The 71,374-nt window shown below is 36.8% G+C and overlaps 6 protein-coding genes and 1 non-coding gene across 11 annotated transcripts in view; 3 read left to right on the top strand and 4 right to left on the bottom strand.

Annotated features, from left to right (window-relative positions):
* The window catches only part of LOC104589029 (kinesin-like protein KIN-5C), a 14,395-nt gene extending 8,634 nt beyond the window's left edge, over nucleotides 1-5,761 (bottom strand). The window contains exons 1-8 of the mRNA XM_010247204.3: nucleotides 5,585-5,761; nucleotides 5,262-5,391; nucleotides 3,146-3,304; nucleotides 2,642-2,991; nucleotides 2,421-2,559; nucleotides 2,116-2,213; nucleotides 1,861-2,017; nucleotides 1,146-1,215 (exon numbers count right to left, since the gene is read on the bottom strand). Of these exons, the coding sequence (XP_010245506.1) occupies nucleotides 1,146-1,215; nucleotides 1,861-2,017; nucleotides 2,116-2,213; nucleotides 2,421-2,559; nucleotides 2,642-2,991; nucleotides 3,146-3,304; nucleotides 5,262-5,391; nucleotides 5,585-5,643 (1,162 nt within the window). The 5' untranslated portion in view covers nucleotides 5,644-5,761. The remainder of the gene's footprint in view (nucleotides 1-1,145; nucleotides 1,216-1,860; nucleotides 2,018-2,115; nucleotides 2,214-2,420; nucleotides 2,560-2,641; nucleotides 2,992-3,145; nucleotides 3,305-5,261; nucleotides 5,392-5,584) is intronic.
* A 14,037-nt stretch (nucleotides 5,762-19,798) lies between these two features.
* Nucleotides 19,799-25,233, top strand: LOC104589017 (uncharacterized). 2 transcript variants are annotated; one of them, XM_010247187.3, is made up of 4 exons: nucleotides 19,799-20,709; nucleotides 20,839-20,928; nucleotides 24,182-24,350; nucleotides 24,438-25,233. In XM_010247187.3, exons 1-4 carry the CDS (start codon nucleotides 19,927-19,929, stop codon nucleotides 24,884-24,886), a joined length of 1,491 nt encoding a protein of 496 aa, XP_010245489.1. In that variant the 5' UTR covers nucleotides 19,799-19,926; the 3' UTR covers nucleotides 24,887-25,233. The 2 variants fall into 2 exon arrangements, with proteins under 2 accessions (XP_010245489.1, XP_010245495.1); XM_010247193.3 differs by lacking the exon at nucleotides 20,839-20,928 and having other exon boundaries at nucleotides 19,802-20,709.
* Nucleotides 25,234-34,064: 8,831 nt separating this feature from the next.
* LOC104589010 (auxin-induced protein 15A-like) lies at nucleotides 34,065-35,442 on the bottom strand. Its single transcript, XM_010247175.3, has one exon. The coding sequence runs from the start codon at nucleotides 35,131-35,133 to the stop codon at nucleotides 34,759-34,761; it is 375 nt and encodes a 124-aa protein (XP_010245477.1). The 5' UTR covers nucleotides 35,134-35,442; the 3' UTR covers nucleotides 34,065-34,758.
* A 4,832-nt stretch (nucleotides 35,443-40,274) lies between these two features.
* LOC104589003 (Polynucleotidyl transferase, ribonuclease H-like superfamily protein) lies at nucleotides 40,275-47,281 on the bottom strand. Its single transcript, XM_010247166.3, has 8 exons — nucleotides 47,124-47,281; nucleotides 46,912-46,983; nucleotides 43,491-43,614; nucleotides 43,322-43,409; nucleotides 41,545-41,682; nucleotides 41,361-41,448; nucleotides 41,155-41,275; nucleotides 40,275-40,718 (listed from the first exon to the last, which is right to left on the bottom strand). Exons 1-8 carry the CDS (start codon nucleotides 47,209-47,211, stop codon nucleotides 40,541-40,543), a joined length of 897 nt encoding a protein of 298 aa, XP_010245468.1. The 5' UTR covers nucleotides 47,212-47,281; the 3' UTR covers nucleotides 40,275-40,540.
* A 4,137-nt stretch (nucleotides 47,282-51,418) lies between these two features.
* On the bottom strand, nucleotides 51,419-53,953 carry LOC104588984 (hemerythrin HHE cation-binding domain protein). 4 transcript variants are annotated; one of them, XM_010247155.3, is made up of 4 exons: nucleotides 53,724-53,953; nucleotides 52,672-53,340; nucleotides 52,338-52,492; nucleotides 51,419-52,156 (listed from the first exon to the last, which is right to left on the bottom strand). In XM_010247155.3, exons 2-4 carry the CDS (start codon nucleotides 53,246-53,248, stop codon nucleotides 51,854-51,856), a joined length of 1,035 nt encoding a protein of 344 aa, XP_010245457.1. In that variant the 5' UTR covers nucleotides 53,249-53,340; nucleotides 53,724-53,953; the 3' UTR covers nucleotides 51,419-51,853. The 4 variants fall into 4 exon arrangements, with proteins under 4 accessions (XP_010245457.1, XP_010245440.1, XP_010245450.1 ...); XM_010247138.3 differs by lacking the exon at nucleotides 53,724-53,953 and adding an exon at nucleotides 53,505-53,715; XM_010247148.3 differs by lacking the exon at nucleotides 53,724-53,953 and adding an exon at nucleotides 53,537-53,693.
* On the top strand, nucleotides 52,570-52,641 carry TRNAP-CGG (transfer RNA proline (anticodon CGG)). Its single transcript has one exon. It is a non-coding gene; the product is annotated as a tRNA-Pro (tRNA).
* A 15,894-nt stretch (nucleotides 53,954-69,847) lies between the features above and the next one.
* The window catches only part of LOC104588974 (rho GTPase-activating protein 1-like), a 6,294-nt gene continuing 4,767 nt past the window's right edge, over nucleotides 69,848-71,374 (top strand). Inside the window, exon 1 of the mRNA XM_010247126.3 lies at nucleotides 69,848-70,837. Coding sequence (XP_010245428.1) covers nucleotides 70,401-70,837 — 437 coding nt within the window. The 5' untranslated portion in view covers nucleotides 69,848-70,400. The remainder of the gene's footprint in view (nucleotides 70,838-71,374) is intronic.

Here is a 71,374-nt window from a genome sequence, read left to right as displayed (position 1 = left end):
ACAGTCTTAGAGGAGTTACAGTGGAGAATAAGGGAGTGTACACCCAGCCATAACCAAAGGGATCAATCGTGAATGGGAGTGTATCTGCCCCCTCCTATCCAGATCCCCAGTCAAGCGTAGGGACTTGAGCAAAAGGATGAGAGAGTACCAATGCTTTAAAAGCGCAAGGTGCAAAAAAAGCGCAAAGGACATTTTGTGCTCAAGGGGGAAGGCGCAAGGCGAGGTGCACGCCTTTTTCAAGCAAGGCGCATAATTTTAAAAAATAAAAAAAATGCAAAAAGAAATATAAAAAATCAAAATAACTTAAGAAAATAATGAAAGTAATATTAATTAGAAATGCAAAGTTTAATTTTAAACTAAATATTTTTAAAAATCTTATTAGCTCAAACTAAAATACATAACCAAAGCATATCCAAAGTGAAAATGCAAACAATAAAATCAAGCATAGCATATAAAAAGTATAAAACATTCAATTTCTTTATTTCTTTCCTAATTGCACAATTTCAAATAGACAATGTGATGTTAAACATATTTCATTCCTAATTCTACAAGCCACCTTTGTACCAAGCCCCTTGAGGCAAGCCCAAACAAATCCATGTTAAGGACTTAAATTTTTAATCCCTACAAAAAAAAATGGTTTTACAATTTTAATTATCTTGTAGAAAATATCTTTTATTAGGAAGAATGAAGGAACAACATTAGCAAATAGAGGGGTTCTAGAAGCTTCAGTGAATGAGCAAAGCGAGTGAAATTGTAAAACAATTGTTATGAAAAAAGTGAATGATTATTCAATCATGATTTGTTTTTAATGAATATTCTTGGTGATGCAAGTTGCAAAATCATCCATGTGTTTCCAACATCAAGATTCATTCTGCCTTGCACATATTTTTTGTAAATCCCAATATTCAATAGGTTTTAATTAAGAGGGAGTCATTTACTTTTATTTATTTTTTGTCGATCTTATGTAACATTTGGGGTATTTGATACATTAAATCTCTAGCGAAGAATTTAAATGGTAAGGGAACTCCCAAACATGAAACTACCTCACGATAAAACAAATTGGTTCTTCCTTCCTTTTGGGAAAAAACAACTCATACATGGTTACTACAAGAGGTATTTATCATGAAATTAGAAAAAGTACCTACCCACTTTAAGGCGATCAATTTCTCCATACAGATCCGTAATAAGAGTTGACTTCATCATCTTTTGGTTGACCTACCAAACACACAGCCAATGGAGAAAAAATCAAGTAGAAGGAGAAAGGGGGAGAGAAGAGAGAGAATTGTAAAAACATGCAAAAAATTGTCAATAATCATACAAAAGGAAAATATTGGATAAAAAATTGTGAAGTATGCAACAAAAACAAACCAAAAAAGAGTATTCACTCAATCTTCACATTCACATCTTGTTGTAACTATATCTTACAAACCAAAAAAAGGTACAAAGGTACAACATAGATTTTTAGTTAGTTTTTACTACTTAAACTGGTCATAGTTTTTTGTGCATCCTACAAAAAATATTTCCTAAACTTTAATCATCTGAATCATATAAGGTGAAATATGATGCACACAAAGCAACTGCATAAACACAACTATGTATATCAAAATCAAGCATTATGAATCTCGATACAAAACTTAATCATGTTTAATCTAATCTTCTTGTTTGATAAGTTTTGGTATTAATGCAGGAGTATAGCCCATCAAGGAATAAATTGATGATGAAGAAAGCAAGCCACAAATGTTCCAAAAAATGCTATAAACAGCTTTCCTTATACAAGCCAATCAAAAAGGAAAAATTTTACTCATAAAAAAAGAATCATGTATAAGTTACTTCATTCACTAAAGGCTAGAAAATACAAACCTCAGGCTTATTTTTTATGTGCTTTGCCCTATGTGCATAGTCCAATGTGCTCAAGGTCTCTTCAAGACAATGAACAGCCGGTGACACAGTGGCAATTATGCATGTTTTGGTTCTTCCACCCAAAGAATCACGCAATAAGCGTGTGAGCTTGCTATCCCTAAATGCCAACCCACCAACATAACGATTATTAGCAAGAATTAAAAAGATAAGATATTGAGGTGCTAAGGATTTCAGGCAAGAGGTTGAACTTAAAACCTGTAAGGAACATGCCCAAGATGTTCCACAAGAGCATTGATAACACGCCCTAAAGTAAGTAAGCTTTTGTTGATTTCCCCAGCTTCTCTTGCTCGGCCCTAAAACAATTAACAAGGCAAAAAGAATAAGAAACAGCATATAATGTTTAGAAAAAAGAAAACGAGAGAGTGATGAACAACCAGGAACTAGCAATTTGTTTATGTGTTTTCTAAAGTAGATCCAGAGCTTCAAGAAGCAACCACAAAAAAAACATGCTCAGCCTATATAAATAACTCAGATAGCATAACAAATCAAAACTTTCATACCTCCCTAGCACCAGAACGAGAAATGTTCTCTGACCCAGCCAAATCAACCAAATTCAGCTTCCCACATTTAATAAGCTCCTCACCTTCTGGGGTTGCTTCCTTAATGTGAATTGTAATGGAAAAGAGAGAATGTGACCGGCTAAAATAAAGAACAGATTGTTAAAAAATCAGAATTTGGACTCGATGAGAGAGAGGGTGAGAAGAAAAAGATAAAGTATGACCTCGATTGTTTGTTCAATAGGGTCTCTGCAGTGCGCCGTTTTGCAGATCCCCTCTCAAGTAGAGTAAAAATTTCACTGGCACTGGTAACTATTTCCTCCTCTAGTCCTCGGACAAGAACCCCACCTTTCCCATCCTCCATGAGAGGTAGTTGCTTCTTCTGTCTTTCCTCCAGAGCAACCTTTGATATTTCTTCCGGAGCAAGCAAATCAGTAATTTCCTCATTATACAACTCCAAGAAGGTGACCTTAACACTGTATTCTGCATTCTGACTCTCCAATGTATCAAATATTTGCTTAACAGCTCTAGGAATGACACCTGCTCCCGGAGGCAATTGTCCACTTGGCCCATTCTGCAATTACATTTTAGCTTAACATTAAAGCCCCGTACTAACCTCAGAAGTAATATACTAATAATAAAGGATTAATTAAATATCAACAGAAGTAGAAAACTTTCTCTGACATGAACATATAGACAAAATTGTATCTAATTATGTAAGTACCTACCTTTGATCTTTTGCATTCACCTTCCATTGTATATGTTTTCCCTGTCCCGGTTTGACCATAAGCAAAAATGGTGCAATTGAATCCTTCTAAAACTTCACTTACTATGGGAACAATAGCCTGTTCATACAAATTCTTTTGTTGAGCAGAAGGGCCAAAAACCTGCAAATACAATAAGTTCAAAAAGATTAAAAGCAAGATAAATGTTTGTAACAAGGAAATATTCGTAAATAGCTACCCAATTGACTCATACTTCATATTTCAGAATTAAAACATACTTCAATACAAATTACCAACTACCAAGATGAAATTCATCTCCTTGTGAGAACATAGTATCAAAAGCAAACCAGTTAAGCTACTAAATAGAATTGAACAGGTTAAATATAGAAAAAAAAAAATTGATTGTGTGCTGAGTGATTAAGTGTTTATTGAGGAAAACACTATTTCCAACAAATCAACCTAAGTGTAAAATTAAAAAAAAAATGGATATCAAAAATGTATAAAAACATACGTATAAGAGAGACTTGGCTCTAGATGACTCTGTTGCGTGGACTTTCCTTAGTGGATGAAGTGTCCATGTTAATGAGCATTGGATTCTGACACTCCAGAGATTCTTTACAGCCACTTTAACATAACACTTTCCTTTATCTACTTGCTACTTTTTAATAAATGAATAAATAATATATACAGTGAATGCAATTTTCCTCTTGGCCAGTCTCACCAAGATCCAAGAAGACCAAGGTAAATTGTAAAGGATAAGAGTCATCAGTCATCAAAGAAATCCCTCCAAATGGAATTCAGAGATGGATGAAAAAAAAAAAAAAAAAACAGTATTAGATGTCAAAGTGAGACTGAGAAAACAATATTGATCAACAACTCTTGTGAGTCACTATTCCATTTATGCCATCCTTTACTCTTCAATGCAGTTTTCTCAGTTCAAGACTTATAAATGTATTGTAACATGTTTCATTAATAACAGAGAATAAAACTTAGTTGTTTGCCATGCATATTTAAAGGGAACTTCAATTTTGATTGCTAGCCACCTGCAGTAAGATAATAATGCTCTTGAATCATCAAGAAAATGAACAGAACTGTATTAAAAATAATGGACAGCGAGGAAATTGAATTTTCCATTAAGGCTCCATTTGGTTGCTAAGAAAATACACAGAAGCAAGTGAAGTTTAAATCAAGAAACAAATACAACTAAAATTTTATTGTCTTAGATATGTTTGGTTGGAAAAAACATCAAAAAATAAATAAATAAAAATGAAATAGATGATGGTTGATAGCGTTCTCACAAGAACCTGCAATTTGCATTCTAACTTTCTAAGGTTTCATTGAATTGATGTAAGTTGCAACTGTTGCATTGAGATGGGAAGCTAACTGAAACCACCAATAATGAAAGATTGTGAGGATGCTCAGTTTGGTGTTGAAGCATGTGGATGACTGGATGAATTAATGTATGATACTGGAAGTAAACAAAAGAATATATTTGCCATGAAGAATAAGTACATATAAGATCAATAGACTTTTAAGAAGGCAATTAACTATTAACTTCCAGACTGTAAATTATCTCAATTCGTTTAATGGGTTTTCAAGTATAATACATTTATCTCATGGTTTTGACTGCTTGAAGAAATGTCTTTTAACTATAGTTAGAAAGGTTAATTATTTGAAAGTCATTGAAGAAAAGATACGAGACAGACAGTGGATTGTTAGAAAAGAAGCAACTATCATCTTTAAAGAATGAATTCAATGGTACAGACTGAATGGCTCAACTGACATGTAATCATCTTCTTTATGTACCACTTACTCTACCTTGGTTTCAAATACAAAATAGAATAACAAAAGTTGCCCAACTAGAAGCAAAATATAACAAGCCCTCATACACTAACAGAAAAGGTCATTTCATCTAGGGAAAGGACCTGAGAACTTACAGAGTCGTTATAAAATGCATAAAACTACCATTCTGAACTAGGACGTTCCAAGACATATCCGATAACTATCTAAATTCCAGAATTGCAGAAGTTAAAAATGAAGTTACTTAAGTACAAGAGTAACTGAACCTATAATCCATAGAGAACAAAATCCAGAGAAGAAACATGGAAAATCGGAATACCTTGTCGAAAGTAAAAACCCTATCGATCTGCTTCCCAGCAATATTCTGAGAGACAGCAACTTCTCTCTGATAGTCGTTACAGGTCACAACTTGCGGTGCATTGTTCCGCAGCTCTTCATCGCTGAACGGCCTGAAAATTTAATTGCAAGTAGGAAGCAATGATGAAATCAACCAAAAGATACTGGAATAACGCTAGTAGGTAGCAAATCCATAGTTGAAATCAAAACAACTAGAATGATTCATTCCCAAAAAGAAACAATGTAATAAATAAATAGAGAGCATTCAAGCCTAGCTCTAGAGAGTGAAATCTCATTAGTCGTTACCTGCAACGAAGGATGACCTGAACATTCACACCTTTCTCTTTCTCGTGACGACCAGACATCTTGACGAGAAAAAGAAGGCGATAACGAGATAACCCGCACAGACCTTAACTGAGAGACTAGATCCCGGTCTCCTTTTCTTCCTTGTTTTCCTCTCTCTCTCTCTGACTGTCTTCTGAAAAGAGAGCGGGCTGAGCGTGCAATTTGAAATATGCAGACAGACCCACTTGAAATTTTTAACGGTGGATGTGAAAGCCACGCCTCCTTGAGTTTTTTGAGAATTTCTGAATGTTGGATCAGATCAGATGGCATCGGAGGCTGCCAACATTTGAGCACCATATGACGAAATTATACCTGTAGGAATTATGAATTGCCTATTTTATTTATCATCCGGGTACCGGGTTCGAAGCATGGAAATAATAATGTTTTACAAACTGATCCGACCAAGCTCCGATCAGTTGAATCTGTTTCACAGGGCGTTTGGTTACGTTTACGGTTATTCAGTAAATATTTATTGATGGTGCCATATAGGTGTCATCTCAGCATTTTTTATCTCTTGCTTTTTTTCATACATCGAAAATGTAAAAAATGAACTTTGGTTTATGTGCATGTCAGCCGTTTGTATAAATTATTTTTTGAAGCTTTCACAAACGGTCAGGCATATTCACTATTACGCTGAAGTGGCACCTAATTATCATAAATGGTTGCAATTATTGTATTTCTCGGTTTTACCAACAAATAAAGTACAAACATTTATTCAATAAACATAAATAGAACCAAAAGCATACTTAGTGTAGATACACCCAAATAACACTTAAATTTAAGGTAATCCAAATGGAACCCTAATATCAATCCAAATGTATCAAGATTTCAACTATTTGTCCCATCCAAATAGTGTATCCAATCAACTAAGGTTGCGACATAGGCCCAATCCGGCCCAGGCAAAAAAACTTAGGCCTGACCTAAGCTTGGATCAATACTTCTGGTAGCATAAGGGTTTTTTTTTTTAATAGTAAAAGTTATATCAGCAAAAAGAGAGGCAAATACAGCCTTCAACCCTGCATCTGTACATATAAGATAATCTGTTTGTTGAGACAGAAGAGAGTTAAATGACTATTCAGAGGAGAATTTAAAGAAAGTCAAGAATCATCATTAAGGTTTATAGGTAGATGAAAAAGTTGATTCACAGTTTTGGCAATTGAGGAGGGAGGAATAAAATTATTTTGGAATAGTTGCAAATAAAGTACCAAGCAATAGCAAGCCAACCGAGAATTTGCTAAAAAAAAGGAACATGGTCGTTGATTAAATTATGCTATCTTTTAATGCCCGATGACCAAGAATTTTGGAGCATATTATGAAAATGGAGATTCCAAGGATTTGTGAATAAGTGAGATAGAGATTCCTCCTCGGTTTTACAAAGCGCACTAGTTTTCTGAGAACCTTCAAGGCATAACAGTTCTTTTACTGGGATAAAATTATTTAATACGCGCCATAAAAACATCTGAAACCAAGGAGGCATAGATAACTTCCAAGCATTTGTAAGACAAAATTTCAAATATGGATTGACATTCGGCAAGGATGCTTGCAGTTCTTTTTTATAGTTGGCTTTAACTGAATACCTTCCAGAACAATGATGAACCCATATCCAAGAGATAGAATTAATGGAAGGGTAGATGGGGATGTTGAGGATTCTAGAGGTTTTAGTTATAGAAAAATATAGGGGTGGATTCGAGCCGAACCGAGCCGAATAGTACGAAGCTCGAGCTCGGTCGGCTCGGCTCAAGCTCGATTTTGAGAAAAAATATTTTATAAAAATAAAAAATTATATATAAAAATATTTTATTTGATATTTAAAAAATAAGAATTATAATAATTAATAATTATAATATTTTTATTATATATATTATTTTCTATAATTTTATTTTATATATATATATATTATATAAAAATATTTTATTTGATATTTAAAAAATAAGAATTATAATAATTAATAGTTATAATATTTTTATTATATATATTATTTTCTATAATTTTATTTTTTATATATATATATATATATATATATATATATATATATATATATATATATATATATATATATATATATATTCGAGCTGGCTTGCGAGCCTCATGAGTCGAGCTCTAGTAGGCTCGAGCTCGACTCGTTTCATAATCGAGCTAGTGAATTGGGCTCGAGCTCAGTTGAAACCGAGTCGAGCCGAGTTTTTCATGAGTCGAGCTTGATCAACTCATGAAAAGCTAAGCTCGTTGCCACCCCTAGAAAAATATGACTGAATAAGATCAATATTCCAATTCCCTGTTTGCATAAGATTTGCGATATTTGCATTGCTAAGTTGGCGGGGTAGGAGCTGAGAGATCCAAAAGAATTGACCCTCATATTGAATCTAAAGACTCGTGGGAAAGAGGAGTTTTCATTTACTAATTATCCACATTCATTGGCTAATTCGATTAGTTGGGGACCAACAACCTTCCAATAAATGGAACCTGAAGAAGGGATGGAGTAGGGGAAGAACACAGTATTTTTAAGATATTTTGCTCTCCAAATTTGTGACCATAATTTACTTTTTTCATTAAGATATCTCCATGCCACTCTTTTTCAATAAACTTTGATTAACTAATTTGAGTCTTTTAAAGCCAAGTCCACCATGAGATTTAGGTAAAGAGAGGGTATTCCAGGAACACCATCTATAGGGATGTTTATTGTTATTTGAGACACCCCACCAGAAGTTTCAGATAGTCTTCTCAATACTATCAATCGTTTTCCAAGGAAACTTGATTAGTGACATTGCATGAAGAGGAACTACTGAAGCATTGATTGAATAAGGGCTGCCTTCCTTGCTTGGTTGATGGCATAAGCTTCCCATATGCTTAATTTAGCTTGAAGATTTTCCATAATGTAATTCAGGTTGGCATGTTTATTTTTAGAACAGAAAAGAGGGAGACTTAGATACTTAAAGTGTCAATTCAAGAGTCTGATTTTTATTTGCCTACTGATCATGTGTTGAAGTCTAGGATGAATATTTTTACTAAAGAAGATTCCATATTTTTCCAAATTGACGACTTGACCAAAGGCATACTAAAAAGTTTTTAGAATTTGCTCGAGATTATCAAGTTCATCCCTATGGGATCTTAGAAAGAGCATTACATCATCAGCAAAAAACAAATGGGAAATTCTGGTTGTTGAGGAAGTAATGAGGATGCCTTGGAATTTCCCATCTTGCTCAGCTTTAAACAACGGTCTCGAAAGAACTTCCATGGCTAAAATAAATAGATAAGAATAGAGAGGATCTCTTTGAAGAAGGCCTCAGGAAGGATAAAATTGACCCTCATAACTACCGATTACAAGAGTGGAATAGGAAATGATGGAAAATACATTCCTTTATAAGATCACAAAAAAGAGTCAGAGAAGCCTAGAAGAGACGTAACTTTGAGGAGAAAATTCCATTATAATCTATCGAAGGCTTTGGACATATCTAGTTTGATAGCCAGATAACTTGTTCCTCATTTTTTGTGTTTCAGAAAAATGAAACATTTCCTGAGTTGATATTGAGTTATCTGACATTTGATGTCCTGGGACAAAAGCAACTTGGTTGGGAGCTATGCACTTATCCAGGATAGAGTGAAGCAGATTAGTTATCAGCTTAGCTATCACTTTATATATTACGTTACAAAGACTGATGGGTTTGTATTCTTGTACTTTTGTACAATCAACCTTTTTAGGGATGAGACAAATGAAAGTGTGATTCAGTCTCTCGAGAAGTCTCTTATTTTGAAAGAATTCATGAACTATTGAGATTATATTTGGTCCCATCAACTCCCATAATTGTTTAAACACCAGGGAAGGCATCCCATCAGGTCCTGAGGATTTGAGGTTTGCTATTGAAAAAATGGTTGATTTAACTTCTTCAGGAGTTGGAGGATGAAGGTGCATTAAATTTTCTTTGCTAGTAATGGCAGGGGAAATAACCTGGGAAAGCTCTTCCAGTTCATCTAGATGTTGAGAAGTATAGAGGGATTTGAAGTAATCTAGGAAGGTATTTGTAATGTCTACATGCGACGTTTACCAAATATTCTGATCATTTTTTATTCCCACAATAAAATTTCTCTTTTTCTTAAAAATAGTACTTTTGTGAAGAAGAAAAAATGGTATTTTTGTCCCCTAACTGTAGCCAAGTTTGTCTTGAATTTTGTCTCCAGTAGCTTTCCAATTGGCAATTTGTTTTCTCATACTCCAGATATAGCTCTTTCAGATCATGGTGGAAGTTCATTTGTTTTGCATTTAAAATTTGATCTTCCAATTTTCGTAATTTCTCTTTTGGCTCCATAAAGATGTTTTTCTTCCAATGAATTAAATCTTTCTTCAAGGCATCTAATTTTTTGGAAAGCTTAAAGACTGCATAACCATTATTATTGGTTTTCCAAGATTATTCAATAAGTTGGTGGAATGATTGGTCTGCCACATTTCAAAGAACCTAAAGGGTTTAGGCAAATTCTGAGTGGGTGGGTCCAAATTTAACAACAAAGGGTGATGATCTGACCCCATTTTTTGTCTAGGGAAAGAGCAGCATTTGGAAACAATTCAATTAACTCTGGAGACATTAATGCTCTATCTAAGGTTCGAGTGATGAAGCCTTTACTCCTTTTGTTGGACCAAGAAATTCTTCCTCCTTGAATATTTAATTCCAAAAGATTGAGATCATAAATAAACTTTCTATACTTAGTAGAGGTCAAACTTGAATTAACACTAGAGGATGAGAGATCACCAATATTATAAGAAGCAGCCTCATTAAAATCTCCTATTAATAATAAGGTTAGTCCGACTTAATCCAACCCAATGTACATATGCATTTTGTTAGTTGGGGCCAAGTCCAAACCTAAAGTATATGCCTTAGGTTGCATTTGTTTGAGGTGTAAATAGAGAATTAGAGTAAACTTTACTCTCCAATCCGATTTTACTAGTGTGTGGATATGATGTTGTCTTTAGGGGTGAGCAAAAAAAACGAAAAAACCGATTGAAACCGAATCGAAAAATTGGTTAACCAAATCAATTGGTTTGGTTTCGGTTAACCATTTAAAAAAATTGGCGGTTAACCGAACCGACCGATATATACAAGAATATATATTTATATAACTAATATAAATATAGACCCCGTTTAGCATGTTTTTCCATGTGGGTTATTAGTTTTTTAGAAGTCCGACAACTTGCGTTTTAGTCTTTCTCCATTTGGTTGGAAGAAGTGCTAGATAGTTTTGTATGCCCTTAGCTTCAATTAGAATGATGTACTTTATGAGTTTATTGTAAATGAATAAAGATACATATTTGATTCATGTTCCCTTGGTATGTTTCTGTGTAATACCCTTAAACTGGACACTTAATGAGATTCGTGTTAGTTTAGAATGTTCACAGCCAGTGGGTCGGTCTGGGGAGACCTATCCTGACAAGGCTGACACTGTGGTGCCACCAAGTCGGTTGGGGTGGCCTGTCTCAGTTGCCAGGGTGAGACCCTAGGCACATACAGTGTAGGATTAATTGAATCTTTGAACTGAACCAGATTTCCAATATTGCCCTGGACCTTGGAGATTGATGGGCAAAACTGGAAAGTTACACCCGACCCCTAGACTCGATTATGATACTGCACTAGGTGTCGGATTGGGCTATCTTTGATGTACCAATCAGTGAGATCCTTAGCGGGGGTCAAAACCTGGGTATGTTGGGACAGTCCGAGAATTCATCTGAGTGGGTGATCATAGTGACAGGATCAGCCCCTTTGTCGGACAAAGGTAATGATCGGGGATGCACTCTCACTGATGGAAACCAAGATTGCCGGCAGCCGATTTCAATCGTTGAGATTTGTTTTGCAAAATATGTTTTATATAAGATATATATATATATATATATATATATATATATATATATATATATATATATATATATATGGTTTCTAAATTGTTTGCAATAAGGTTTTAATTCCTAGGATCCATATGAGTGGAGAGCGCAACACTGTTCCTTGCAGCCGAGGGAGAGGTCCTCTCTTGTCGGGCAGTGTATGATCATTATGGGCTGAGAGGTTAAGTGTAAGACCATTGAGGATAATTCCTGATGGGCTAATCTTGCATTTTCCCATAGTCCCTGTGTGTTACAAGGTGGCTTGGCCCAGGGACCACTTAGTGTAAGTGTTGGGCCCATAGAGCTCATTTGATGGGTTTCAGGGGGTACACTGTCTTCAGCAGTGCATTCGGCCAGGCCTTGTAACAAAGGCTGGGCTGAACCCATGTGGTTGATGTGTAGATCAATGCTTGGGTCCCACGCCATACAAGAAAGCCCAACTGGGCAACAATTTGGAAGGTTTTTTGAGTACATAACCTTAATGGGCCTTAAGCCCATTTCGAACTGGGCTGATTTGATCAGTCATCTAAAGGGGGCGAATTCTGAAGTGGGTCAGCTAAAAGGATTGGGCTTAGACCCTATCCACTCAGAGAGTCCAAGATCTAAATAAGATTTAGATATGGAAACCTCCTAATTAGACTAGGAGACAGCTGATCTGATCTGCAGATAAGATAAGGATTATCCCTTATCACTAAGGGACTTCTAACCCAAATATGATTTGGAATTAGCAACTCCTAATCTGATTAGGAGCTGATCCCTTTAAGATTATAAAAGGGGAAGGGGGCGGCAGCCTTGAAGAACACAATAACATCAATGGCATTCTTCTCTTCAAGAAAGAGAGATTAAGATATTTCCTGCATACTGCGAATTCTCTTCTGCCGCCACCTTCCTGCCATTGCCATTCCTTCAGTTCGATCTCCAGTTCTTGGGAGCAATCAAGATTGGATCTTGATTTCAATCTTTTGGGAAAAGATTGATTGGAGCTGTACTCACAAGCCGTCCAGTTGATTCTTGCGAAGGGTCAAGTTCTTTTGAAGAACATTGCTGATTCTGCTCCATCCTTCACTGTGCCATTTTCAGTGGGAGCAGATTTTGGATCCTTCCTTGGGCGTGAACACCTTTATTGGGAGATAGTATTTCTCCGTATCAGGTATAATCCTCTCCCACTCCTTTTGGTTCAGATCTGGTTCAGTTTATGGTTCAAGATTGATCCTTGAAAATATGATTTTCTAAATAGGGAATACGATTCCCAGTTGAAGGGAGAGATAAAATTTTTGAAATTCGCCCCTTATTTCGCAATCTTTGGGCGTCCATAGGATGGATCTCTCATCCCTTCAGGAAGATCTTTCTGTTGAAAGATTACGTGTCAAAAAGACATGAGAAGCTCAATTCAAGCTTATTCTAGGAAGTTAGAAATTGAACTTCTCGCCTTTTTTTCGCCCACTCAAGTCTCATCTTCATTTGAAAAGACATGCCTCCAACCAAACGGCCTGTGGACTACCAATATCTTTATGTAAGAGCTCATATTGTCCTTCGACTCTCACATTTTCCAATAGATCTTCCAAAGAAGACTTGCCAAAAGACCCCATATATAAAAAACCATTGACAACATAAATAAAAGATGATCATTTGCAAGTTGAAGGTGTTAGAAGTAGGATTCAAGTAGCTGACCACATCTATTAGGATAAGGCTTGACGATATTGATGATTCCTGCCCCCCTCCCCAACAAATCAGGTCTAGATCTAATCAAATGTATTATCCATTTTGTGATTACCTCATCTTTTTTAACAATATGACAACCATTGTTGTTAGAATTAGACAATTGGGTAGTGATTGGATATACATAAATGTAGAATATTTGATCTCTTAATACTTGGATTCGAATATTAGTTTTATGTTGTATATCATGAACAAAATGATTTAAAAATAGCTTCCATTTTGTTATAATTGTTTAAAAATAGCTTTCAAGAGGGTTGGATATATGGCCCTGTTTGAGAGGGCTAAGCTAAAGATTCAACCAAGCTGGTTCAACTATTTTCAAGTTTCAAGTGTTGTGTAAGTTGGGCCTGTTAGTTTCCTCTTAATTCCTATCTCTTAAGAGGAATCTTACACCTTTAAGAGGAAAATGGATGTTTGTTTCCTTTTATATATCTTTTATCTCTTGAAGAGTAATCTTACAACTTTTTTGCTTTTCAATGATACCTCCAAAATATAAACAAAAATTCTCATATATGGGATTGAAATGGACATTGGACGATTTTCAAAATTCAGAACAACATTCTTTGCATTCATTAAGAGGAAAGAAAAGCTCACCAATGTCAATATACTTCTTGATGTAATTATTGCACTTTCAGATATCAGATGTTAGAGCAAATGAGCATGCCCATTTTGAGTAATGTAATTATTACTCAGAGACTGAACAAAGAATGACTGATTAACAGTCAATTTGGGATATTTGGAGTTTTCACCAAAAGCTTATTGGTTGTTTGTGCGGGGCCCATTTTGAAAGACAATATTATATTATATATGATTTTAAATCTTGCTAAGTTTTTTTAAGGCTTGACCATTGCCCAAGTTCTGTCATTCTGGTTCAAACCACGTATAGGCAGGTTACTTTGTGCCAATTGGCCTTATTTGCACTTAGCTACTAAGTCGGATTAGATCGGATTTGAGTCCAAATTCTATATAACAAGGGCTGGATTTGGATACTCCCTTTTGATCCTAAGACTTGAAGTTACTGCTGTTAGCAGAAATTTTAGGTTGAAGAATAACTTAGAAATCAAAAGAGAAGAAGAAAAAGAATAAGAGAAGTATAGAGGCAGAATGTTACGTTAAATAGTATTATTTATATGTGTTTAACATAATATGAGGTAAAAGGATAGAAATGCCCTGGTCTACCTATAACAGTACAAGAAAGCAAAAAATAAGCCACATAACAACAAGTGAATGTATGGAACCACAAATAAACATGTCAGGTCTGGTCCACTATTTCACTACACTATTGAATCAGATTGAATAAAAAATTGATCTGTTTAGCTAATGGATCAAATTAGAATATTACACGATCTGATCTACCATGACCCAATATGATCTGTTAGTTATAATTATAATATAGAACTATATTATACAAATTTGAAATCATCAATTTGTTTACCACAATCCAAATTGAATCAGATTCAAATCAGATATCCGATAAGATATTTAAATTTGAATTTGAATCATAATATTAAAAATCGGATCCGGATTGTTGTTGGGTTTTGAATCAGCTGGGTTTTTTATTTGACCGTATGGGAATACCCCCTTGACGAATTTGAATCAATCGATTTGCAGCCCTATCCATTAAATCAGCCTAGTGTTCACCAAGCCTCTCGTGGCCAGTATTAGGGTGCAAATCAGGCCGATTTTGATGGTTTTACATTGCATTGCAAGCTCATTGATTTTTTTTTTTTTTTTTTTGGGGGGGGGGGGTTATAGTTCAGTCCACCCCCTAGGGTGGAGCTAAGATTTCTAGGGGTGGACTGAATTCTGCCCGTGGATTGATATCAAATTCATGGGCAGGATGTGGTTTATAATGGAGGTTACTAGTAGAATAGGAGTAGGGGTGAGTATTCAGTTAAAAACCGAACAGAATAAACCAAAATTTTAAAAACTGAACTAAAAAAATAAAAACCAAACCGAAACCAAAATTTTTGGTTTGATTTTCGGTTATTTCGGTTAAAATCAAATTTTAATAATATATACTCTATTATATATATTATAATATATATTATATATTATAAAATATATATTGTGAAATCAAAATTCAGTATATTATATATTACATATAATAATAAAAAGTTCGGTTAATTCGGTTAGTCGAAATTCTAATTCTAAAAACTGAATTAGCCAAAACCGAATTAACCGAACCGATTTGACCAAAAACCGTAAAAACCGATCCAAAATGGCTGGAACTGAAATTTTCGGTTTTAACCGAATAATGCTCACCCCTAACTAGGAAGGGGTGCAATTCAGATTTCTGAGGTGGATTGCAGTCTACTTATCCCTTTTTTTTTGTCAAAATCCCAACCTTAACCCACCCAAATCATACATGTAGCTGGTATATCATATTTTGTCTTATCATTACAATTTTTTGCAATAATTGAAATAGGTTTAGCTGAACACTAGCTATTCAGTAGGGTGGAACCAATAACAACGCTCCACACCAGTCACAAAATATATGAGGCGCACGATGATCAACCTTTCACTGTAGGGTCCATGTAATTTATCATTGGCAAGAGGCGTTATCATTGGTTCCACGACCCACTACACATTTAATGCCTTCAGCTAATCCAAATTGGTAATGATTTCATATTAACTCCAACTCCTAACACCTAATAAATGTAGGATACTGATTAATAGTAGAAAGACATGATATTTGAACTTGTAATCAATCAACCATTATCATAAAGGTGGTAACCAATCAAGTGGTTATTTATACCAACTGATGGTGGTTCAGTAGGTTTTTTGACTCGTTGGAGTAGAGACTTGGGATCAAATCCCGCTGCCATCAGGGGTTGGGCTGGGTGTTAAGGGAAAAGGGATGGGCTACCCCCTATTGTGTAGCCCCATGAAGCGAAAAAAAAAATCAAGTGGTTATTTATCAAATTCGATGAGGGAGTTTGATTGGTGAAAGTTTCTTCTATTCCTTAAGCATAGGTGGTGTTTGGAAGTGATGTCAATTCCACCTAATCAAATTTTCAAAAATCACCTAATTAATTTTATTGTTTGATACCATTTTTTCCATGTAAGCTGATTTTTGAGGAATCGGCAATGAGTTTGTTTGGTAGTGATTCTAAATAGTATTTCTTTTTTTCATTGAAATTATTATTAAGTATATTGCACTCCCATATTTTACACACCATTTAGTAGTTCCAATGGCAAATCCATATTAAACAGTCAAACAGTCTAAATTGCATAAAACCACAAAGATTGCAAAAATTTCCTAGAAGTGATTGCAAAAAAAAAAGCATAAAATTGCAAAAAAAAGGTACAATTTTCTGAAATTAAAATAGAAGAAAAATGTGTATAAATTGCAAAAAATTGCGGGAAACTCCTAGAAAATAGCATAAAACTGCAGAATTTTGCAAAAAAAAAACTCATGAAAAATACAAAAGATTGCTAATTACTGCAGAAAAAATGTACAGAATTGCTGAAAATAACCAAAATTTGTAAAAAAAAAAGGATACAATAAATTGCATGATATGGCAGAAAACTCATAAAAATACCAAAAAATGGGATTTTTTTTGCGGGACTCATTAAAAGAAGCAAAAAGAATTTGGAGGAAAATTGTAGATTAAAAAAAAATTAGTATAATTTTGCAAAAAAAACCAAAATATTTTGTAAGAAATTGCAAAAAAAAAAAGAATTATGTACAGAATAGTAGACCTTTATATAATTTTGCAAAAAAGCATAAATTTGACAGAAAATTACTGTAATTTGCAAAAAAAAAAAAAACAGAATTTTGCAAAAAATAGTAGAATTTTGTAGAAAATTGCAGAATATAGTCGAATGTGTCCATGATGGTTTTATAAGGCCTTCATCAAGGAAACAGGCCAAATTTGCAAGGACCCCTAGAGAATAACTATAATCAAATAAGCAAATAAATAGTGGAAACTGATCCGGACAGTTCTGGAACTGAATTTTCAATTTGTCAAATGTGCAAATAAAGGGTGGGATGTAGAACTTCTAGGGACTAGGAGAATAAACACATAAACTATTATTTGTTTGGTTTTCCTTTTTTTCTTGTTATCAATTAGTAGGAATACTTAAGTTATTAATCTTAGTATCTGCTAATATTTCCCTTAAGTTATGTTTGATTTGAAGGAAAAAGTAGGGAAAGGAAGGGAAAAGTAAGGAAACCTATATAAGATTTGTAAAGGTTTCCCCAAGGTTCAAAAAATTGATACGATCGGGTATATTGTATCGTATCTTTTGAATCCCGATATGCTTGTTTACAGGTGTTTCGGGACCCGATTATTTTCTAATAAAAAATATGGGTATTAAACTACCCAAAAACCAAATTTTGAAAAAAAAAATCTGTATGGTTCAAAGTACCAATACGCCTCTGCCGATATGCAGAGGTGTACCAATAGTTTAAACCATGGGTTTCCCTATCTTTCCCTACTTTTTCCTTCAAACCAAACACAGCCTTAGGTGAAAACAATTGCAAAGATGACTTGAAATGAATACATGTTAATATTTTGTTATCAACATGTTTCTTTCCCTTCTTTTTTTCATTGTAAATTTCTATTTGAAAAATTCGCATTCTTTTGTAAACAACCAAGAAATTGCACTATTAGCAAAATACATTGCACTTATATAGGTTGACCTTTACTTCCTATAATTTGGAATCCTAAGCCTGGGCATAGTTTCCAAGAACTATAACTTATCGCACAAGAGAATATTAGGAAAATACTAGCTATTATCATCATATATTCCTTCATAGGCATTGGTTTCTGAAAATTTGTAAGGAGAAATTTATTTTGAGATTGATTTAGATATGCACAGATTCAATTATATCTTTGTGTCTTGGAGCAATAGTGATTTCAATAAGTTTATCATCAATCCTTCTAACAGAAGTTAGTGGAAGCGTCTTTGGTTTATTGTAGTTGAACCAAAAGGGAAAACTTTTATTTAGAGAGCAATTCATAACGATCTAGCAGTGTACACTAATCTAGTCAAAAGAAGCATCCTCCCCAAAGACGTGTTTGTGCCATAAGAAACCTGAAAGTGAAATCATAACCCATGCCCTGGTGAGATCACATCTCCACCCAACAATGCTCGATAGCACATCCCCGCCGTGCATAGAGAGCATCTCTCGATATCATCAGTTCTTGTACTATCATCAGGAGATGTTTTTAATACACAGCCAGAATGTGTTGTGGGGTGGAACGCTGTGGGGCGGAGATGTGAACTCTGCCCTGGTGTCATGTGACCATGCCAGAAGATTTTGGTTAGGAAGCATCTTCTCTTGGCTTGACTTATGCCATTTAATTACATTCATATAGGAAGCAAGATCTCTCCATTCAGCTAACTCTGCTAGCTTGGCATATTTGGAAATCTTGGAACTTTATCATTTTGAGTGAAACTATATAACATCTCATCTGGTTTTAATGCTTCTGCCTTCCACAGAGATGCAAAGATATCGATAGAGAATTTGAAGAAATGGTCACAAAATTCTCGTCACAGCCAGAATCTCAGCCGCGTGCGGCCCAGTTTTTTGGCAACTCTCTGAGCAAGGATCCTTCAAAGTGAACACAGACGGGGGCTTTTTGGTGTAAATAAAGCCAGATAAAGCGCTGTTGTGAGAGATTAGCGTGGATCCTGCATTGCTGCTTGTTTTGGTTTTGTGTCTTCATTCTCAACGATCCAAGCAGAAGCTATTGCAATCAGACAAGGTGTTTTGTTAGCCAAGCGTTGCGGCTTGAGGAAAGTGATATTTTTGATGCTTTAGTTGGGTTCAGCATCGGCTTAGTTTCCAAGGAGTACAAATATTAAATAAAATATAAAACTCAGTTTGGAAGGAGTATAAATGCAAATTTGTAGAATGTAAAATCTTGTATTTTGTATTATTTTGCATATATTTACATTTTACAAATTTGCATATGTACTCTTTCCAAACTGAGCCTAAGGTTTTACGCTCTACATATTTATATTTACACTCCTTCCAAATGAAACCTCAATAGAAAATTTAACACTCTTGCTCACGCCTTAGCTACGAGAGGATTGGAGGTTTAGGGTCTTTTTGTTTACAATTATCCTAATTAGTTATTATCTTTAGCTAATACTGATCTCTCTGCTTGATTCTCTCTGTATTAATGCTATTTTGAATGATTTTTTTTTATTTGAGAGTCAAAAAAATCCTTTTTATTTCAATTTAAGGAAACATTTGATACAAATGCACACTTGATTTTTACAACATTAATACTCTCAATAATAAAATAATCATTATAAATAATAAAATAGATAATTAAAAATACATAGATAATAAATAAAATTATAATAATTTATAAATATCATTTCATTAATAATTATATAATTAGAAAATTAAATAATCAGTATTAATTATTTAAACAATAGTTTCTCAAAACTACCTTATTAACAAATTAACAATACATTATTATTATTTTGGTTGTTGTTGTTGTTATTTTAATATAAGGTGATTATAGCAAGGAGAGTAACCTCTTGGGGTACTTTTAATTTTTTGGAGTAAACATTATTACATGTGTACATTTAAGGCCGAAAATAAAAGGGTCCGAACTAGAGAGCAAACCAACCTGACTCGACGACACGTTGTCGTTGCTTCTTGCAGTCCTCTCGTTCATTCGTGTACGTTCACTCAACTTCGCACTCGTAGAGGACAAATAACTGAACTATATTCGACATATTTCTCTCTGTCATGGCCGATCTGAGCCTCGAGACCAAGGGTCGACCCGTCGGCGGCACCGAGTACAGCTGGTGCCGGGCCGTGCCAGGCGGCACCGGCATAACTGTCGTCGCTCTCCTCCTTTCCGGCGCCCTCGAACCATCATCTCTCCAAAACGCCCTCAACAAACTTCAAAATTCTCACCCCATCCTCCGCTCCAAACTCACCCACAACGCCACCACCAACTCCTTTTCCTTCACCATATCCCCCACTCCCTACCTCCAAATCCAATCCTTCGATGTCTCCTTCACTTCCCATCTCCTTCACAGCAACCACTCCGTCTCCCCTTTCCACCGTATCGTCGAGCACGAACTGAACCAGAACCCCTGGTCTGCAGAAGACTTACAACCGCCGGTCCATCCCGAAACGGATGTCTTCTTTGCAAGCCTCTACGCTCTACCCGATAGGAAGTGGGTCGTAACCCTTCGGCTTCACACGTCAGTCTGTGATCGCAGGTCGGCGGTTTCTCTGCTTAACGAACTGTTGGGTTTGATAGCAGGAGAAGGGAAAGAGGATAAAAAAGGGATAGAACAGGAAGTAGGGAAGGAAGATGAGGTTAGTTTGGGAATTGAGGCGCTCATCCCGAGTGGGAAAGCTAATAAGCCGTTTTGGGCGCGTGGAGTGGATCTTCTTGGTTACTCGTTGAATTCATTCAGATTTGTGAATTTGGATTTTAAGGACACGACCGCCTCTCTCCGGTCGTCGGAGGTGGTGTCGTTGCAGATGGACCCAGATGAGACCCGTCGCCTTCTTACTGTAAGTGGCTTCGTTCCTTCTCCCACGTTTCAACTGCAAATGACACAGCCACGAGTGTGTGTCATATTGATTCGGTTTGTGTGGATAGAAGACGGTTAATGTTAGTTAATAACTTGATATCTTCCACAGTTCCACGGTTCCACCTTCCACCTTCAATTTGAAGATAGAATGGAGAGGCGGAGGCGGAGTAGCGTCTTGGGTACGGGACTACTGGATAACGTAAATGGGTCTGGGCCCTTAAGCCCATAAACTAACATTTCAACTGTGTCGGTGGGAATTGGGTAACAACTAACAACTGGCAAGTCCATATAATGATTGAAAGGTCTGGGGCCTGTGGGCCCTTGGGCTTTGGTTTAGTTTGATGGAAAATAAGTTGAAGATTTTTCCCTCCACTTTCTGTTTCTCTCTTTATTTTCTTTGGCTGAGAGTTGGGGAATGCTCTGTTTCTCTTTTATATTCTATCACAATCAAACATAGCCTGAGCGAAAGTTGGAGGAAAATTCTTTAGAAACTCTCTACTTCTCTCTTTATTATCTATGAATAGAACCATTTTGTTAGCTGAGCTTATATATGAGTTGTGGGAACAATCATTTTGCTCCACTAGCCATAAATGTAAGTGAGAGATTGATTGAGGGACATGTAATGCTTTGGGATGTGGAACCAATAATAATGATTCACACCAGTCATAAAACACGTGAGGCCACAACCATTCAACCTCTTGTTGCGTGTCCCAAGCATTTTATATTTTATGACTGGCACATGGGGCAATACTTGGTTCCTACCCAGTAAGAGGACATGCGTCCCATTACATGCATTTTTAGCTTTAATTTTAATTTTAGGTTCTATATTTAGGGATAAGTGGATTGTAAATTGCATCTTTTCATAAACAGCATTTTGCCTATAGAAATCTTAGCTCCACACCACCCTAGGGTGGACTGAACAATAAAAACCCCCCCAAAGGTCAGAGGTTTAGGGTTTATATGTAAAAATCAAGAGATGAGTGGACACTTTTGTCCTCATATCATGATAGGAGCCAGTAAAAAGGTCACCCACAAGACACTACAACCTACCCACACCCTACCTATACCCAACAAGTCATGTATAGGATGTGGGCAGCAGACCTGAGCTCCAAGCTCCAAGAACATGCACGCCAAGTTTTGTAAGAAAACTGTCTCATGTGGGAGGCACTTGGGAAGCCAGATGAGGTTACATTTGGAGTTCAAATCAGCTCCCCACAAGAATGCCCCCACAACGTCTCACACCACATCCCGCTGTGTATTGAAAATATCTTTTCATAATAATATTAAGAATGATGATGTCATCATCAGGAGATATTCCTAATACACGGGCGGGGATGTGGTGTAGAATGTTGTGGGGGGCAATCTTGTGGGAGCTGATTCGTTCTCCCACATTTGACCATAAGTTTAGTTGAAACTGACATTGTGAGGACTTGGGCAGCTTCCAAATAAAACCAAGAACGCTCCGTGCCAAGAGAAGGCTTACAAGGAATTAATACAATAAAGGCTTTAAAGTCATGGAGTCTTTGGTCACATTAGATGGCACTCTGAGGGAGAGAAGGGTTTCCAATATCTTATAGGATTATATTTGGATTGGTGAATACCAAAAACCAGTCATGAGCTCATGTAAGAATAAGTCTACTGCTCGAAGGCAGAGGAGGAGATCAAGAAGAATGAGCTGTAAGACCATTGCAACTTCATTAATGCTTCTTCTGTTTTGAAGATTGAACAGGAATAAGAGGAAGTGGCCATGTATTTGATGACGCTGCCTTGGGTTGTGGGTGGGTCCACTGGGTTGGATTGAATTCAGAATTTCGGATGAATCCTTGGGACCCAGTAGGTGACTAGGACTTTGTGGTGATGTTGCTGAAGTCCTACTTGACCTAAGGATCCTCCCGAGACAGAGGATTTGAATATTAGCGGTACTACAAGACAAAAGTTGATGGAGCCTTTGGTTTGAATTAACCCTGAAAGAAAGCCTCGCTTTAGGGTTCTCCCTCAAGTTTGGTTTTTGGCCTTTTGCAGTGAGGGGAAAGATGTGTTTGGTTTGAGGGAATAAGTAGGGAAAAGAAGGAAAAGGGTAGGGAAACCTATACAACTGATGGGCTCTGTTTGAAGGAGACCGATGGGCTGCAAGGTTGGCTGCAAACATAGCCTAAAGAAGCAGGTTGGCTGCAAGGTCTTTCAGTGTTGAAGGAGACTGATGGGCTCTGTTTTCCCTCTGCTCAGGATATGCTGTTTACATTTCAGATCCTTCAGAGTTTAGAATGATCCTTTAATCCCCACACATGCCCACAGAACAGCTTAGTCTTCATTGAAACATCTCTTGTACTTGTCATGGGGAGATATTCCCAATACATGATTGGGATGTGCTGTGAGACATGCTCGGGAGCCGTGCAAATTCACTAGGCCGTGGGATATAAATAAGTGACTTACTAGAAAAAATATAGATAAGTCAACTATTACAAAAAGGAAGCAAAGCTTTTGTTTCCAATGAAAATTAGACTGAAGATTCATGATCCAGTATAATTTTGATACTCTTATTGAGATGGACACTGATGGCTGTGTGGGATGTAACTGGCAGGTGGTTGGAAGCAACAAAGAAGAGAGGAAGGCCATCTTCTTCATGGCAATTTCATCCAAATAAGAAAATCTTTTTCCTCATTTACTAACAAATCTTGGTCTCTTCCTTTGGAGTCGGGGGCTTTTTGATGTTAGACTCAAACAATCAAAACCCCACAAGGGTCTGCTTGATATATCTCCCATTCTATCAAAATTAACAACATAGGGGGGGGGGGGGCGCGTAGAAAGCTGAGAAGAGGTTCAAGGATTTTTCTCTCAATAGAAATGTTACAAAAAGCTCCAGTTAAAATGAATGGTTTTAACTACTTAATTAGGTCCAACCTAAAACAAGCTATATTCCAAAAGATGGGCATGTTTAGGTTAGGGCCCCATTTGGCGTGTCTTTTCACATGGACTATCAGTTGTTTAGAAGATCGACAGCCCACGTTTTGATATTTTCTCATTTGGTTGGGAAAAGATCTAGCCGCCAAAAGACGTCTTTCTAAAAAGACACACAAAACTCATTTTTGACTATTTTCGAGAAGCTCTAAATAGAGTTTTTTGATTTTTTCATCACATTTTTGCACAAAAAGATACCCGGAAAGACGCACCTTAACAAAATGGTCTTTAGGCTGTTAAAATCTTAATGCAAAAGCTCACATCGTCTTTTGATTGTTAGGTCTTTCAAAAAAGACATGTCAAACGACACCTACTTTGACCATCATCTGATTTCTACATAATTTATCTAATTGTATTAGATTATCTCCCAAGTAGGACCCGTTCAATGGAGGGTCTGATCTTCCATTGATTTTGTAATCCATGGTTTTATCCTTAGAACTAAAGAATCTCCATTTTTAATTAATACTAATCAAAGCCAAAGGTTCATCATGTAGGCATGCAAGGCACGAGATATTAAGCTTTGTGGTGCATTAGCAGCTGCTGCATTGATCGCAGCACGTTCATCTAGAGACCTTCCTGATCAGCAGCAAGAGAAGTATGCAACTGTTATCCTTATCGATTGTCGAAACCTTCTAGACCCACCCCTTCAATACAATCATCTTGGTAAGCCTCTCTCAATTCTCAGTGTGATCTCCATTGCCAAATTTGTGTATAGAAACTGACAAAACTGGGTGCAATTTTTTTTTCAAGGGTTTTATCACTCTGCCATCCTAAACACCCATGACATCAAGGGAGGAGAGGATCTCTGGGAGTTAGCAGAGAGATGCTACATGAGCCTGAGCAATTCAATGAAGTCCAACAAGCATTTCTCAGACATGGGTGACCTCAACTTCCTCATGTGTAAGGCCATTGACAACCCACGCCTCACCCCCTCTTCCTCCATGAGAACATCCCTTATCTCTGTGTTTGAGGATCCTGTGACAGATGATTTCAATGAATTACATCATGAGATTGGAGTAGAAGACTACATCAGTTGCTCTTCGGTTCATGGCGTGGGCCCCTCCATTGCTGTGTTTGATAGGTTACGTGATGGACGGTTGGATTGCGCTTGTGTGTACCCATCACCTCTGCATTCAAGGGAACAGATGCTGGAGCTGGTTGACAACATGAAGAGGATGCTGGTGACAGGGAGTGGTTAAGTTGGAGGGGAGAAAATAGAAAATCACGCATAAATCAGATTTCAATTTTCAAGCAGGGAAGGGAACAACAACGGATTATTATGATCATGGGCCAATTGGGCCTATTTCTGGCCCAGTTATTTTTATGGACAGCTTAAATAGTTCAAATGTTTTGTGAATGTACCAACACTTGCACAACACATAAGCAATCTCATTTGCCACTCAACACTTGCACAACACTTAAGCTTAGTTTGGAAGGAGTACAAATACAAATATGTACAATACAATAATATAGGGTTTTGCGCTCTACATATTTGTATTTATTATCCTTCCAAATGGAACCTTAGTCATGCACCGGGATTTATTAATTAGCTTAGATGTTCTCTCCTTCTGAAGCTTCTGATCTTCTCTTGGCTATTACTGAACGTTCCTTCTACTTGTTCGTTGTTCATAGTTTAAAACATTTCCTGCAACAATGCATGCGACCCCAATGAAATGTTAATACGCCAATGTTTGAAATAAAAAAAAAAAAAAAAAAACACAGTTGATTGTGATGTTCGGAAAAAAAATTCCTGCAACCACCATTGCAGCTGGACAATTTAATTAGAAACATCCCAATAAAATATAAACACTCCAATGTTTTTATATGCAGTAATTCGATGTTTTATTATCTTTTTTCTTGAAAATAATGATATATTCACATTTTATATGCAGTAATTCGAATCTTCTCTATTACAAAAACTGGTATATTCGCATTTATTGAAGGAATCTCCATAGCTCGTTATTTTCTCTGTTCCATTATGTATCAAACCAAATATCTCTTCTTCTACTGGTTGATCGCCACAAGGCACTGACCTACTTTTCTGTTTTGTTTTCTTTTCGGTCAAAAAGTGAAATTACTTGGCATTGAAAGGAGAGTCAGTAGTGTAGAGGCTGCCGTCATCTCCAACCAAAATTCTCAGTTCAACTGCTAGCTTGACGGAAAAACAAACCAAGCTCCACCACCCCAACCAGCTTTTGAGCTATCCAAACTAATTCAGGCAAGGCATGTTAACCCAACCCCGGAGGACCTTCCTAGAAAGCTGGTGTTGAAAATCTCTCTCGTCCAAAATTTCTGATTTTCTTGTGTTGGGAAAATTAAATAACGACTTCAGTTTGAAAGCGCAAGAAAAATATACTTTAATAGTTCATATGAAAAAATATATTAGATATATCATACAAAAATTTCACTAATAATGCATCAGCCAAGAGCCTAAGACACTATATAGCATGGTTTTTAAAAACGAACCGGTGACTGAACCGGTCAGGGGTCCGGTTACCGGTTCAAACGGTCCGATTGTTCGACCCGAAAGATCGGCTCGTTTTGATAAAAAAAATAAAAAATTAAAAAATTGGAAAACGGTCAAAATCATTCGAACAGTTCGAACGGTTAACTAGCCGGTTCAACGGTTTGCTGACCAAAATCAACGGTTTTGAGGAAAAAAAACGATTTTGGAGAAAAATAGAACCGGTCCGACCGTCCGATCTGGTCCGATTTTGAAAACAGTGCTATATAGCTTTTCACAAATGCATGTATAAGTTCATCAATGTGTTATTATTTATTTTTTATATGTTATGTATTATTTATTTAGGTGAAACTACAAATTAATAGTTATAGAAATATATAAATCTAAAATATATATTAGATCCATGAGACTATAGAATGCCCATCAATCCAAGAGTCTGGGGTGATTATGTTTTTATTACTAAATCAATATTTTTATATTTTATTGTGTTTACTTTTGTATATTACCAAAAAAATAAGTCAACATAGTCTTAAATTCTTAAAATATTATTAATGTAATTAACTTTTGTAAATGATATATTTTTATTTCTATAAATAATAAATATGTTGTTATTTATTATAAATTTAATTAAAAATTACAGTATTATTATTTCTATAATATATAGTATTATATTATCATTTTAAAAAACACATCAGATGTATTAGAATTTCTAAATGTACATATCATATCATGTACAGTTCACAGATTTCAATTACTAAAACAATTATTGATGGACAATGGATTTGATAGATCATTCATAGATTCATCTTATGGTTCTTTTCTACCATCACAACCATTTAAAATAAACTATGTTTATTATTTGTTGGATTTTCTCAAATTTCCATGCATTTAAACTCCAAAACATCACAAATCCAACAATAAATCAATATACCCCTGCATTTAAACTCCAAAATTGAAATTTAAATGGAAAAAGTGCATAAAGCAAAAAAAAAAAACTAATTCTTCTTGATTAATTCTTATGAGTTTTCTTCCTTTTGATGCTTGATCTCAAGTGTTTTTGTAAATAGAAAAACTCTTCACAAAGCATCTAGGGCCATGTTTGGTTCAACTCTCATTCTTGATCTTTCTTTCCAATATTAAAATTCTAAAATAGACAAAAATAGGTAGAATAGGTAGAATGAGAAAATGTTGTTATGAACCAAACACTTTTTTCTCAAAAACAAAATTCTTTTTGTGGCAAGAATGAAAACAAATTCTGGACATATTTGATTACAAATTTAATTTTCATTCATTTTTTTCATAAACCAAAACAACAATATAGGTATACATACATAGTAGAAACATGCAAGACCTGAGCCAACAAAACACAAATCAAACCATGTGGACAATCACAAGTTTTATCTGATTTCACTTATTATGCTATCCATAAAAAAGTATTCAACTTATTATGCAAAAGTGTAATAATGAGATTGATGGCATCATAAGAATAAAGAAAAAATATAACAGATAGAATGGACCTTAGGTGATTTGTCTACATCTACAAATAACACTTAGCCCTTATCTATTTTCATTAATCACAGATGGTATTGTTTTAATTGATGAAACTAATGAAGGATTAAATGCAAAATCAAACTTATGACCAAATTAATGCCTTAGAAACAAGAGTTTTTAAAATAAGTAGGACTAAAACAGAATATATGACATGTAAATTTGGTATTAATAATATAGAAATAAAAATCAAGAGATAATTCAATATGACTATTTTCGGTATCTCAACTCAATAATTCATAACAAGGGAGAGATTGAGGAGAATGCCACCCAAAGAATTAGAGCATGATAGGAAAAATGGAGGGGGCATCAGAACTTTTGTGTGATAGTCAAAAACCGCATAGATTGAAAGGAAGATTTTATAAAGTAGTTGTAAGGCCAGCTATATTGTATGGAGTATAGTGTTGGGCATTCAAGAAAACAAACATGTCCAGAAAATGAATGTGGCAAAAATGAAAATGCTAAAATGGGTGAGTAGAAAGGTAGAATAGATAGGATTATGAATGAAGTTATTCATATGAACTTTAATCCGTAGCTCCAATAGGTGATAAAATGAGAGAGAGAGAGTAGACTAAGATGATTTGGGCACATGCATATAGAAAATCATCAATTGTGTCGATTAAAAGAAGTGATTTGTTATACATTGAAAAGGCTAGAAGAGCTTGGAATAAACCAAAAATGACATGGGTAAAAATAGTAATAAATGATTTGTGCACTAATAATTTTACAGTGGATATGACTTGAAATAAAACCAATTGAAGAAATAGGATTCATGTAAGTGACCCCATATAATTGGGATAAGGCATGGATGATTATCATCATGGTGATGTCTACATCCCAAGACAAGAATGTGATCAAAATACATTTAGTAGTAACAATATCAAACAGAAGATTACAAGAAAATACAAGACCAAAAATATTAAAATTGCTAAACAAAAATTCCCTTCCAAAGAATGATGCTTTTTTCTCGGAGGAATAATTCAAAAAAGTCTCACATGGAAAAATCTATCCTGTAGAAGTCACAATGGATGTTAAGTGTCAACTAATGGTAAGTGGCCTGTCCAGAGTTTTCTTTGACAATTAGGAATCGGTTTGTATTCTTTAGATTGTTAGTTGTGCAACCTAGAGGTTTGAGTGTTTACAACACCTATTCCGAGCATGTGTGCTCTCTGATATATTACTCCCTAGCATGATGTTTAAAACCAGACTGGATCCGACGGTTGGATAAAAAAACCCGAGAATTGGTCGGGTGACCAGTTCTGTTGATTTAGTCAGTAAATCCCGACCCAAGCAGTTGAATCATTTAAACTGTTTAATGGTTTTAGTCATTTTTATCAAAATAAGCTGTCCAATCGGTTCAAACAATCAAACCGTTTGACCCAAAAATCAGACCTTGACCAATTCGTTATCCGATTCAATTTAAAAAACCTTGATCCCTACGGACTCAACATGGGAGGCCATGTGCTGAAGCTTATTAAAAAACGTTATATATGAAAAGATAGGTAAGGTGGTATATCATGATGCGACCCACTTAGGCTGTGCTAGCAAAGCAGACATACAGGAGAAATATCTTTCCTACCAAATCCAAAATTTTGAGTCTGACCCAGTTTCATATACTGTCATGTCTAATTGAAAAACATCACTTGTATGATTACGCAATTTAAATTGTCATTTCATGTTTTAAACATTTCACGTTGAAAATTCAGCTTCGTGTCACAGTTCAAAATCCTGCAATTATGATGATCTATAAATGAACCAATAATAAGGATTATATTATAAAGGAGTTCATCTTTACATTAGTAGGATTATATTATAGACTAGTTATGCCCCTTGAAATCTAAAATCACTCCAACAAATTATAGCTGAAGAAAAAGGAAGACCAGAATTACAAAAGGAAAGAGGGGAAATAGAAGATCAAAATTACATTGACTGCATAAATTTTGGTTTCAATCAATCACGTTAAAAACCATTTGGAAACAAAATTCTGATTTCTGAAACTGCATTTGAGGTTCCTGGCATATGCATTACTTAATTTGTATATGCTCTTCAAAAATAAAAATGATTTTAACGTGTTTTTCATATGATGTGGGTGTTCCACCAAGCACCAAGCAGGTTAGGGTGCTGCTTGGAAGTTGGAACCATAGCGTTTTATTCTGATTTTGGATCCATATAAAAGAATATGGATAAATGCACTTATCCAGGTAAGAATTTTTTAGTATTGATTTAGGTAAATATCTTCTTGAAAAGCGAATGGCCAGGGCCTTAAAGGGTCTTCACACCCATATTATGAATTTGCTTTTCAAAAAAAAAATGTAATTGCGAATAAGTCAAAGGATAGATATCAGTGCATATCAATTTGACTGATATTTCTTTTTTTTATTGATTTTGTTTTATAAGGATTATAAGAATGGGTTTTATCATCTCAAATTTTTAAAAACTTTTGAAAAATATATCCATAAGGCCGATTTGAAAAAAGTACAAATACAAATACGTAGAGTGTGGATTCTTGTATTTTGTATTCCTTAATTTGTATGAATTTGCACTGTACATATTTGTATTTGTATTCTTTCCAAACTGAACCTAAATATCTAAGTGCACTAATATCGATATGATACACCCATTGTTACATACAGTATAACAATAACCCTATTTTTTGCAAATAAGATGAGGAGATTCTTATGTAGCCTAGCCTCTAACCATCTTTTTATAAGGGAGTTTGTTCTTTACCTTGCATTTAACTTATTATCATTGAAAAACTTATGATGCAAAAAAATCAACTACTCCGGTGGAGAAGAATGGGCTAAAACTATGAATCATATTGATGTTGCCCCACCTTCAATTGGTTGAAGCACATAAAATGATCAAAGGTTGTGGTTTCATGGTTTTAGATAGCCCAGCGCTACTCCAAGTGTAATAGTTGATTTGTTCTCAACATTATTAAAATGGCTTATTCAGTTGTCCCATTGAGAATGTCTACCACTCCCATCTTCATTGGTCAAGAGGGTATAATTGTTTTATTGACGTAGCAATTGCTTTTGTTTTAGGGAAACAAAATCTGGTCAAACAATATACCCGTTAAATTATCGCGTGTTCAATCTTTGAGGTCATTCCACTTATGGGTGGGTTGTGCTGAGACTTGAGAGTAATTTCTGAGTCAATATGATAAGCATTGGCCAGGGTTGGATTGGATTCATCCCTTTCTGATTTAAAAGAAAGGGATGACTAGGTTTAGTATTAATATATTCTAATGTTTTAAAATTTGATTCCGAATTAAAACCATTTCGGCCACTGATTTGTAGTTAGTGGTTTAACTATTCAATTCAGATGAATGATATATATATATATATATATATATATATATATAAAATAGTCAAAATTTATTATCCGATTCAATGATTAAACCATCCGAATCAAAGAATTATTGATCAAATCAATGGTTTTTGGCTAAAGAATAGGTTAAGAATAAAATGAGACTGATTGCTTACCCAGTTTTCAAGTCAAACAGCCTGACCATTTAAATCAATAACAATTCAAAAATACTGATATATATATATGGACAAAGTATATAATGCTTTAGGAGTAGTAATCTCACACTAAAATCTTATTAAGTCACATTTGAGTTACCCCAGGCCAAGGTTAAAAATATCAATACAGTGCAATATGTCTCTACCGACGTATCGGACTGTATCATGACTCGCATCCTTTTTTTATAGTTTTTTCAACCTGGTTCAGAGGGGCGGTTTAACCCTTCAAGCATATTTGTTAATGCCACGAATTCTTTCTATTCAATCTTTTATCTTTCTATAAAAAGAAATAGATGGCAGTAACAAAAAAGTATTGTTAACACACTGAGAGCATGGCATCCAACAACACAAAAATATTTTGCCTTAAGCTCTATTTGGAAAGATGCAAGTATAAGTATGTTCAGTGCAAAACCTTGTATTTGCACTCTTCAAAAATGGAGCCTAAGGCTGTATTTAGTTGCAGTGCAATTTTATTTGCACTAATACAAATGCATGGGATTGTAAATGTAAAAAAAAAAAATGCAAAATCTTGTTTAATTTTGTTTTAGATTTTACTTTATCCTGCATCATATCTTAATTTACTTCATTTACATTGTGACCAAACAAAAGAAGTTAAAATTCGAAACAAAAATATGTTAGAATTTACATTCAAATCATTTGCACTGCCATGATTTTGCATCAGTACAAATTTATTTGCATTGCAATCAAACACAACCTAAAGCTCAATTTGGAAAGAATGCAAATGTAAATATGTACAATACAAATACATACAAAATAATAGAAAATATAAGATTTTACACACTACAATTTTGTATCTATACTTCTTCCAAACTGAGACTAGCTAGCATACAAATAAATGGTCTGTTTGGCTTGGAAAGGGCAAGGCATCAAGGTTGGTAGGAAGTTTTTGGAACAGAGCAGCTCATGAAGTTGCTCAGAAAATGGAGATTCCTCAGCTTTTGAGTAACTAAAAACATGCTTTTCTTTGACTGTTTAAATTCAAAAATAAAAAATTAAAAAAAAAAGGAAAAGAAAAGCTAATGGTCTAAGACCCATGATGAAATCCACTGGGGTGATGACTCTTACCTCTCTCATAAACCCACTTTCCACCACCACCGTTAATTGATCTTCAAATTAAATAATATGAGTCATATCATTGAGCCTTGGGAAGGGACGGACACAAATACTGACGGCAGAAAGTTATAAACAATTTTAATCAATCACGGTCAAATAGTGAGACCCTCTTTTATTTGTCTGAATACCGAAACAAAGTTTGAAAAGTCTTTAGCTTCAAACGAGTAAAATGGAGTATGGAGATGCACTGTCAAACAGGGAGACCCTCTTTTTTCTTGTCTAAAGAATGAAACAAAAGTTTGTAAACGCTTTAGCTTTAGTGCGCGATATGAATGTTCTTAGTTGGAGGGTAATTGGATTGCCGGTCCGCTTTGTTGTGTAGTTGAACTATAAGGAAACAATGTTAAGAGAATCCGGGGTGGTTTATTTAGTATAGGCACTCCGAAACTTTAGTCAGTAACTAGTGTATGAGCTGAAAGCTTGAATAAAAATAAGCTACCTTACATTGTTGGGGCTGATGCCCTGCTGCCGTATGCCTTCGAGATCCTCGATTCGTGCTACTAGGAATCAATTTCGCTCCAAGAGGTGGATTTCGTATGAACTGATAAGACTTATCAAGTCCATCTGATCCAGGCAAGATGAGGATAAGGCTCACGGACATGCAACATGACCCGTAGGTCGGAGACAACTAGCTAGATTCTACAAATTGTCTACATGTCACCTCGGCAAGTTGAGCCATCATGAGCTGCTTGGACCTCGGTCTTGCCCGAGGTGCCAGAGATATCCAAACTGACTTGACTTGCTGAGGTGGCGGGAGATGCCAAATTATCATCCAGTCAACAGATTGCTTCCACGTGTCCAGGTATTGATTGATCGAACCAAATTACCCCTCGTCAAGCTTCAAAGGAATAAGATGGAGATTCAATGTGACACATTTGGCTTTTGATGTAAAATTTTGCTTAGTCAAATCATGATTCATTAGTCACTAGAAGGAGATAAATTATCTGGTGGGACCCATCAAATCATCCCTCATTAGACTGGGCTGCAAAGGCTCAAACAGATTGAAATCAACTCGTAAACTCAGTCAATCCATGATGAAATTAACCACATATAATATGGGTTTTAATAGTTGAATTAGCCGCATTCTTTCCACACATCGCTAAAGAGGAGATTCCTGGGGACCCCTTCAACGCCATTGCCTACCACCACCTTTCTCCAACCTTCTCCAAGGCAAATTGGGCATCAAAGGGCCCTTTCTAATTGCCGAACTCATTGATGCTGCCTTCCAACTCTTTTTTAATAAATATTTTTATGGCTTTTAGCTTGAGGTTGAATTCCAACTTACACATAAAAATAAATATAAGTCTCTTGTTGGGTAGTCGTTGGGCGGTGGGTGCCAATTCCATCACTTATTGCTTGCTATTGGCCTCTTGGGGTTCTGGTGGTTTGTCGCAATCAATCCCCCTCTTTAAGCAAGTCACTGGTTTTATGAATCTACTCAACAGTACGATTGATGTCCTTGGCTGCATTCAATGCTTTAAATGTTTTTTTGTGGAGTTGTTTGTCCATTGAGAAGGCTATCTTGTCCTAATGCACCGGGTGGTAGCTCTTTTTTTATGGCTGCTGGATATATGATGATCAGGTTGTGATGAAGATCCTTGTTTTCGAATCTATTTCTGTGCTGTATCGTGTTAATTCATGAGCCACTCTCCCTCTTTCCATGTGGCAAAATTTAAACCAGTAGGCTTTTGCCACGTGTCAAATGAGTCATCATTTTCTTTTCTTCCTCAAACATCAAAACAATTAGAAATAAGACCACATAGGAATGACCTGGACAAGACATTACAAGCATTGCCAATCCTATTGCAGCAAAATATATTTAGGAACCTGGAACCGCTCTCGTTTGATGAAGCTAAATTAGGATGGTTATATCCTTTGATCTGATAAAAGGCTGATGATTAATTTGGGTTCAAGCAAGATCAAAATTGGACCATGTGTAAGCTTGCTTTGTCTCTCAGGATTACTTGTGAATTAATCACATGTTCTTGTCTTTGAATGATCTTAAATGCTCAGGATTACTCTAAACTTCTCAACCCAGAAGATTAGAGACTCTCAAGGATCTTAAAGATATCCTTCATAAAAATCAGGTACTAGAATTTTCAGGATGCTTATACCTGAACCTATATATAACCAGAGATGAAACTGTAAGATTGAACGATCAAAGCATAGAAGATTGAATGAAGAATTTATTAAACTGGCAACTCAATCTCCCCCAAAAAAAATTAAGGTTTCTTTTGAATTTGCCATTCTGTGGAAATTTCTTCTTGAGTTATATTACATGATGTATAGTGGTTGCAAAACACTGCATGGGATCATAAACTCACATGACAGATTATAACACGTGAATACTTACAAAGGATCAAAATTGCTTCCTCTCCCTCTCACACGCACAGAAGCAAAACTATATGAACTCCTCAACCAAGTTCCCAAGATTAAACTGCCCATGACAACACTCAGCCACATTCATTACCTCCTGGAAAGTAGAGACGGTACATGGAACCACCAACCCATTCCTCTGCTCAAACCCAAACTCATTATAGGCCTTCTCCAGCAACATCTTGAAGAGAGGATGCGAGAGGAAGCCTGTAGGCACCACGAACCTCTGTCGCTCCTCTCCTACATAAATCGCCAAGAACCCGTTTGGAGTTGTGGCCGAGATAGAGTCTTCTGAATCACTAAGCAAGCATTCATAATGCGACGATTCACGGCCGCTGCCGCCGATCACCTTCACCTTCTTTGCCAGCTTCTTAACTGACTCCATCTTCTTCCCAAGCATCCTTCTAAGTTTTGAGTAGAATAAGAGGGAAGAGACAGTTTAAGAGAGATAGAGAGAGGAATGAATAGTCTTACAGCTATAGCTGTATGAGAATTGAGAAATGATGGAAGTGAGAGGAGAATTTGTATTTGAGGCCTTGAGGGGAATGTCTGGAAAATGATAAATTGGAATCTATGGTTCTGGTGATTTTCCTATGACCAGATTCACCAGAAGAAGAAGACAACCTGGTTTAACTTTGACTTTTCAACATTACGTACTGATCATCTTCTGCTTTTGGGTTCCTTTACTCGAGGGATCTTTTTTTTTTTTTTCTATTTAGAGTTTTCAAGCAATTCCTTAATTAATACCTATTTCTCTATGTTGTGTTTCCGTCTTGTTTTATTAGTTATCAGATTTTTAAGGGTTTTAAACAGTACTGAGAAAAGGTGGATTAGTAGACAAATAACATAGTTATTAACTTAATTTATCATGTGAAGATAACAAGAAGGAAAGAAAGGGGATAAGATCATCAGTGGGTGGTTGTTTGACATCGGCCAGCAATTACAAGAAAGTGGAGTGATTATTACCCTAAAAAGAATATCCAGAGGACCAAGGTGGAACTGTATTAAAATTGCTTCAAATACCAAATGTCAACTATTGCCGTGAGCCGCGTCCAACGTGCAGAGAGGAGAGAGAAGGGTGTATTAGAAAATAAAACTTCACTAAACAAAAAGGTTGGCAATTGGCCCACTGTGAGAGAGAGAGAGCGAGCTTAGAATATTAGGGAGAATCGTTGACATTAGAGATACTTCCAACGCTACAGAACATGACTAATCTAGAATAGATAAGAGGTGGGGATGGGGGGATTGTATTCCTAATTGCCGGCTTTAAAATAAACGAGAATTGAGGAAGAGGGCGAGTAGAGTTTGACCACCGTACGGCTTAAGTATATTTGCACCACCATTCACGGAAACTTCTGAAGCTGGCCTTGAAGGAGTTTCCAATCTCAGAGAGAGAGAGAGAGAGAATCCAAATTTGTGGACAGGATCTGACTATGATGGGCTTTTACAAACATTTTGCTCATTCAAACCATCTTTTTCCATTAAAATGCTTAAAAGGGTCATATCTGAGTTTGCATCGATCATACAGACTTCGAGACTCACAATTGATAACTGCAGCAGCACTAGTCGTGTTATTGTTCTCCACTCCTGCTCTTGCTCTTGCGATGAAAATTAATAGTTAATTGGCAGCAGTGACCGTCATTGGCTCTCATTGTTGGCGCATGCATGCGTGTCTCTCCTCTCCAGTTGATTAGATTCATTCATCTTAACTATCACAACCCACAAAAACAATGTAATTGGTCTGAAATGTTGTTGAGAGACTTCTCGGGCAAAACGCTTTTAGACTAGATCCGAAACGTGCATTTATCGTTCTTCATATTTTTTGTGTAATAATTCATCGGCAGCAGTGGCCGTAATTGGCTCTCATTGTGATCATGAGTGCTGGCCTTTGTCTTAAAATGACTGTGAGAATGTGTGTCAATTGCCATTTCATGGAATGGTATCGGCCACAATCTGTGTGCAAAGTGGTAATGCGACGCCCCGACCAATTGTGAACCCATGTGCTAGAGATAATGTTGGATTTTGAATTTGGGTCTCTCAAGAATTCAATTCCAATGGAGATGCCTGAACTTAGTTTCAAGTAATTTAATGGAGGGTATCTGCCTATCTGGTGGGTGTATGATTCACGCTCATTATTTGAGTCTCTCTCTCTCTCTCTCTCTCTCTCCACCATTTAGCAATCATGCACTACACTCAAATTTTGACCACCCACTACTCATAAGCTCCACTAAACTACATTTTCAGGATTTTAGATTTATAGTGTGAAGCACATGCTATGCAGATATGTAATTAAATATAAGATATTAATTAATAATATGTTATCAAAATTTAACTTCTACTATCTGCCCCAAACAAAAGGTTATTAGGCAAATTAAAACAAAGGTACTAAAATGAGTAGTGATGAGTCTAATTGCTTTTTTGCTATGCTGCCTTTTTTTCCATGTGCAATTTACCCAATTTCTGCAAACTACTCAGTAAGGTGGCTACACACTTTCTTCTTTCTCTTCCCTTTTTTCCCTTATGGGACAAAAAGCCGTAGATTGAATGTTATCTAGCTTCTGAGAGGGAGAGTATTTTGAAATTTGAAAACATGCTTGGGATTAGTAGTGGATCTGATCGTGTACGTCTTGGATATTATCATATTAAGTCAATTAAGGCATGTTGTATAATATGGATGAGATTTTGGATGGCATGGATCCGTCCACATCACATTAATGTAGGTAGGGATGGCAATTTTTCCATCCTTGATGGGACCCGACTTTCTTGATCTTATGGGGTCGGGATGGGGATTGAGGTCCCATCCCACCCCATTTAAAATATTATTTATAATTTATAATTTTATTTATTTTAAATAAATTTATTTATTTTAAATAAATTTATTTATTTTTAAATAATGTTATTTAAAAACATTTCAGGAATTCGAGTCCCTATACGGAATTCATCCCCATCGGGGATTGGGGATGGAATACTAATTTTATTCCCAATAAGGATCAGGGATAAGGATGAAAGTTAATTTTAGAATCAGAAGATTCCCACCCCGTTGCCATTTCTACACTAATATATAGATAGGCATCGTCCATGAAAAATACCCAACGATGAGAATTTAAGAGATGAACTGATGAAAGGAACATTTCCATCCACGAGATGAATACAGTACGAGCACAACCTTATATAGTAGACCATTCTATATCAGATTGAATCTGAACCCAACTTTACCGGATTATATTTTTAGCTGAAGACTGTAGCTCAAATCTCAATTTTGGCTTTTTATCATTGAATGAGAGACAATTTTAGTTTGCTTTTATTGACATATGTAATGTCCGGATCTGATCCAAATAATAATCGCATCAAGATTGGATCTGGGTATATCCATACCAAGTCTTTGACCCATTGCCAGCCCTTACACAGACCCTAGTATTAAAAAAAAAAAAAAAACTAAGAAAGGCCATCATGGAATAAAAAATTCACAAGATTTAAACCCACACTCAAAATGAAAGAAGTAATTAAGCTTAAATCTCAAAATGATATCCCGTGATTCGTAAGACAAATCCAACAAAAATACTTGATCAAATAAATATTCTTTAAACTATGGAACATTAACCAATTAACTCATCAACGACATCTTGATAGTGTAAACTATGGTATGGTGATGATCATTTCATGGACTAATCGTAGTAAATGCCATGACCCACTTTCACCGAACCAAAATTGAAGCCAGTCTCGGCAAGAAAATGGTCAAAATCCACTCAACAAGGAGCTGCCGACCTGTGGACTTCAATGACAACTACTATAAGCTAGACTAATAAAATATTCTGTCAAAATATGAGAAAATTGCAAATCCGTACAATATTTATTTATGGGTTTTTGGATTTAAATACCGTAGTCATAATCGGTTCGAAGATATTCTATTGCTAACCACTCAAGCTCGATTTAGGACTACCAGTATTAAATGACAGTCCTTGCTCTTACCAAACAATTTGTCAAAATCAGCTAAATGAGGGGATGTTAGCTAATAGAAGGCCTATTTATGGACTTAACTACCAGTGTTAATATAAACTCAGCAAATACTTTGTTCAAATCAGTTAGACAAATAAACGCTAGGATGCAACTCATCCACTAAAAAAAGTGGGGATGCACCTGGAGCTAGGTTGGTGCTGTCAATGGGTCAAGTCCAGTCGGGCTAGACCTGGTCCTAATCTGATAAATAAACATTATTATTTGTTAAATTGATACATTTGGGCATATAATATTATAAGTATATCTTGAGAAAAATAGGAATTAAGCTGAAGGTATCTGTCTGCCATATGCATGTCATAAAAATTAAATCAAATATCATATTTAAGGTTTACCACGTATTTATTTGACCCGTGTGTGTGCGTGAGTGCAAACTTATGATACCGGAAAGATATGGTACAAGAAGAGCTTTGACCAATCAAAGCACCTCTGTAAATTTTGATGAACACCACCTGATCGGTCACCCCCTTTATGATACCAGTTGATTGGCTATAAGTTTTTTGGTCTTTCTGGTATCATAGTTGAACCCATCTGTTTATATATAAATCTCAACCCAATTATAATCAGGAAACATAATGAAAACCCAGACCCCATAAAATTGGGTTGGACGGTTGGTTATATAAGGGCATGTGCATGTGTGAGAGAGAAAAGATATACGTTAACATTATATAACCAATTTCCACTTAGCCTACACCAAAACAAAGGCAAGTTAAGAGGGATTCTCATGTTTTAACATAAAAGATCACACCAACTTACAGGTGGATTCAAAATTGATATGTATAGTATGATATGATACGTTGCCATATTTTTAAACCTTTCAGAATAACAATCACAAGGTTGACTTGAAAGTACATATAGATGTTAATTATCGTAATTAATTCAAAGAATAATTAGTGAGATCCTGTGATAACTTATAAGCAAGAGGATACTGACGAATACAAGGTCACAAGCACTTATTGGTAATGGTTTTAGTAATCAAGATGAATAGATTATTCCAGATTTGGAATTCACATGCCTCCCAAGTTTTTAAAGCTAAAGTAATAACTTATAACACCATTCCCATTAATATTTTATATCATAAATTGTCAGGAAAAATGAAAAGTTCTGGAAGTGGATATCATGGGAGTGAGACCCCTTCTGTGTTTACAATCCATATGGCATGGCAGAGAGAGAGAGAGAGAGAGAGAGAGGAACCATGCATTACTTTATTCAAACTAAATTTTTGGCATGTAGTGGAAAATTCCACATTTCATTAGGAGCGGGGAATCTCGTCATGGCCAATGTTCAAAACTTAAAATTATTGACCAATTTCAGCAAAGTTTTCTCAGTGGACTATGCGCAGAGAAAGAGAGGGATATAGATACTGTGAATTGATTGGGTTGTACGCGACTCAGCCAGGCTGTCTTCATCACATCCAGACTTAGGTCAGCCAATCAATTTTCTTTATGCAGTTATCTGAGCGTTAATTGGTCCATGGGGTTATTTTAGTAACAGGAAAGGTAATAAAAGAAAGCACAACAGAAGGTGTGAAATGATAGGGTCGCCCTTCTGTAACCTGTAAAAATTCATAGCCCTTGGATAAACCCTTGCTATAGGATTCAATTACAACTTCATTTTACTTGATTAAGACTTGCTTTTTCTTCTCCAAACGTTTGTTTTCATTTTCTAAGTTTCAATAGGAGTGGGTTTCTTCCTAGAATAAGCCAATAACAAGATTTTCTATCAAGATAATCTGATCATGTGTTCCATTATAGCAGAAGATTAGCAGAAAATAAGAGGTTCAACCCTTCTGCTTAGAAATGATTGACCAGCTCAAGTTTGCGTGCCTGGAAAAACTTACAACGACCTTTTCCACTTGATTCAATTTCCTCACTCTTCCTCTTGCATCCGGTGAAGCCAACACTACTTAACTTCAGTTGGCGCTTGTTGCTTCTATTACTGGAGCCTTCTTCATCCAGACTATCAGATTCCCTAAAACAATAACATAAAGGTCAAACAATGAGTTGGGAATTTGGCAAGATGGCATTCATGTATTATATCCATATTTCACGACATAAACTAGTAAACTAGGACTGCATATAAATTGGTATCATTCAATAGTGCACCTTCACTTTAATGGCCATTATCTGAAAGTCGACTAAAAGTAATAGAGCACCTAAATTTTTAATTGTCCAATAAACTGGGTTCCTTTCAGATAAACTACTTGCATTAGCTTGTTGTAATTCATGGAATGGAAGACAATGTAGTTCACCAATATCATTAAATAAAGACGTTTCCCACTAATACTCAGATTGATATATAGGCAACTTACAAAGTATTCAACAGACAGAAAAGCACATACTAACACATGCAGATATGAGAAAGTCTGATAAATGCACATTACACACATGCTGGAGCTTAGGCTTACCATAGGACTTCAACAATGTCCTTGAAGTAGGAAGTGCATGTACCCCAGCTGAAACGGACAAGCGTTGGGAATCCAAATACAGAGTGTTTATGATGCTCCAACCAGGCTCTAGTTTCAGGGTCTGAACATAGCACACACCAGAAGAGAAAACTTAGACTAACAATGATTTGAGAGATCTACATCTGAAAATCAAAGACATTTTTAACCTCCAGGGTATCCAGATCCAAAATTCCTATGCATGTTCTCTGCAGTTTCATCAAGCACCCAATTGCGCAAGGCCTGGTCTCTTGTCACCTTAATATCAGAATAAACAGACAAAATTTTAGATGCCAATGAATCCTTTAACAGGAAATATTCAGAAGATGCAAATAAGAGACAAACGTCAATCACCTTTGCAACTATACTTGCTCCACTAACAACTGGATAAAGACTGTCAGCTTTCTTTGCAACCACGAACTTGATACTTGGAAATCTCTCAGACAGCTTTATTCTGTATTTCTCTGGATCCCCAACAGTATCCAAATAGACCTATAAATTCATAGATTACAGTAGTTAGCCAGTTAGGAGGGAGAGAGGGATTAAAGAAGGCAGAGGGATTTAAAAGAAAAGTGCTGATGCTTGGACACATCCTTTATTAAAAAAGTGAAAACACAGGGTTGTGTTTTTGAAAGAGCACTTGTGGCATAGGTCTGCCCTGATGCACATAAATCATCACCTGAGAAAGGTGTAGGTCTTACGGAAAAACTACCCCTAAAGACTTTTTCTAAAATATGCCATCCACTGCTGTTGCATATTGAATTCAGGGTCATCCTATTAAAAGAGTATTCATGGCATAGGTATGCCCTGTTGCACATAAATCATCACCCAAGAAAAGACTAGATCGTTTGGAAAAGCCAACCCGTAATGACTTTTCTAAAACATGAAGCATCCACTAATGTTGCATATTGAATTCAGGACTTTCTAAATTTTGGATGTTGAAAAGTATAGCATGTCCAACACACATAATGTGTTAATGGGAAGCCTAACTCCATGCAATCCATCTTAAATTGCAGGCAGTTCAAAACTATGCATTTCTTCTCGTGTGTAGAGAGTTTCTTGGTAACCTTGAGGGCAAAGTACACCCCAGGCATCCTCAGCGAAGAAGTTAGACTTAGGAACTTTCTGAATTTTTATTTATTTATTTATTTATTTATTGTTTCTAAACAGTAGGGCATTTCTGTCATTTTTAGAATAATGGGACCAAATATAGGGCCTGACGAATCTAGTCATAGTTAACCTATGTTTAAAATTTCTGTCATTCTTTGAGTTGAATTTATCCAACATCAATTGTGTTCAGAGCAGTTCAGTAATTAAACCTTGAGACCCTTGGTAGTAAAATAAAATTTAGTAAAAGAAAAGGCGAAAGATACAAGGAAGGTGACCAGAAGTCATCTGAGAGAAAAGAATCAAAAAGCTCCCAACCCAACCCAACCCTTTTTGGCAAAAGAAAAAAAAAAAAGAAACAACAAGAACCCAAATTCTCCACCCTAAAAAATGAAGAAAAACAAATCATAGACCCAAAGCAACCAAGCTAGATAAACACGCTTAAAGAACACCCAACCCTAATTGAACAGAAACCAGAAAACCCTCACCCCTTTAAGCACCACTCAACAGATAAAGAGCGATAAAAAATGACACATTCCTATTTCTCTTTTATGATTTTCCTGGATTTCAATAACTTTTGTTTGGCCCAATCCCAAATAAGCCCCTTTTTAATCTATCAAAGACATCTGACAACAAAACCTATTCTGGATGATTAATCCCTTTGTAGATTCACCCCTTGGGTCACACTACTCTAAATCAATTTGGTATAAAAGCAAGCAGTTCAATATCATTTGGTATCAAGTAGTCTGTCCTACAATGCACAAACTATATACACACACAGAAAGAAAAAGAAGAGAAAAACAACTACAATAGCAATCCACTAAAGTCACATGCTAAAATGAAAAGGAGATACAGTACATGAGTTCTGTTAGGTAATGTACTCAAATTTGCAGAAGGTAATAAATTATCAAGCCTACCTCAAAAAGATGTTTTCAAAGATTCAAGGTCAACACAAATGGACCAGGACCCGGTTCAAGAATGAGGGCACTTTAAGGGTACCCTCCATCTAAGTCAGACATTTTACCTCAGTTAAAAGAACTCCCATGGCAAGTACCCTAGTAATGAGGCCCATGGCAGAGTCATGTGATATTTCATTAAGGTTAATCTTGGTTCTGCGGACATGCAAAGAGATGCACTTGTTAGAGGGTGCAAGATAGTACAAGGCTGAGTCTAGTTGTAAGTTGAATACTAACTTCTTTAGCATCTTAGCTGAGAGTTCGCTTGGATCTATAACATCAACAGCCCATCCTATTGATTCATTAGCTTTCAAATTCTCGAACAACTCCTCCCTCTTTTCCTCTTTTAGGGTCTTTGAATCTGTATAAAATAAATGGTGAAATTTCAAAATTTACCAAAGTATTGTTTTATGAGAAATTATATAAATCATTAATAAATAGATGATTTTTGGATGATGGACTCAACCAGAAAATAACTTAATAAAGTTAAGCTTAGATGGTTGCAGCTTCTGCAACCTAGGAATTTCAGGAATAAGGCACAAGGGGGAGTGTTTAGAGACAAAAATAGTGTTGTCTTAGTACATTATCTGGCCCAATTAGCTTTGGAGACTCACAAGAGCATTTCAGTGCTAAATGGGCTGAGATTGGGAAAAACTCAAACTTCAAAGATACACTGGTACAAAAATAACATCTGGGTTCTTGGAAATACAGAAGCATCATGAAGGAAGCAATGAAGGTAGCAGGGGCTAGCTCAAAAGGGAAGGGGTGCTCTGCACAATCTCAGATTGTACTCCATTCTTTTTATAATTTAAATAAAATGATAAGTTCCTGATAAAGAATAGCAAATAGATCATCAAAGACAAAGGATAACAGATAAAAGATATGATTAAAGGAACCATAGAGGTTATCCAAAATAGAACAGTCAAAACCAAAAGAGATTTCAAAAGAAGATTTTCACCTAGTAAGTGTTAACCAAACCAAAGCATTGATTTAACAGAATAAGCAATTGATAGAAGTACAATACATTCATGGCTGCATATGAAAGTAGATTTGCCCGAAGTAATCTTATTTGTAAAAAAAGGAGACTCACAGTCACTACTAAAGGATCAGAACCTGACAATTATGACAAGTATTTGTTGATTTGGATTCTAGTCCTTCCTGATTTCAAGTTGGAGGGTGTGGTCAGAATTCCCCCAGACAGTCTTATCAAATAGTTTCTACCTCCTTTATAGTCCATAGGCACCCATCTTACTGTTTATGGAGGCAAGGTTTAAAATGTTGGTGTCAATGGAAATATCAGTAATCATAATATAGGAAATATGTTGGAAGCGTCATATGGAAATCTTGTAAAAATTATAGACATGGTGAAAACATTGTGAAATATGCAAAAATACAGATGGCTGTTTTATGTAATGATAAAAGATGCAAATATAGATCCTTTTAAATTATTATCTTGATCCAAATCATCAAAACTACATGATAGGGTGGGTTCAAACAAAATCTAAACTCAAAGAAAGTAATTGATCAACCAAATAATTTATCATACACTAAAAACTAAGATTTAACTTCATGTTTGAAAAGAATTTTGAGTTGGCTCAAAGTGGTAATCATGTCCATTAGGTGGGCATAGGGCTGCAAATTGGGTTGGGTTAGGTTGGGTTGAGGCCAACCCTAGCCCAACCCTAAGTTCTAATCCTAACCCAACCTGGCCTTCAACCAACCTATCCAACCCTAACCATAACCCTAACTAAATTCCTTCAATCCTAACCCAACCCTAGGCTGGGCTTGGGTTGGGTCCAACCAAACCTTCTTCCCGTCCCTTAAAATCTTGTAGAGCTTGTCAATCTCAGATCTTAACTCAAATTTCACTACATATATTGATCCTATGTTTTATTAGTATTTGTTTGTTGATGTTTTATTAGTTCTTTTAGTACAAAATTCAGAAAAATAAGTATTTGAAATGACTATAGTTTATTATGACTTATGACTTATGATAGAGAACTACAGATGGGCGGAAAGCTATGGGCAGCAAACAACAGAGAGGAGAGGAAGAATAAAATATTCAAAAAAAAAACATGTTATTAGAGTTTTAGTCTTTCAAATTAGGATTAAGTGAAGTGATTATCTTAAAGACATGATACTATGTGGTGGGGCCATACAACTACCATGCATCTAAACAAATCAACATATGGTATATCATATATATAACATATATTTTTATATGACATGCACTATAGAGTCTGGTGCTTGTTGGGTCGGGTTGCCCGATGGGCCAACCCTAACCCAACCTAAAGTAAAGTTAGGTTCATGAATTTCAACCCTAACTCTAACCCAAGCATCAACCCGGCCCAACCCAACCTGACTTTTTCAGGTTGGGTTGGGCCAACCCGCCCCAAGTTGTAGCCTTAGATGGGTGTGGGCATGGGCAAGATCAGTGCTACTCCACATTTCTAAAATAATCACCAACTTATGTAATAATACTATCTCTTGCACTCCACACAACACCAGTAGCTTTCATTGGGGAATATGTTGGTTCCAATAATATTTCATGCCAGTTTCCATGGAAATGACAATATATCATGGAAATATTAGGAAACTAATGGACATTTTAAACCATGTATGGAGGTATCCTTTGGGCACATGGCATCCCATCACCTTGTACTCTTGCTTTCTATATTTCATTTTCCTCTTATCAATACAGTTTTCAAAATATCAGAACATCATAACAAAGGGAAAAATTGATGGGCAATAAAGAAAATTAGAAACGTGGAAAGAAAACATAGGTTTATCAAAGGGAGCTGTAATTGTAATGCACTTGGTGGTTAGCTGAGGCTAACCACATCTTCGTAATTCTCTAACATTAAGCAATAGAAAGCTTTTACTGTTATCTATCAAAAAAATAAAGGAATAGAAATCTAATTGACACGCATAGGCCTCCTTAAGTTTAAAAGTCATTCCTATGGTCCTACCAGACTTGTATGATAAAGGTCTGCTGATTTTAAGTCAACCTCAACTGAACAGACCCCCACACTAGCTATTTAGGGAAAGCTACATGAATCCTCTTTTGCCATTCCACTCCATCAAGGACCATGTCCTCTATTATATTTGTGTCCTTGGATCATTCCTCACCACCTCAACTCCTATCTTTGTAATTTGTATGTTTGTTTCTCCTTTAGAAAGCTAAAAGTAATATTTAAACTAGCAAAGTTCAATTAGCTTCATCAGGAGTTATAGGCCTATAAACTAGCAAAGAAAACTCTTATGCTTGAAGGCTTTTGTCCATATTAACTAGAACTCTATATATGAATTTTTTTTTCTCTTGTATAGGTCAATAATCTCCAGCCCTCGTTTGCTTTCTTTCTTTGAAATGACTCCTATCAAGAGAATCAAATGACAAATACACAACCATAAACCCCAAACCTACTAATAAACAGAAAATTAAAATGAAAAACCTGCAAAGTGTCAGTGAGCGCACCACACTTAACACAACATAACCTGTTTTGAAAAATCTACCTCTTTGAGAAAGAGATACAGATCAAAACCAATTCATCACAATATAAGTGTCAGTGACAGAAAATAAATCATCACGAAGAAATACAATACCAATTAGACTCATGGCATAACACCCATGTCAAATCAAAGTTAGGGAAAGCCAAACCTGCAAAGTTCAAGGAAGCAAGAATCTTCTGATAGGAGACAGCGCAATACAAACATCCGTAGACCATTGGACCTTGAAAGAGGGGAAAACGAAGAATCATTAAACTAACTTAACAATGAAAGTAAGAAAATCCAAGAAAGAAATAGCATGTGCAGAAGTAGATACAAATGGGGAAAGCAGTCGAGAGAAGAAGAGAAAGGAGCGCAGAATACCTAAAACAGGGCCTCTTCCGGCTTCATCGATGCCCATCATGCATGGTTCTGAAGCCCATTTGGGCAGAATAGGAGCTTCCGATCCCATTTCTTCCCGCCAGAAACAAGGAATTATAATTTATAAACAGATGAAGTGAAAAAGATCTCTACTTCCTGATTGGCGATGAATCATGAGATGAGATGAAAAAAAAATAAAAGAAAAAAGAAAATTTCCGATTAATACTTGTAATTTGGGCCTATTGCCACTTTGGTCCCTTAACTTTAAAATGCGATAATTCAATATCTGAATTTTCAAAACATGACAATCCAGTTAAGTGGCATTTGAAAAAGTGCCACTTTGGTCCCTGCTGTTAATTAGTTGTTAATCAGCCGTTAAGTGGCATTTGAAAAAGATACAAATGCCCTTCGATTGTCATATAATTTTCTTTACTAACCATCCAAGCATTGACATAATTTAATAGTCTCAAATCCTTGACTCTTCTATTTAAGAAAAGTTGGGGTCACCAAATGCCCATTCAAACGTAACCCCAACTTTCTTGAATGGAAAAGACAAGGATTTGGGACCGTTAATTTTTTTGTCAATGTTTAGATTGGCTGATAAAGAAAATTAAATAACACTTAAAGGGCATTTTTGTCTTTTTCAAATGTCACTTAATGACTGGTTAACAACTAGTTAATGATAAGTATTGGATTATCACGTTTTAAAAGTTTGGGTATTAAATTATCACATTTTAAAGTTTGGGGATCAAAGTGGCACAGGTGCAAAGTATAGGATATTAATTGGGAATTTTCCCCAAAAAAGGGAAATTGTCTAAAACTCACCATGAATTTTCAACATTCCTCAAACTCACCACAACTTTTTAAAATGTCTAAAACTCACCATGTCAGTAAGTTTTTATTTTCCAAACTTACCTTCCATTAGTGCACTGTTAGTGCTTCTTAACAGAGGTGTCCATGTCAGCATAAATAACAATTTTCATGATCAAATTACCCTTGAATGGTGAGTTAGAGAAAAAATGGTCTTTTTTAGTTTACAATTTTTTTTGTATTTTTAATGTTTTCTTATAATTTCCAATGTTTTTGTAATTTATGTTTTTTACATTTTTTATTTTATACAATCTATAAATTTTCCTACTTTTTGTTATTTATTTACAATTTTTGTGTTTTTTCTATAATTTTTTTTGTGTTTTTTCTATGTTTTTATGTATTTTATATTTGAAAATATTTTTTGAACTTTTTCCTTTTTCATGTCTAAAAATTAAAATGGTAATATATTAACACCCGTTAATTTATTTTGTATATATTTTATATTTTTCTATGAAGGTTAAAATGGTAATATATTAATGCTCGTTAGTCTGTTTAACGTCAAGTTAGTGACATGGTGAGTTTTAGACATTTTGAAAAGTTGTGGTGAGTTTAAGAAAAATGTTAAAAACTCATGGTGAATTTTAGATAATTTCTCAAAAAAATGCTCGTTGCTAAAAGTAAAACCTTTATTTTTGGGCGACTTACACTCTACCACCTTGTATTTTGGGGTAGTGACACTAACACCCTTGGACTTTCATTTGTAAATTGAGAAAAGTGAGAAAGGAAAATGAAAGGTAAGAAAACCTTTACAAACCATGTATGGATTTCCCCACCTCCCTACCTTTCCCTTTCTCTTCCTTTTCCTTCTAATCAAACATAGCATTAATGTAAAATTATGAAAATGCTCATTTGAAGTGTTGTATTCTTTTACTTTTTTTTGGGTGTGCTTTAATTTGTAACTTTTGTACTTTTTGCTGTTGATGGTGCATGATCTGGTAGCTCCTTGCTGGAGAATAGCTTGGACGCCGAAATAGGTAGGTCGCTTAGTCGAGCTGCAAAGAAAGAGAGAAGATCAGAGTATCAATAGGGTTCTGTGTTGACTTTTACATGTTGCCCAAATGAAAGAGGTGATACTCTTAGGCCCCATTTGGTTCATAGGAATAGGGATCTGGAATCAGAATCGGAATGGGCTATAATGATTCCGATTGTTTGGTTGGACAAAATTGAAATCCCATTCCCATTCCTGCTGGGTTGGCATTCTCCCATTTGAGGGATTAGTCATTTCCTACCCCTCCCTTGGGAATGAAATTTCATTCCTACTGATTCCAATTCCCATTTCCCTATTTTTGTCTGAACCAAACAGACTATGGAAATAGACCACTCCAATTCTGATTCTGAAAAATTTCGATTCCGATTCCAACTGCAAACCAAAGAGACCTTAGAGTTTCATGTATTAACCTATTCCAATATGTTATATTTGGGATTGATATTAAACTTCAAACATGGCCATATTTCCCAATTCCTAACATTTTATGTGTCGATAATATCATAAAACCAATATCACAACCATATTGCCCGATTCAGCCGAAGTCCAACCCATTTTATCATCCCTTAAACTCCAAATTGAAACTATTGTTTTATATTTATATGTTTTCTTCACTTCAGATCATATGCATTTTCTACTATTACACATACAATTTGGGTCACATTAGCCCGAACCCAACATATTTATATCACAATAAAAAGTTTTTTTAATATATATGTATATACTTAAAAGCAGAAAGAAGGTGCAGTAAGGCCTCTACTCTCTAGTTGGTTGTGTTAGAAACTTGGGATCAAATTCCACCTTCACCAATGTTGTGAGGGGTCATGGTTTTGGAGATGAGCAACCCCAATTTCATAGCTTAAGAAACTAAAAAAGGGAAAGAAAAAGAAAAGCAAAAAGAAGTAAAGTAATTGGAACAACCCAAACTCACGGGGTTAGACTTTGATTGGGTTAGGGCTGACTTAAAATCAATATGACTTGTACCTTAGGTTGTGTTTGGTTGCAGTGCAAATTTATTTGTACTAATACAAATGCATGAGAGTGCAAATGTAAAAAATGCAAATTATTGTTTAATTTTGTTTTTTGAATTTTATTTTATTCTGTTTCATGTCTTAATTTATTTTATTTGTACTGTAATCGAACAAAATAAACTAAAATTTAAAACAAAAACAGGTCAGAAATTACACTCAAATCATTTGCACTGCCATGGTTTGCATCAGTGCAAATTTACTTGCATTGCAACCTAACACGGCTTTAATTATTCACAAGTGTGACAAAAAAAACCATGGTGGTGGTGGTGAGCAGGGTGGGGTTAGGAATTTTTTAAGGGGCCAAAACGTAAAATGGATAGGAATGGGGGAGATCGAACATGAATCCACCAAGAAAGGGGGACAATCATTGGGGTGGAAGTGCGAGAAGGGGGAAAATATACATGATAGGAGTAATATAAGTGGAGATTTCTAGAACATAATGAACAAGTCATTGGGAGAGCACATCTACTGCGACCGTGGACACTAACACTCCATTATAACAAAATATAAACTCATCAACAATGAGAATAAATCAAGTGCACTGTAAGCTGTCATGCCCATGTTTCTTTGGACTCCGGATCTCCTGCCCACGAGAGTTTTACCCACATCTATTCACAACACACTATCCCCCATAAATTGTGAACATCTCCCCCTGCATAATTTTATGTAGGAGGATGAGATGTTCTTCATGTATGGCTGCGATGTAATGTGGATAGACATGGACAGAGTTTGTGTGGACAAGATATCTGAACTCATTTCTTTGAATTAGGATATGCTCCCAATAAAAATTGTCCCAACACGTTTCCAACATGATATGTGTCCATACATCTCATTATAAGAATGAGACTGTCCACACAAACCATATTGGAATGTGTGGGAATGGTTTTTTAGTGAGAGCAGATCTGATTTCTATTTCCTCGGGGGGTTACAATGGCTACATATGCAAACTCAGTCATTACATGGGTGGGCTGGAAGGCACATTTCCAGCACAGGTTTCAGGTTTATACATTAATTGAATGCTTACTCAATGTGCCTATTAGATGGGTCTCCTTTCTTTTCCCCATTTTAACTATATCTTCAAAAAAAGTTAATATAGAGTACTTGTTAGAATTTAGAAATTATAAAAGGCTATGTTTGTTCAGTGCAAATATGAACTGGATAAAATTTTTGCACCTAATTCAAATTTACACCTATTTGTTTGTAATTATGATATGTACTTCTAGGCGATACAAAATTTGTAGCTTTTGTTTCACTTGCACTATTGCATGCCAAAAGTTGTTATAAAAGGCTGTTTGTTTGCAGTGCAAATATGAACCAGATGCAAATTTTGCACTTAGTTCAATTTTACACCTATTTGTTTGCAATTATGATATGCTCATATGCACTTTTAAGCGATATACAAAAGCTGTTTGTACCATTTATTCTGCCTATTTGCACTCCCTGCATTTATAGGCGCAAATGAATTTGAATTGCAAACAAAGCAGTAAATTGCATATGCCAGACTTAAACTGCATTATACACACTTGGCCTTTCTCATGTCTTGTTGTATTTTCAATGAAGTTTTTTGGGGGCCCAAAACTGATCGAGTTGTACAGATTTTCAATGAAGTCTCCGTTCACTGTTCATGAAAGCCATCTAATCTAAATCTTGGTCCTAATTCCTCTACTATATGCATATATACATACAAGAGATCATCGGACACAATCTCTCCAGAAAATCAATGCCAGACTGCACTCGATGGAAACAGAATCATGTTCATGAAAAAAGAAGCAGAAAATCCACTCTCTTATTATATATATATTTGCATGAAGCAGGTTCTTGTCTTCTTGAGAATCTGAGATCAATCTTTATGTGGGTGCGTGATCTTCCGGTGTGGACATCGAGCCAGCTTCGATTCTACTAGCCAATGTACAAAGAATCGTGGCCACACGTCCCTTGTCTCTACATCTCATTGTCATTTCCAGATACTGCATGGAGTCCCGAGGAAGGAGGCCTTCAATCAGAAACTGAAACAGATGAGAATGGGTCCCTTCCATCACCTCCATGCACTGCTCCACCATGCTTTGCTCCCACTCCTTGCTCAGCTCCACCGCCTCCAGCAACGGCAGCAGCTCTCTCTCTTCCTCCTCGAAGTGTTGCTTGCAATGCTCCTGATTCAAACCCAAATCATCAACAAACTCACACCACACCAGAAAAGCGTAACGTACACTACAATGCAGCGGTGACATGAGATCAGACAAATCCAGCTGAGAGGCAATAGAGCCCACAAATTATCAATCATGGAACCCTGGGTCCCGCGCTCACGGCGCACCCCCAACTTGATTGACGTACCTGTAGAGTTTTCAGTCTGGCGGAGAGATCGAACAGGGCTTCTTGGTAAGGAGCACTCCCTGCCTCGAGCACTCCAATTGACTTGATTTCTTCTTTGATGCCATTCATGATAGGCAAGTCCCTCGCGTGTTCCTCATTCGCGGCTTTACTCAACCCTGCACAGCGGTTGAACCATTCAACTGTAGCATTTCTACAAACAGAAGAAAGACGAAAAAACTTGGAAGATAACGATGGGCGTTTGGTCTAGTGGTATGATTCTCGCTTCGGGTGCGAGAGGTCGCGAGTTCGATTCTCGCAACGCCCCTTTGTGAAATTTTCTTTTACTTTTAGTTACCTCGATCAGCTTTCTCCAAGATGGGGAAGATGATCCTCTCCTCCATCTGAGCGTGCTCCAGCATCACCTCCAGCAGCTGCGAGTAGCTCCTCCCGAACTTCCTGACCTCCATCCGAGGGCTCCCCATTGATGGATCCACGGTCCTCCTAGCACCACGTGTAGCCATATCCTCTGCCCACCTTACCAGCCTCTGTAGGTGCCACGTCATGCTCTTGTGCTGCAGCGTCGTCGCCAATACAATCGCCGGATACCTCTCACGCTGCAAGGAGCAGACACGGTGAAGCAACGGAGGGTGAGGGAACTTAGCTTCGATATATTGGAGCAGAGTCTCGGCAGAACCCGATATAGTATCGGAACCGCATTGCAGGACGGGCTTGTCGGCGGCACCGAGAGTCGTGCTTTCGAATGGAATGAAGTGCAAAGAAACAGCCTTGTAGTGAAGCGCCACTCTGATATATGAGGTTACAGCGCCGGACGGCGAACCATACAGTTTGACGGGGGGAGAGCCTCTGCTGTAATAATCGAACGGTGCGATTTCCGCCGACGATTTCTTAGGTTTTCTAAAACAATTTCCCATCACCGAGATCAGAAAACGAATACCCGAAAGAGAGTAAGAGACCTCGGGATGCAGAGCTTCAAATTCAAAGTTCAAACTGCAAAACCTGCAACCTGCAACGCAGAAAAGATCCTTAAAGAATTGCGGAAGTAGCGTGGCGCCAAACGAAAAGCACAAAACCAGAAAAAAGATTTGATACGATCAAGAAGCAATCACATCAAAACAACGATTAGGGTAACAACAAACAGAAGTTAGGATTGATAAATCTTCCCAATACCGAACAAGGAGTGTCTACGAAGAAACGGATACCAGAGCGCGAAGAACCAAGAAAACATAAAGCTTATGCTTTGCTTGTAAGACTTTCTAACGAACTTTATAAAGCTCAGAAAAGAGCTTAGAGAAAGAAAGTGTCGCCAGTGATGGAAAATCTACAGAGCTCAAAGAAAACTTGCAGAGATTTACGAAATTCTTGCAACAGGAAGATTCCATTTTATACCTCCTCCGACGCTCCTGGACGCGGGTCGGTTCTCCGGCTGGTGGCGCTGTTTGGTTCACTTTAGTAACTCCATTGTCGAGTCAAATCCTCGTTAATGCCACTAATGGGACATCGTATTACAAAAGTGCCACTGCACTAATATGGAAGGATAGCATTCGAGCAAGAACCACAGAACAGAGAAGTCGGAGGGCATTTAGGTCACTAAAATTTCATATTTTGCTTTTTTTTTTGAAAAATCAATTTATGGCAATTTTAGACAATTAAGCGGGCATTAAAAGGTGTGTAATTTCAATTTGGGTGCATACGTTGTACGGTTTTAGATTGTGGGCTTTGAGTTTTGCAACGGTAACCTACTTTCAAATTTTAATAAGAAAATTATCAGGTTGTTTTCACCAGAAAAAGAACGTCAGATTGGTAGCCGTTGAAACTAGAGATGATTTTAGCCAAAAAAAAAAAGAGAGAGAGGAGACTAGGAAGTGGGGACTGGGGAGGGAGTAATGATCCGTGGGCCGGGCCAGTATGGGCTTTGTCGGTGTAGGAACTCCAGATCTAGGAAGTGAAATTGGTTTGGTCTCACAGGATTCTTTATGTTTATAATGCTGATGCTCCCCTGGAAGGTGGAGAGTTTAGGCTTCAGAGTTGATTCAATTTGGTTAGTTATCTCAATTTCTCTTTTATATTTTTGATAAATCAGAAAATTAAATTAACCCAGTAAATAAAAGAATACTCATAAGAAAAAAAAAAAAGAGGAGGAGAACCAACCCAACACCTATGACCTATCCTCCTCAAAAGATTTGGCTTATTGGGCTTGGGCCATTAAACAACTTAGATGGCCCAGCCTATTGCACGACTTAGATAACTAAACAAACCCATAATAACCCTTAAAAGGGTTAATCAAACCACCATCACAAAAGAAAGAAACACTATTATTAAGAAGCAAAGCAAATTAGGATTTTGCTCAGAAGCATTCACAGAGAATACACAACCAGTAGAAGAAAAGCAAGAATTCATATAATCAGAAAGAGTTAATTCTCCCTAGCACTCTGTCCAAGCTCCAATGAACCCTTATAAACACAAAAACATTCCTAAATAACCAAATATTGTATAAAATAATAATCGTAGTCCAACATAGAAACAACTTTCTATCACTCTTACCACTAAAACTTTGGACATTATCAAACAACAAAGCCTCAATAGAAGAAATTCTACAATTATGAAAGTTGCAACCCCAGAGGCGACCCAAATCAGATAGCCCTAGCAAAACTGCAAGCAAAAAAAAAAAAAAAAAAAAGGATAACATCCTCATTACCAGAGCTACAATACACACAAAGTGATAGAAGCACATAGAACTCCGGAAGCAAAAATAGAAGAAACTGTTATAAAATTCCTTACAATTCTTCACAAGAGAAAGGGCCCATTTGGTTTCCAGGCCCCCCTAGGGAATGGGATTCCCATTCCAAAGTCTGTCCAGTAAAGAACTCATGACAAAAAGCCCTCCAAATTCTAATATTAATAAAATAATAAAATATCATTAAATTAATAATATGATAATAATATTAATAATAAAAGAATAAAAATATTAATAAATTAATAATAACAAACAAAGATATTAACTATTAAATATAATAATAAAGTATACGTAAAATATTAATACAATATAATTAAATTAATAATAAAAATTTAATAGTTAAATAATAAAATATTATGAAAGTAATAATGAGATAATACCAAAATAAATTAGCTTACTAGTCTACCTTTAAGGGTGTTCTGTAGATGGTCCTCTCATACATGATCAAACCATTCTAGTCTACCTTCCCTCGTTTTATAAATGAGGCTCCTTCAAATATCTTCATTTCCGACATTGTCCTCTCTCTGGTTTTCCCATTCATCCATCTCAACGTTTGTGCTTCAGCCATACTCATATTTTGGACATATCGATTTTTAACTACTCAATATTTTCTTCCATACAATATAATGGGCCTCAATACATATATAATGTGTTTCATCTGATTAGTGTCATGCTCTTATGGTTTAGCACATTAGCCCTGGTTGTTTTACACCAAATTGTCTGGGCCTTAGCTAGCTCAACTAGAGGGCTTTTGGAAAAACAATGTTTGCCTTTCCCATACTAGCCATTGTAACGTTGAAGAGAGGGGAGGGGGAGTATCAACTGGTCCAATTGGTTCTATAGTTTGACCTAAGACTCCTATTTTCCACTTCCAATAACCACCAGATCATTCTTTGGTGATGCCTTTATGGTCAATGAAAGATGATAGGAATCCATAAGCAAGTTGGTTGGATCCAAAATCTAGACAAACCCTTGTTGGGAATGGAGATTTTGGCGAAATTGAAGAATTTCAAGTACATTGGGTCGTGGTTTGGGCTTGGGCCCATTCAAAATAGATTCCATTTCAAAGATGATGTGTTTGGTTCTTCCCTCAACTTCCCTCAACTTCTATTTCCTCTCTTATTTTCCATCAAACCATACACAGCCGCGGGTGATGCTACTCAAGAACATAGTAGTGTCAATGGGTACCCAGATATGTGAACTACCCGGCCCACTGATTAGTAAAATTTGGGCCAGCAATTTGGATATTTTGGTCCAATTTATTGGGCCGAGTCCATATTCTAACCCAGAGGTAATTAATGTGGGTCTACTCTGGCATCCTGATTGATTGCACTCAGATAAGAGGGGGGAGGGGAGGGGCCCAATGATAATTGGACTTTAAGAAATAAGAGAAAAATGAACACTCAATTTTTTCTTAAATTTAAAAGATTCCTCTTAAGCCCCTTGTTCACTTTTTAGATAGTTACTTACCCAGATACATGTAGGGTAAGTTTTTCCTGGGAAACACTTACCTAGGTAAGTGCATTTATCCATGTTATTTAATTTCTCATGTAAATAAGGTAATTACCATTTTAGCCATAAAAATCCATTATTAAAAGGGACATTTTTGTCCCATTCAAGTGTTGGCAATTTCCCCCTAAGTGGAAAAATTACTTACCCACCAAGGAAATAGGTATCACTTACCCGGGTAAGTGGTACCCAGGAAAATAAAATTTCCCTGGTCCCCACATAAATCTGAAAAAATAACATAGGATTCTTGGTTAATGGGAACCAAAATCTCATTGACCAATTTTCTCCCCTCTAGGGAAATATAGGAAAACCTATACAAGATTTATAAAAGTTTCCATACATTTCCTTAAAACCAAACACAACCTAAGACATAAGAATTAAAAGGAAACAAAAATACCTACCTCAAAACATATATTTGATGAATTGAAAAACTGTCACTATGTTCCCGCAGAAATCCAGTTGAAATAGGAAGTACTCCAAAATTCCAAATAGCTTCTCTGGAACTCAACCACCACAACTGAATTATGAATTATCGTACCTCGCTTTCAGCACTGAAGCCCTAAATATTGAACAGGTGTCACTGTGTGATTGTATGTGTTGTACTGTGTATAGCAAGTACGGTGCGGTACTTGTGCCCTTGTGTAGCAAAATCTGTTTTATGTTATTAAATTATATATATTTGTATTGTTGAAGGTGTTCATCTGTATGTTTTCTAAGCAACAATGTCATAAAAAATATGGCTTCATTACTCTTAGTTTGTTTATTATAATAATTTTATTTGTTGTCTGCTCACTGTATATCAACAAATCTGAGACAAATGTTGACTTGAAATTAAGTCCAGATGTTGCATCTTTTACCCTCTTTTCATGTGGCTAGACCATCTCGAGCACCAAAGCACTGTTACCTGAGGAAAGACCAAATCTGACGCTGCACTTGGGAGTTCGGAGACTTTACAAAGGATTTCATTCCCTCTACATCTGCATAGTAATGGGTGCCAACTACCACACATCTAGAGATGGCTTGGCTCTCGAACTCAGACGTTGACATCAAATTCATGGAATTCTGCTATTCTGTTGAGCAGCTTGAGCTTGACTCTTTAGGGGCCATCCATGATAAGGCACTCAACTCAAGAAATGAGGAGGCAAAACTGATGGGAGAAGCGATCCCCAAATCCGGCTAAGAGGGTGTGGTGTGTCTCAGTGTCTACATATACGTATAGCTATGGGAATAAAACAAACACCTGGCGGGCAAGTTGGACCATGTATAGGCAGTACGCAGGGGGCTGAGACCAGCCTACTCATATGTGGTCCAGTTTTAAGTGGAATCAGGATTCTCTTCACACTAAGTGGAATCAGTTTTATGTGGTCCAGTTTTAAGTGAAATAAAAGGTAGGGAAAGGAAGGAAAAATAAGGGACCTTGTATAGCTTTCCCTTCCTTTTTCCAGTGGTCCAGTGGTCCAGTGGTCCAGTCAAGTAATAAGGCTGATCCAAATGGGCAGGTATCTGCTACCAACCCTAGCCTAATAAGCCACTGCAACCTCACATTGAGAACATCTCCCTTATCATTCATGAGAGGAGATATTCTTGATGTACGGTTCCAATGACGGGTTGGGACGTTGTTATCAACACTGTGTTGGTAGCTGATCCAAACTCACTTGACGGGTACTTCCAGTTTCATGGTTCTAAGAGGTAGTTGCACTTGAGGCAACCAAAATTGTTCAATGCTTATATTATATGCAATGAACTCTTGAGAGGTGGAAATGCATAGGCATGTGCCAATGGGCCAATCTTATTGATGAATCAATTTTTGTACTAAGTACCTCGTCATTTGGTTTGCTTCCAAATGGTTGATGACTCAAAGGCCGAAGTGGAGAATTTTGCTGGGTGAGGACCTGGATGTCGAGTTGACCAGGCTGAGCTGGGAGTGGGATAGGTGCCAAGCTAACCAGGCCGAGCTGGGGGCAGGCTAGGTGTCGAGTTGACTGGTGGCGAGCTGGATTGATTGTTGAATTTCATAATTCTTTAGAGACCTACAAGGAATCAATGTCAGAGGACGCGGGGTGGTTAACCCGGCGAGGTCGCTCCGATGCTTAAGTCAGTACTCTCATAGTAGACTGTGAGGTAAAAAATCATAAAATATGAGAGCTAGAAAATGCTTACTTGCCCCCCCCCCCATGTCATTGGAGTTGATGCCTTTATATAGGCATTGTTTGGCGTGGGCTTCACGCACCGTATCCGAGATTTCCGCGAGGTCGTCGAAGTGGTTCGAGATTCCCGAAGGCAACTGCCATGCACATTGACCACCCTCCGGAACGTTCGATACATGGGTCAACTTCCAAGGATCATGGGAGTGTTGGGATATGCATGTCGAATTTGTCGGCGAGCACATCTCGTAGGTCACCACCTGGACCTCAGTCAGGCCGACACGCCCTCGAGGGAGGTCGCTCCTTGCGTCGAGGTCACTTCGGCCAGTGACGAGGTGCTACAGGTTATCCTTGGACGAGGTGCTTCTAGCTGACCTGAGTTGTGGTCGAGGTCACTAGTTTGGCATAAAGGTTGGTCGCAAAGTCAGCATCAGTGCCAGGTCGCCAGTTCGATGCCTGTGCCAAGTTGCCAGGTTGGCGCCTATGCCAGGTCGCCAGTTCGGGACACCATCATCTTGGCTAAGTTGTTGCCTAAGTGGTTCCGGGTGTCACCTAGTTGTTCCGAGATGTCACGTGTCACGATGTCATTGGAGGGCCAAATCCGCCCACATCAATTACCCCCACTCCCGAGTTGAAAGTAACTCGGCGGAGGGAGTATATTGCTCCTTTTGGCCTTGAATGACTAATTCGATGAGCTTGTAAGCGTCGATCCAATTTGCTTCTCAAATCGGAGGAGTCCAAGTGTTTGCAGTCTTGTGCAGGACCTCGCCATCTTTACTTTTGGGGCCTAAGAGCGAATTCATCTACTCGAGGAGAAGTGGAGCAAGTACCCCGAGGACATCTACCTTATTAGGGATGTGACCATCAAGAGGTTCTGTGATCCGGCTAATTACCTTAAGAGTGAAGCTCCTCATGCCGTTCTTAAGAGGGGGTTCTGTGTGATTGCTCTATCAGGTCGCTCCACCTAGGTATACTTCGACGTAATGTCCTTTAAACTGGTCCCACCTATGAAAAAATCAAGTTTGCATCCATCATGGTGCTAAGAGCGAACTAGTCTTTCCTTTGTTTTCTCGTGCTAAATGCGAACTACTTTATGTTTCGTCCACGCAAAAGAGGCGACTGGGTCTCACGTGGTGCTGAGGTCTTTTATCAGCTCGGTACCTTAGGCCCTTAGGCTCTGGGAGCGACTCGCAATCCACTCTCCTTACCCTTGATTTTATCCATGCCGAAGAGGCAACTGGGTCTTATGTGGTGCCGAGGTCTTTTATCAGTTCGGCACTTTAGCCTTTAGGCTCTGGGAACGACTCGTAGTCCACTCTCCTTACCCTTGGTTTTGCCCATGCTGAAGAAGCGACTGGGTCTTATGTGGTGCCGAGGTCTTTTATCAGTTCAACACTTTGGAGTTACAACTGCGCTGCATCAGCCTCGTTAGTGATGCCATTCACCCACTTTACAAAAAGCTACTGGGAGCTCGACCTATGGGGGCAACACTACTGACTTTAGGTCACCATCTCATGCGGGAGCCCTTGAAGGCTCGACTGACAAGGGCGTCCATGCAGTCCGTTGGCTGCCAACTCCCGCGGAAGCCATGAAGAGCTCATCTTGTAAAGGGTACCTCGCGAAGAGGACTGATGAGGCTTTATCCGAGTTGAAATAAAGTCGGCAGAGCTGCTTAGTCTGTTGGCCACTTCCTGCTTAGTCTTTGAGTTCTTAAAAAATGGAAATTAGAAAGTGAGAGCTTTAGTTTCTAAAAGGTGAGAAATTAGCTTTCTAGAAGAAGAGGACTTAGCCTTTCAGAAGATGAGAACTTTGCTTTTTGTAGTGTTTCCCACAGACGGCGCCAATTGATTAAGCGCGATCTGGCTGCTCCCAGCTAGAGGTGACCTGGCTTCTAGACGGGCGACGGACTGAATCTGCAAAGATATCAGAGAACCCCAGGATGCTAACCCGGCGAGGTCGCTCCGATGTTTAAGTCAGTAGGCTAATAGCGAGCTAAAGTAGCGAGCTAAAATTGCTTGAAAATGAGAGAGCTTGAGAGCAGGAAATCACGCATACCTTTCATCCTTGGGGGGTGGAGCCTTTATATAATGGAGTCCTTGCGGGTTTCGCGAAGTGGTTCCGGGATCCTCGTCACAATGAGGTCTGTTTCCGCGTTAATTAGGGATAACGCTGCCAACTGATAAGGTTCACCACTTCTGCCCGAATCGGACGGGGGAGGTAATGCTAGCTGTTACGGGGCGTGATCCCATGAGGCGCGGAATCTGGTGGCGAGATCTTTGGGGTTGCCATGCAGTGGTCAGTCAGTATTACCCGAGCTAGTACTCTTTAGATCCGACCTGGTATGAATGCCGAAGTGCCTTGGGACTAAGATGGTCCTGATGCGACCTTGCACCGAGGTAAACTCGTCCCGAGGTGGACTCGTCCTGAGTTGATTTATAACTTGATCCGTTGTAGACTTAGTGCGTCAGACTAACTATCATCTTACTAGCTAGGTCATGTCCACGTGTCCCCCTATTACTAGGTTGGGCCAAATCACTCTATATTAATGTGGAGATATGAGGTGCGCTCTCTGAAGAATAAATCCAAATTCCAATGTTATATGCAATATATATTGGAGAAACTTTGGCTGTTTGGCGGCTTCCTCTATATGATACGTTATATTATTCAGTCCCTTATTTGCCTTTTTTGCTAAAAGAATTTTGATTTCAAGTATTCCACGTTGACTCTATTAGTTCTTATTTTAAAATCTAGGAGATACACATGGACCAATAAGAATTGGGATCTGAAGAAATCCGGTCTCGGGCAATAAATGATCACGGGTGCTCTTTAGAATTTGAGCTTGGTTAGGTGGAACTGAATGGTTAGTTTGTGACCCATCTATAGTTCACCATTTGTCCTCTATTTAGAGGACCGGGACATGAGTCCGGCTCACCTGTCAACTAAACATGTTCCAACATCTTCCCAACATCGCTTGATACCGCACATCTCATATATGAGACCAAATCAACCCCCATAATGTCCCACAGTACATCCCTTTGGGAACATCTCCCATGATATATGTGATTGGATCCCAATTTTGTAATGACTCCCAATTTCATGGTGAGATATATGATGTTGGATCATATTGGAAGGATGTTTTGATGTTGGAACATGTTTTGGTGACAGGAGATTCCAATTCCTGGGACATGGGACCAGCCATTAAATAGGTCTTATATGGGAAATTAAGCGACAAGGTTCAAAGTATCGACATATATATTGGCATTGTATAATGTATATGCATATATTATGTTAGAGGATTTTGATAACTTCAAATGTTTTATTTATTTATTTTTTTTAAGCCTAAAGACAAATTGGATTTATCCTTTCAACAAGGTTACATCATAGTTATGATCAATGATCTTACAAAGGGTGGACAATCAGATCAAGTCATTGAATGATTTTGCGTTAGGTTGTGTTTGGAAACGGTGCAAATAAGTGTGAATAAAAATACGTAGAGTGTAAAACGGTCTATATAAAATTGCAAAGTTAGGTTAGTTTTGCACTGACAAATTTATCTTCTTACCAAACAGACTTTATGGCTGCGTTTGAAAACAATGCAAATAGAGTGTAAATCCCGGTTCAGGGTAAATTTGCACTCTGGTTCAGTTTTGATTGTGTTTGGCAACGCTGCGTTTATGCATTGACAAATGACAGAAAACATATTTCCTAATGCATATTTACATTGATATTGAGACGTAAATGTATATCAATAAAAAAGAAGCAAATTTGCATTCAAGTGGGCTTTTGATAAAAAAGGGCATATATTTTATTGAAATTCGTGTTTGCATCCATTACAACTAAAAGCATGTTTGGTTAGAAGGTAAATTTGTCAATGCAAAACTAACCCAACTTTGCAATTTATATGGACCGTTTTACACTCTACATATTTACATTCAACTAATATCGTTTCCAAACAAAGCCTATAGACTTGGATCAAATTTGAATTTAATCTAAAATTGCTTTATTATAAAAAATTAATTATTTTCAATTTTTATATTTAATAACTTAATGTAAATATATCATAATGAATTTATTAATTTTATATGCTAAAATCAATGAATAAATTTTATATATTACAATTAATAAATATTATAATATAATTGGATTCAAATTTTAATCGAATCAGATGGATAGGGCTGTTCATTAGTCGGGTTGGGTCGGTTTACTGAGGTTTTTCCAACCGACCCGACTTGGTCAAGTTACCTGAACTTGAAACTGAAACCGACCTAGTGTTAAGCAAAACCGACCTGGTCGGTTTGAGTCGGGTTGGGTCGGTTTCGACTCTAAGTTCAACCATGCCCCCCATGTGCTTGTGTGGTGCAAGTTTGGGTTGTCAGTTTGAGAATTTATTCTTGCTAGAAGTGAAGACGGCAAAAAGAAGACAAATTGATAAGCATCTGGGATTAGAGATTAGTTTCACCACGAAAACTGAAATCATGAATTTCAAACATTATATCAACTTGTATGCACTGCACAAAGGATTATGAACAACATGCTTCTTTAGCTAAGTTGGTTCGGTTCGGATCGATTTCGATTTTCACACAAGAAAACCGAAACCGACCCGAACCATCAGTTTATGATGTTTTACAACCCAAAACCGACCGGTGCTGAAAATAACCCGGCCAACTCGGGGTGGATCAGTCTGGGTTGATCGGTTTGATCAGGGTGGACCTTCTTATGAACAACAATCAAATGTATTATTATCTAGGCGTGGTCATGTGACCATCTAAATTGAATGAAAAATGTTCAACAGCATGGGCCTGTGATTATTTATTCCAAAAATACCCCTAGTGTTTCATATTAAGATTTTAGAAAAAAAAAGTCCTTCCCCCACCCCAACATAATTGTCCTTTGGGCATGGTTGCATGACCACATGAACTTAACGAAAAATGTTTTAAGGCAATGGGTCCATGATTCTTTATTTCAAAAATACCCCTAATGTTTTGTATCAAGCTTTAATTTAGAAAGAAAGCCTCCCCCAACCCAAACGGAATTTGGTTGGAGAAGGCGTTGTGTGCATGTGATTGAAGAAGAGATGTCAATCATGATAGAGTTTTCATTTATATTGATCCATGTTTATAGGCTAAAGTTGGCTTGCACCAGTTAGAGCTACGACTTCATTTTGATGTTTCTTTTTCATCTTTTTGTTGATTTGGTAAAAGAGTTTGTCCATATTTCATCAGGGGCAAGAATGATATTTTAATTTTTTTTTCATTGAGTTAATTAAATTTACTTAAATAAAAGTTAAGGTTAAAATTGTCATTTTCCCTTTCTATCTAATGAAAGATTGATTATCAATTGCCAAGAAATTATAGTGAGTGTTTTAATAAAATCCAAACTATAGGGTAGGTTTTAATAAATACCTGAAACCAAAAAAATATAATGGGTATTTTAGTAAATAACCCTTTTATTTATTTAAAAAAAATATAAGAGTTCTTTGCAATGCAGAGATAATTTTTAAGCAGAAAATTGCCACATAGAAATAATGTTTCTTCTTGGCAACACATGCATAGACCAACTGTCACCTAGCAATTTAAGGGCCTGTTTGGTGTGCCTTTTTGTACGATCTTTCGGCTGTTTACAAGTTAGGAAGACTGAAAATCGGTCTATTCTCGTTTGGCATGCAAAAAATACGAAAAGCCTATTTTGGGCTGATTTTGAGAAGCTCCAAAAACGCTTCCTGCATCTTTTATATTTTAAGCTCAGGCAAAAAGACCCGAAACAATGCACTGAAAGACGCACATCTGCTAAACTGTCTTTGGACTGCCTAGGTTTTATCTCAAAAGCTCAATACGGGTCCTTCATCTTCTGTGTTCCATGCATAGATCAAGTGCCACCAATTTAACTCTTTCATTTTTTGTTGATGTTTAACAAAAAAACACAAAAAGCTTGTTTCAGATTTTGGGTGACAGTTGACACACCGTTGTGACACTTGTCTCATCCTTTGGAGTGCAGACTGCAGAGGCTTTATCAATTACCAACCAACCAGCAAAGAAACTCCTTTCCAACTTCTATATCTCTCCTCTCCTCTCTCTCTCTTCGTTTTGTTTGTTTTTTTCTTGCACTGGCCGCCATATTGACATTTTGAATTTGAAACTGTGGAAGAGCGACCTCATCTAACGGTACCCACCATTGTTCCTTGTGCAAGTTGCCTGCCAAGAACAAAAAGAGAGCAACTACTGAGCTAGCTTTTCCAATTTCCATTCCTCTAGCTAGCTTACTTGGTACAGAACCTCTGTAGATGGACCAAACAAAATAAAGTGGGACGAACCATCCTTTTACCTACCAAACACAAAGGTGGTAGACAAACGTGTCCATCAAACAGTTCTCATCAGGGCACATGGCAACAGCCAAAACACAGACATGATCATCATCTCCTCCTCTATCCATTGTCCTTGAATGGCGCAGCAACAGCACATACATTGGGAGTTGTGCTACTGCTTCGCCATTAAATATTCAGCTGCCACCTTTTTTAACCTACACTCTGCTACTGTAATTACTAGTTTGTTCCATTCCACCTCTCTCTTTCTCTCTCAGAGCTTAGGATAAACAGTAATGGAGTCGTATGGTGGTGGACTGTGGGGGCCATGTATTCTTTGGACTTAACAGAAGCCAACTAAAAGCAACAAAAAGAGAGAATGTCTTTTCTAGAATCTCAGTTGTCAAGTTTCCTTTCTCTTGGATCTCTCTCCCCCCAAAAGGATGGTTTTACTTTGTAGGACAAATAGAGAGTGGGATGATGATGCAAATGAATTGCAGTCTCCTGTTGCTGATTCATTTTCTCTTTGTTTTTCTCTAACCACTCCATTGTCTTGAGTTGGGCTGGGTCCCATCATCACAGAGTCTATTTCACTACTTGCTCTTCTTCACATTATAAAAAAAGGGCACACGCTTGCTTAGGAGTTGTTTACAGGAGGGAATTTGTGACTCAAGAATCCTTCCAGAGAACAGTTGGCACCCAGAAAGGTCTCTACAAGCTTCTGTCCAATAGCTCTTGTCATTTTATTGCCAGATCAAAGCCCTTCCATCTGGGCACTTTTTTTAATCAATGTGGAGCTTTCAGTGGCTTGATTACATCAACTTGGGAAACGGCCAATTCAGTGGTTTCTCTGTAGAGATGATGTGGACTGGGGAGCTAGATACATAGCCAGTTCAGAGCATGGTCACCTAACTGATGGATAATCTGACTTGACCAGAGAATCTTTTCATGCAGCTAAAAAAGCTCGAAATTGTCCCAGGAAGAAGACTGTGACCTGTTATCAGACTTTTCCCCCTTTCAAGTAGGCAAAAAGGGTTCCTCATCCAATTTCCTTGCTTAATACTGCTATTTGATTCAGCCCAAGAAGAATTGTAATAAAAAAAAGAAAAGCATTTGGAGTGACAAAGCGGGTGTTTGTTATGTTGTGTTGCTGTTGGGTTTTGGGTTTATCAATATAAATTTGTTGAGAAATATGTGTTGCTACATCATTTTTTAGGGGTTGGGTTCCCAGGTCGAATAGTCCGACTATTTGAATCGAACGGATGGTCTGTTCTGACAAAAAATTAAAAATAAAAATGGCCAAATCGTTGGATGGTTCAACTGCCCAGGTCAGCAGTTTTCTGACTAAATAAATGGTTTTTTGGTGAAATAACGGTTTTGGGTAAAACGGAACTGGTCACCTAACCGGTTCTCGGTTTTTTTGATCCGACCATTCGGTCCAATCCATTTTGAAAACCATGCTTTCATGTGTAATAAATCACTTTTTCTATTGGTGTAGTTGGCGGTAGTCTATGCACATGTCCAAATCATCTTAAATTTATTTTCTCATTTTACCACCTATTGAAGCTATTCTTAGGTTTCTAGGGATAATTTCATTTTTATTCTGTCATTCTAAGTTTTTCCATTCATCTATTTTAACTAGAAAAATACATGTGTGAAAAACATCTAATAACATTGTAGGTAAAAATAGCAATTTGTATTGATCAATTCAAAACATTTCCAAAATATTACAAGTAAAAATCTCTCTCTCTCTCTCTCTCTCTCTCTCTCTCTCTCTCTCACACACACACAAAACATTTTTATAACATTTCACAAATTTGTATTAATCAACCCAAAATGATACACCATTGGACCAAGTGTAAATTGTTAAAACCTCTCCTGAAATTTTTGGTTGTTGCTGATACCTCCCTTAAAATTTGGTAATTGCAATTACCTCCCCTGAACTTTCTAACATAGTTGCATGTAGATCTCCTTCGGTAGAATCTTCTAAGAAGAGGCATGAAAATGTCCAAAATACCTATGCAGTTACTTTTAATCAAAATGTTTATTTTCCAAATTTTCTTCTCATATGAATCGCTAGTCCAAACCCTTCCAATCTCTTTCTTGAAATTGATTTATTTTTCAAATTTGTCCTTCATATCAATCATTCAAAGGCAAAGCTGTAACTTTAAATTTTCTATTTTTTATTGTTTATAAAATTTATATTATTATTTTTTTCTATAAAACCAGTCTTAATAATAATTGCATGTGTATTTTAGACATTTTATACCTCTTTTTATAAGATTCTTACAAGGGGTCTACTTGAGGTTTCAACAATGATAAGATACTTCAGGGGAGGTTTCAGTAATTTACCCTAAACCAAATACCTCAAAAACCCCATTAGCCCTTAATTATTTGAAGTGGAGCCTTATTTAATTTCTTTGTTGGAAAATTCTGGAGCTGCTTGTTTACCTTAGGACCAGGAATCAAGATTTTAGGGATAAGTTGGGCAAAGAAAGCAGAGTGAGAAACCAATAGACGCAAAGGTAGATCCCCACCAACCGAGGAAAAAAAAATAATAAGTAAAAAAGAAAAATTAAAGATTTGTAGTTAAAGAACGTGATTGCTCTCATTGCTTGTCAACGATCCTAAAGCGGGTCAAAGTTTGGTAAGATTAATTTCATGTGTCAAATTTTCCAACTTGGACTGACCATGACCATGACCATGATCTTCCCCCATCCTTAAAAGGGAAAGAAAAAGTGGAAATATCTGACTACCTGCTCTCTTTGATCTGTCTAATATTGATTTTTGAATATTAGGACCAACCGGATGGTTAGACTAGGTCGAACCCTCTCATGGTTCATTCTAGAACTCTATACAAAGTGTTTTTTTTTTTAATTGAAAAAAAGAATTTAAAGTGTTGAAACTAGAAAATAAATCATACTACAGACTTATAAAAGAAAAGGTAAAGAAAAAATAAAAAATGTGTGTATAATCCTTGCATATATAGACATATAATATAGAAAATTGAGGGGAAGCTCCTAATAAATCTGGTACCTCCAGATATGAATGCATTTGATGGATCAACATATATATATATATATATATATATATATATATATATATATATATTATAAGCCATTTTCCGAGCAAAGGCTAGCTGGCTCTCTCAATTTATAACTAACTCTCAAGTGTGTAGATTGAAATCTTACAGAAAAAATGTATATTGAAAATGACCAATAAAATTAAGAATATGATTCATTTTCCTTTTTTTTTACAGCGTTTTTCTATTAAATATCATTTGTTTTCCTTCATTTTTACATAAAATGCGGTCTTAATCATAATAGAAGAAAATTTTCAAAATTACTTTTATTTGAAAGTAAGCATATATTATTAGTGGTGGAGCCAAGAATTTTCTTTTAGGGGGCCAAGTTAAACAAGAAAATGAGATAGAGAGTAGAAGAAATAGGGTTTGGGGAAAAATGGACTGAGAGGGTTTTGGGTCTATTACATATTTTTAAAGAAAAATTAAACATTTTTTCTTTTAACTTAAAAAGTTGGAGGAGCATTAGAGAGTGATCCGTTACATTTTAATTCAAGTTTTGGGGCAAGGGAAAGACCCACTTTATTACATTCTGACCCAGTATATAGATAATAGTTTTAACAAAAAGTTTGGGGGGCCAAGGACCCCCCACCAATATATTATTGGAACTGAATTATACACCAACTTTTGGTCTGGTCCAGCTTGCATGGTCTGGCTCAACCCAAACCTTGAAGATGATGAATTTCCCTTCATGATGACTATAAAATGACACTTCAGATCTCGTATCCACAAACTGTTTCCACATCTATACTCACAAGATACTATCACTGTGCAACGGGGAGGCATTAGAAACATTTGTATTCCTCTTCAGAAATCTGAAATTATAGCCACCTCCTAGTTTACTAGTAGCCTCCTATAAACCACGATTAGAATTCAGTCCACCCCTAAAAATCTTAACTCCATCCTAAAGGTAAACTGAACGATTAAAACCCCTAAATATTAACATTGACAAAAAAAAAAAAAAATCCAATGCACACAAATAATGCCTTGGATGTAAGAACATTTTGTGAGTGAGATCCAACCTATACAAATGAAAATATAAAATTAAACCCATAGGCTTCCCGTGGGAATGGTTAGATGGTCTCATGTGCACCTTCCTCCCTCTAATCATCCTACGTATATATATAAAATACAAAAAAAGAAAAAAATAATTTTTAAAAAGCCAAAAATAGGAAAAATGATTTTTATAGAAAAACGTCCTTATAATCATTACTAAATGGGGAAGGCCCAAAATGACTGTTTTTTTTGGCAAAGCCCAAGATGGCTGCTATCGTATTATCTTATGAACTTGAATACGCTCTTCTATCAAGTTGATACAATATTTTAATTAATATTTTTTTATCAAATTGAATATTAATAAACCATTGTCACCTTGGAACACGTGGTAGGTTATGATAGAAATATTTTCCAATCTCGACATCCAATGGTTTAGAATTTAATATCAAGCCCCAAATCCGGGGCTAGGTCAATTTCATGCACCACTGTCGATGGGTATCCGTGTTGAACTTGAATTGGATCAAAAGGGGCACCGCACTTTTATCCATTTCCATTTTTGAGCTAATGCAGCACAGGTAAGGAAGGCCCATGAAAATCAAGAAGGATCCATCCTATATATAGTAGGTAGTTGGTGACATCAGGAGGTGGGTGTGGGACCATGGCAGAGTGTTGCCACGTGTATAGATCTGCTTGTGGTTTGTTTGTTTGATGGCTGAATAAACTGTGGAAAATAGGAAGATTTGAATCAGAGGGAGACTGGGAGAGAGAGAGAACACAGCTTGCAAACCAGTTTCCTTAATTTTCAAATGAAAGTGTGAATGAGAGAGAGAGTCCTTAAAATAAGAGGCAAAGAAAGAAAGCAGGCGTCTCACTGAAGCAGACAAGAACTTCATAGGAGTTCATTACCTCCCAGCTCATCTCCACGGAACCCCTCTTGCTCTCTCTGTCTCTCTCTCTCTCTACGTTTTGTATACATGCAGAGATAATTAAGTACTCAATTTAATTCCTACAAGGCTATAACTATCAAACGCATACTCTCTCTCTCTCTCTCTCGCTTCTTCAAACATCTAAATCGAAGCCAGACAGGAGAAAAGAGAGAAAAATAATCGTTAATGATTCTCACGCCCCACCACCTAAAACCCTTCCTTCAATCCAACTCTACTCAATTTTCGAAACCCATTTTATCAATCTTTTCGTTCCCCTAGTTTTCCCTAAAATCCCTTCATTTCTAGTGATTTATCTCTTTTTTTTTTTTACTGTTATTTTCTCCTTTTTGTGGGGCTCCATTTCAGTGCCAGCCATGACGGAAGTCCTACATTCCCCATCTCATTTTCCTTCATCTCCAAGCTCCTTATCTTGCGTAGCCACACCCAATGATGGCACACGCCAGACCCAACAGATGCAGACCCAGTCTCAGTCCGTTATTAATAGCAACAACAACTCGTTTCCTGTTGTCGAAGGCGAAGGCTACGACGGTTCGGGTACCGACGAAGACGGAGAGAGGAAGGAAGGAGACAAGGAGGGAGATCAGCTGTCTCTTTTGGCCCTTTTGGTGACTGCAATTCGCAAGTCTTTGGTTGCTTGTAGGACTGAGAGGGAGGAGCTTTGCTCGATGGAGATCGGCTGGCCGACTAATGTGCGCCATGTTGCTCACGTCACATTCGATCGGTTTAATGGGTTCCTCGGATTGCCGGTGGAGTTCGAACCTGAGGTTCCCAGGAGGCCTCCAAGCGCCAGGTTAGCTGAATTTGTTCAACATTCTCCTTTTTTATTGGTTTCTGTTTGAATTTGGTTGTCTTCGGACGCTTTACGTACTGGGCATGGATTCTCTGTTTCTGTAGTCGCAGATTTTCTGGAAGGCTCTGTAGATTTTAAATGAACAGGTTCATGTTGGGTTTATCTAAGCTTTAAAATTCATTTTTTTTGGTTGAAATTTTGGTGGGTTCTTGTTTTCACATTTTAGTAGAAATATGGCTGAATTTGAACCAAGTCATAACCACTCAAAGCATTACCCAATGAGAAAAATCTACCAGATATAGTGAATGGTTATTCAAATAGACTGATTAATAGAGTTTCCAAGCATTGAAGGTGAAGTACTAGGAGTATATCCCTAGCGGCCACTAGGTCAAACTTTTTTATTTTTTTTGTCTTTTACATTCTGGTTGGGTTTGAATGTTCTTAACATCAAATCTTGCTTTGCTATCATCCACTGAGTTGATTAATCTCTTTTCTAAATCTTTTGTCGATACAACCGTAAGTCATAAATCGTAATAT

The sequence above is a fragment of the Nelumbo nucifera genome, chromosome 6 (genome assembly GCF_055504915.1).
Source record: "Nelumbo nucifera cultivar China Antique chromosome 6, China Antique-T2T, whole genome shotgun sequence".
Classification (NCBI taxonomy): domain Eukaryota; kingdom Viridiplantae; phylum Streptophyta; class Magnoliopsida; order Proteales; family Nelumbonaceae; genus Nelumbo; species Nelumbo nucifera.
Note: the sequence above shows the minus strand (reverse complement) of the source record. Positions and strands in the feature narration are given on the sequence as shown.

Bases quoted from the DNA above. Each gene is read 5' to 3' on its own strand.
- LOC104589017 (XM_010247187.3), top strand. From the start codon at position 19,927: ATGGCCGATCTGAGCCTCGAGACCAAGGGTCGACCCGTCGGCGGCACC. The intron at 20,710-20,838 runs GTAAGTGGCTTC...TATCTTCCACAG, and splicing joins AGACCCGTCGCCTTCTTACT to TTCCACGGTTCCACCTTCCA. The intron at 24,351-24,437 runs GTAAGCCTCTCT...TTTTTTTTCAAG, and splicing joins CCTTCAATACAATCATCTTG to GGTTTTATCACTCTGCCATC.
- LOC104589003 (XM_010247166.3), bottom strand. From the start codon at position 47,211: ATGGGATCGGAAGCTCCTATTCTGCCCAAATGGGCTTCAGAACCATGC. The intron at 43,410-43,490 runs GTTAGTATTCAA...GCATGTCCGCAG, and splicing joins TCAGCTAAGATGCTAAAGAA to AACCAAGATTAACCTTAATG. The intron at 41,683-43,321 runs GTAAAATGTCTG...ATGAATTTATAG, and splicing joins TGGGAGTTCTTTTAACTGAG to GTCTATTTGGATACTGTTGG.
- LOC104588984 (XM_010247138.3), bottom strand. From the start codon at position 53,562: ATGTTTTCTTGGTTCTTCGCGCTCTGGTATCCGTTTCTTCGTAGACAC. The intron at 53,341-53,504 runs GTATTGGGAAGA...TCTGCGTTGCAG, and splicing joins TCGTAGACACTCCTTGTTCG to GTTGCAGGTTTTGCAGTTTG. The intron at 52,157-52,337 runs GTACGTCAATCA...GGTTTGAATCAG, and splicing joins CCAGACTGAAAACTCTACAG to GAGCATTGCAAGCAACACTT.
- LOC104589010 (XM_010247175.3), bottom strand. From the start codon at position 35,133: ATGCTTGGGAAGAAGATGGAGTCAGTTAAGAAGCTGGCAAAGAAGGTG.